At 33.8% G+C, this 72,089-nt stretch overlaps 3 protein-coding genes across 5 annotated transcripts; 2 read left to right on the plus strand and 1 right to left on the minus strand.

The window, feature by feature from the left end:
* The first annotated feature begins 2,120 nt into the window (after positions 1-2,120).
* LOC128985791 (D-2-hydroxyglutarate dehydrogenase, mitochondrial-like) lies at positions 2,121-56,655 on the plus strand. 3 transcript variants are annotated; one of them, XR_008490073.1, is made up of 11 exons: positions 2,121-2,229; positions 16,964-17,211; positions 20,621-20,818; positions 30,839-31,032; positions 31,166-31,334; positions 31,993-32,162; positions 32,640-32,756; positions 36,245-36,413; positions 37,155-37,475; positions 46,431-46,599; positions 47,341-56,655. XR_008490073.1 is itself a non-coding variant. In XM_054405669.1 (9 exons), the coding sequence occupies exons 2-9, from the start codon at positions 16,965-16,967 to the stop codon at positions 37,409-37,411; spliced, it is 1,521 nt and encodes a 506-aa protein (XP_054261644.1). In that variant the 5' UTR covers positions 2,121-2,229; position 16,964; the 3' UTR covers positions 37,412-38,687. The 3 variants fall into 3 exon arrangements, 1 of the variants encoding a protein (XP_054261644.1); XR_008490074.1 differs by lacking the exon at positions 16,964-17,211 and having other exon boundaries at positions 2,159-2,229; XM_054405669.1 differs by lacking the exons at positions 46,431-46,599; positions 47,341-56,655 and having other exon boundaries at positions 37,155-38,687.
* On the minus strand, positions 42,927-44,957 carry LOC128984808 (uncharacterized). Its single transcript, XM_054404176.1, has one exon. It carries the CDS (start codon positions 44,955-44,957, stop codon positions 42,927-42,929), a length of 2,031 nt encoding a protein of 676 aa, XP_054260151.1.
* Positions 46,219-47,597, plus strand: LOC128984809 (D-2-hydroxyglutarate dehydrogenase, mitochondrial-like). Its single transcript, XM_054404177.1, has 3 exons — positions 46,219-46,224; positions 46,431-46,599; positions 47,341-47,597. Exons 1-3 carry the CDS (start codon positions 46,219-46,221, stop codon positions 47,595-47,597), a joined length of 432 nt encoding a protein of 143 aa, XP_054260152.1.
* Positions 56,656-72,089: the final 15,434 nt, after the last annotated feature.

Raw genomic sequence — 72,089 nt, forward strand, 5'->3', positions numbered from 1 at the left:
TAGCCTCTTGCCTCAGTGACAAAGGATGTGAAAAATGATGACCAACAGGTAGGTGGCTCAGTCAGTAGCTCAGTCGGTACCACCATGAATTTGGGCCCAAGCCATTGATTTTGTTGGTACGGATCCTGGCACCTCCCACTACTTTTAGCGAATTCCCCTATGGGGAAGGTAGCTACTCCCTATATTAGTATGACTTCACACGTTAACATTAGGTCTCATGTTAATACCTGGGACTGGGACTGATTTACTTTTTCATTTTGATGTCCCCAGAGGCCAAAAACACTATTCGTTCAAATTTTTATACATGTGTGTGTGTGTCCGTGAACGATAACTTGAGTAATTTTTGTCCGTTTTTGATGAAATTTGGCTTGAAGGTGTTGGGCGGGACAAACTTGAATGAGTTTGCAAACCAGCATGATAGGACTATGGGAACGGGGTTTAACTGGGGGTTATATGGAGTAAAAATCGGGTTTTCTTATTTTTCACCCTCTAAAGAAAAATCCCGATAGGACTATGGGAACGGGGTTTTACTGGGGGTTATATGGAGTAAAAATCGGGTTCTCTTATTTTTCACCCTCTAAAAAAAATCCCAATTTCTCTCCTTACCGTTTTTTAGAGCTTAAAAAAATTATTTAAAATAAATTAAAATAGGAATTTTTATTGACTCTTGCCTAGTACTATAATATATTCCACTGAAAGTAGGCCTATTTGACTTAACCGTGTTTTGTGTTTATTTGTGACTTTTATATCAATACGAAAAAGGAGATAAGAGTAGTTTATTTTATAAATAATGCAAGTATGACTTCAAAATAATGATTATATAATTCCAAATGAATAGTTCTAGGGATTGCCTGTTTTAACCGACCTTTTGAGTTATCCAACCTAGGTCCGGTCCCATTAGGGTCGGTTAAGAGGGGTTCTACTGTATATACAACATCTCCCCTCTTCAGAGGTTCTTCAACAGCTTTCAACAGCAATAATAAAATAAGGTTAACCTTCTCAAAGAAATGTAATTCAACGTATTACAATTTGTACTAATGACTTGCCAAATTTTGTGTTAAGGACGAGAAAAGGAAAATGCAACTTATTACCCATTACAAAATGTAATTTAGTTCGTAGATTTACCTCATGACGTAAAATAAAATTTTATGAATGTACAATTTTACCATTAGACTAGATAGTTAAGTTGTTGTTGTATAGTGTTATTATTTATTTATTTATTTAATTTGTTTAAAGACTTGTGAATAGAGAAATGTAATAAAATATAAATAAACCGTTATTGAATTGTTTATGAATATACTTTTATACCTTTAGAAAAAAATTAGATTAATATGCTAGCTCCGCTCAATATTGCAAGCAGACAACTGCATTGTACACCTAGTTATTTATATGCTTTATAGTGACTGTAGGAAAAATATAATGTGTAACACGAGTGCAAAAGGCCTTTGCTGCACTCTAGTCTAGACCATTCCGCACGAGCCGCAGGCGAGTGCGTAAACATTGCTCTCGTGTGCAGCAAAGTGCCACTTTGCTCACTAGTTACAAAAATAACTATTTCAGGTTATTGTTATGTGTTAAATCAAATTAATCAAGTCTTGTTTTTATAAACAAATGTACGATGTCTTTTGCAATAACATCCATTCCTATAATACGAGAAGTAGTATAAATGTCCATATTGATCAAGTTAGGTTATCTAAACTTTATGAATCCATTCATGTGTTGGTGGTTTTAATTAAATTTGCACAGTTTTAGTCTTCCAGCTAATAATTTACTAAACCAATTCAAGAATTTTTAGCCCTCAAAATTTCAAATTCAAGCCATCTTTGAATGGCTGCCATTTTCGGCTCGATTAGTTTCCAATTCAATATGCTAAGTTTGAATCTTCGAGCATTATTAATAATAAAAATATTCCGCCGTTCCGAGACTTTTCACTATCCCTTTATAAATAGCCATTTAATCACGGATTATAAACGCTACCACAAATAGAGTGCGGTGGAAAAATCCACTAGTGAAAGTAGCGTGTAAGGTCAAGAGACTAGAGTCGACACTGTTGTCACGTTCCACTGATGAGTAATGGCGGTCGGCGCCATTAAATGACTTCACGGTCAGTCGATGCGTATATCTAGTGCGGCCTTGTGCAAATGGTATCAGTCAACTACACTTCCCATCGGCGAGTCAGTGAGCGTTTGGTTTCCTAGCAAAAGTATCGCAACCTGCAAAATAGACAAGGTATGTATTTTTACAAAAGATTCATTTTATTTCCTTACTTACTTTTATTTATTTATACACACCGTAGTATTATAAGACTAGGTGAAACCCGTCGAAATCGACGGTTAATTACTTTTAAGGTTTACGAAGATTCTTCTACTTAGTCAAATAGAGTGTTTGATATTATTATTATATTAAGTGTTTGAATATTGCCAAAATCCTAAAAATGTAACTCTATTCATTGAGTAAAAAACCAGGGCAAAACAATAATGACAATTGCTTATGTTACAAAATGTGGCTTATTGCCTTATTGCATACACAATATTTCCGATACTTCATCAAAGTTAATATTACTAAGATAACTGGTCCCATTTCGTTTTGGAACATTCTTCAGATAGTATTCGAATTGTAATTATGGATCGCCGTATGTGTTGGTAAACACAACCTAAATTTTATCAGCAGTAGGCAGATTTAATAATTTTTTAATTTGATAAAAATATCTGCCTATTCAGAAATCAGGAAAAGTCTTACTTCAAGGAGAGGAATACCTTCAAGCTGTGCAAGTTATTGTCATAATCGAAAAGCAGTGCTTTACAAAAACCTCCTTCAAAACCAGCAAATGGGCTAAGGTCGCAATAGACCACTGCATATAATCATAAGAGCACATTTTAGGCAAAATTCCCGTTTTCCATTGTTATTAGTTACAACATGAGCAATAGGTGATAAGCTGGATTATGAATGTCACAATTCATAATCATTTAGTTGGTGTGGACTTTTTCATAGTACCCTATAGAATTTGAGCAGTTTTATAAGTTCCTATCCAAAGTATTTCTTCTTTTATAAGTTCTATTACTTGGTAAGTTTTTTTTGGCTGCTACTATTCACTTTAAAAAATATTTCCTGATGATCCTTTTAAATGGGTTTTGTTCGAGGTTGGATGTAGCACCACGGCGGTCTAGTATTGCCGCTCTGTATCCGTCAAATGTTCTATATTGGGAGGGCGATGCAAGCGGTCACGTTCCCTCCGGCCATTCACAGTTCTTTGTCATAGGTGGCATTTAATTTTAAATTGAAATAAAACACGAAAGCTAACCAAACAACAGAAAACAACGCTACAAATAATTGTTTATACACATTGTAATTGCATGATAAAATGGTAAGGTAACGGGTAACTGCACTGCAAATTTGCACTTTTAAACATTCACTTTATCATACCGAACTATAGTTTTGGTTATAGTTCGGTATGATAATAACATGATAATTCAGTAAAATACTATGTAAGGTAAATCAATTTAACTGTTACAAAAAAAATATCTGTTATCAAGTCTTGCTAAGAAATACTGAATAACTTCTTGATCAGCATAGTACGTGTTATTAAATTACCTGAAAAACAAACAAATTATACGTCTAATAACACTAGAAATAATATATTTACACTTATACTGTTGAATCACAAGATGGTAAATACTGTACATATGAAAGATGGTAAGTGGTGATCGATTTCGATTGGACACTCCAATCATCATCAGACCCAATAGGCGAATAATTGAATTTCATATGCATTTACCGTCTTGTGATTCAACAGTATAAGTGTAAATATTTTATTACTAGTGTTATTAGACGTATAATTTGTTTGTTTTATCAGGTAAGAAATACTTTATTATGAACCAGACTTAGTAAACAGATGTTAAAATAAAAATAAAAATTTCGGCTTTGCCCTGGGAGTAATAAGTCCTGCAGTCTGAGGTTAACCTTAAGGCCGGGCGCGCACTATCCCGACCACGACCTCGACCACGACCAAACGCCCGACCGGTGGTTGTCATTCACCATGCGACCAGAGCACGACCCGACCACGACCCGACCAAGGCAACGAATGTTTTACAATTCAGTGTCAAGATGATTGTTGAAGAAGTAGTTGTTATGGTGCATTTGTATTGTAAGTACGTTAAGCGGAAGAAGACACTATACTGGGTATATCCAATGTTAACTGTTAGGTCTGAAAGGGCATTTTGCAACATTTTATGAAGAGCTACGTCAATATGAAGACAGGTTTCAAAAGTGTCAAAATCCTGCGACATTTTACCAAATGAGTCACTTCACAGACCGGCGCAAAAAACTAGTGCTCACCGTTTGATTAGTCTAGGAATACTCGGGGTTGAGTGGTGTACTGGTCGGGTCGGAGGCAAGTCGGGGGTAGTGCGCGTCGTCCCATTACATTGTGTGCTATTTTTGGCTGCAACGACCAGCGGGTCGGGCCCGACCAAACTGGAAAATTTTGGTCGTGCGACCAGGGCCCGACCAGGGTCCGACCAGCCGACCAGTGCGCGCTGTTCCATTTATTCCTATTATAAAACTGGTCGTGTCCGACCAGTCGGAGTCGTGGTCGTGGTCGTGGTCGGGATAGTGCGCGCCGGCCCTAAGAACTATTCCAAACTACGCCCGCGACTTTTCCGAAAATTTAGCCCTTAAATGTACTCAAGTTATGCTCTTTCTTAATATTCGGACGTATTTCCACATCTACGTGAAAATACCTTTAATTTGACACCTCAAACGTTAGGAAGGTTTGAGACAATTACTGAGAGCAAAAATATCGGATATTTGAAAATTTTCAGGGTATCACAATAGGTCGGAGTTTTGATAGTGACATCAGCATATAGATCATGTATGTATGAAACTGAGTCAGGGTATTTCTGTGCTTCGGAAACTGGCTCGCTTTGCATCGATTGATATACTTTTAACTGCTTATTATGGTATTATTTATCCGTTTATATCCTATGGGGTGTCCATTTGGGGTTGTGAGAGCACCAAATCCAAGTCAGTGTTTGGGCTTCAGAAGAAAGCTATACGATGTATTTTTAATGTTTCATCCAGAACCTCATGTAGCAACCTTTTCTGGTCCAACAAACTTTTAACTTTCCCATCGATTTATCTTTTTAAAACATTATCATTTTTGCACAAAAACTATCATCTTTTTCATCAGTTTTTTCCATCTCACAATTATGGAACAAGAAGTAAGCCCAGATGCATTATGAATATCCCGCCACACTCCACAGCATTTTTCAGCATCATTAAAAATATTCAGCAATAGTTATTTTCAACAATCACCCATCAAGTTTAAGATCTATTCAAGATTACGTAGTATTTAGGAAGAGGCTGAAATGATTTCTAATTGGAAAAACGTATTACTCAGTAAATGTCTTTTTAACTGATAAGTTTGAACATGTATAATTATTTTTTAGAGGGATTGTTTTATTTAGTTGTAATTTTGTAATTTTGACTTGGCACTTGTAACTATGTCTACATGCTGAATGAAGAATTTGAATTTGAATTTGACAAAATGTCAGAGATTTAAAACTGATGACAAAATTCCTTGGAAAAGTACGGGAAACCCTGACACAAAACTGTCGGAGATTTCTACTCGATAAAATTATCGGAGTTGCAAAATAGGTCAAAGTTTTAAGGGTGATAAAATTTCAGAGATTTTACATTGATAAAGTGACCTTGCAAAAGTATCGGAAACCTAGACGTCCAAACTATTGGATTCTCAATTTGTATTCTGATATTTCCTTAGGTAACTATCTGAAATAAACGGTATCAGCAATCTGACACATACTTTCTCCCATTGGCTTGTCAACAACCTTTATCATAGCTGAATGGTGGGAATAACTATGACAATTAGGGGGAAGTCACACAAGTTGTAATTACTTTCGAATCGTACTTTTCACAGCAATGGGGTTTGTACAATTTCGTTTAGAATCACAAGGACAATAAATAATTTAAATTAAAATCAATCCAGTTGGTTTTTTTTTTTATTTTCCCGTTTTTTATGGGTTTTATAAAAGAAAATCACATGAATTACGATAACCCTGGAACAGTAATTTTTACAGAGGTAGCAGTTGTACCGTGATATTTACAGTTAAAAGGACTGTACATGATACATTTATATGGAAATCATTCGGGCAATATTTGTGAAAATTAGATTTTTTGCTATTTTATGGGTTTTATGGGAAAATCACCATTGAAAGTCAAACACACACACACACACACACAAACATCACTTCAAAACCCACTTTTCTGGGTTCAGTGGGACCCAAAACGGATATAATCACCCAAAACTCAAACTCGAAAATGTTGACGAAAACAATACTTTCTCCTTGTACTATTATAGGGGGAGAAATTAAAATTAGAATCAAGGTTATAGGCATATTAATTTTTACTAATAATAATGCATTTTTTATGTTTGTATTGCATTTTTAAGACATTAAAGTTTGCCGTTAAAAAGAATAATTTTATTTATTGACAGTTATTTTGTAACTATTTTACAATATATACTATGCAGGAAATTTGGTACCGAATACACCAATTATAGCTACTTAACGGAATGTTATTTATAATTTTAGTAGTAAGTTTGTAGGTTTATGTTCTTATGAGATGAATATAAAGCAGTAAAATAAAATTTTGGATAAAGGTTTACATTTTTTTGTCATCTCCTATTTATACACTATTATAAACAATTTTCTTTAGGATAGTTTTTTTAACAGCCCTGCCAGTTTTTACAAATAATAATGTATTTCGTGTTTATATTGGAGTTTCGTATGACAAGTTATTGTCGTTAATAACAACAAAAAAGGTAAAAACAACAAACATTATAGTATGCAATATAACGCTTCAACTATTTTCGTAAGAATTTGTATTAACTGTATAAACAAGTTGTTTTCATGACGAGGAAAACTTTCTATTTGCGTTGTGGACCGGTTTGTGACTCACTGCAAAGCCATTTGTTGTAAGCTGACATATCTAAGCTGGATTTTAGATCAAATTTAATGTGCAGTGATATAATACAGGTCTCGACTGCTTTTAACCAAGAAACCTTCTAACTCACGAATACTAGAACAGAAACGGTATGGATCATAAACATATGACGTAACTGGCCTGAATTCTAAACTAATAACATTAACATATGGTTTAGACTGTTCCGTTTAAGCATTAGTAATAGCTATTTACCTTACAAGTGTAGTAAGAGCGTTTTTACATCACGCAGGTGAATGTTGTGCAACGAGCGGAAGCGAATTGCATAATTTACCGAAGTGATGTAAACACGCTCTTGCGTAACGTGTAACGTACAAGATTTTACCTGACCCGACAATATACAGGAGGTTACGAACAATATTTTTCATTATCCATTTCACTCATCTTCTAACAGTAACGTTCATTTACAAACAAAAGCTAGGCTGGGAAAATTCTTCAAAACATAACAATAAAATTCAAGCGCACAGCTGATTTCTAGCGTTGAACGTCGTTGGCTCCATAGAGGTATATTTTTTAAGTTAAGCACTCAATGTTATTTAAATGGGTTTCATTACATCACCGAGTGAGTTTTTTTCAACTTTACATCACTCGAGAAGTAACGAAGTTATATACATCACGCTTGGGATAGGGAAGTTTAACATGGCGGGTTAGGTAAATTATGTTTACTTTCGGGTCAGCAACAAATTTTTTATGATCTAACCTCTAATATCTAATCTCTAACCTAATTAATTATTGTAGTAAACATCTGTACCCAAATAGGATATTTAGTTAAAAAAAAAAAAAAAAAAAAAAAAAAAAAAAACAGTACTTCCTTACAGCAAAGTGAAGTTTTTTTGTGATTTACAATATGAAATTATTTAGGTCGTGCTTTTTGCATAACATGAGAAAACCAATCTTTTACCATAGTGTGTTGATTTTTCGTGTTTTTCTTCTTTTTATGAAGCATAAAGCTCATTTTGCAAACTTCCTAACCAATGGAAAGTTTGCCAAACTGTACTCTTGTTTCTACTTTCAGGAACTGGATTTATAGCATCAATGTTGTGCATAAATGAATAATTTTAATAGAACAGTTGTCCCGATTAAACATTTGATTGTTTGTAGATGAAATGGTGTTGGCATGATAGTTGCACAGGATCGTCATGTGCTTTTATGGAAGAACCTATTGACTTCATATAAGGAGATGCACACACATTTATTTTCTTTAAAAATTGTGTTGTATACATGTAAATCATGTACGCTTTTTCCGTAAAGTTTGCTGGACTGTTAATCCGCTCTTACAGTACAGTGAAACCTCGATAACAAATGTAATTTTATTGAATTACAAAACATCCTTGAATAATTATTACCCTTAATTACATGTTATTGCAAACCTCGATAAGAAGTCACAACCTTGATATCAAGTAATATTTCGATAATACCCATGAGAGCTGGTCCCGGGATGGGATAGAGAGTACCGGGATAGGTCCAGGGGGCTGACGCCCGATTGCACCGATGGTCGAAGAAATTTTCAAGGGTCCTAATCCCTCGACCGCCATTGCCCGCCGATTGCCCTGAAGGTCAAAATATGCCTCCCCCGCACTACCAAACAAGACCCTTTGCCCACTTTCTATTTGAGTTTACTTGCCAGCGTCTTGTTTTTTGTCCACCTAAGGCCGGTTTTATGCACCGCGACAGTCGCGAGTCGCGGCGCGACTGTCGCGGTGCGACTCAAGTTCTATTGAGTTAAATGGGAGCATTTATGCACCGCGAAAGTGACAAACTGTCGCGTGAGTGAATCGGCGATCTCTAAATACCCGCGACAGGTTTTAGAATCGCAGCTTCAAAAAATTTGTCGCGCGCGGTTCAATTTTCTTATGTAATGGCATTTACAAGAGGGTTAACCCAATTCAAGCTGTAAATTTGATGTGTTGTATAAATAAACGGGTTTTTGTCGTCAACGTGTATGACACTACAGGGTCTTATTTTAACAACTTAATTATCACTCCTACATCACAAACACAACACACAACATTGGATTGAGAACTGACTTAGTTCTTTAATCCCCCCACCACCGGATGTGGGTTTACGCGACAAAAAAGTGTCGCTGTCGCGTGACCGATCGGTCAGCCGCAATAAATGTAGTTGCATAAAACCGGCCTAAAAGCTACACAAGTAGGTAGGCTAGTGTTCAGCTATCTTGTTGACGACATGATTGATTTTAAAATATTGATCACACCAATGCAGATTGTATTGAAGTAATACTAATCAAATGATCTATTCATATTTTCAAAATAGTGTAAGAATATTATATTGAGCCATCTAATAGTCTACAATAAATAATGTGTTATTTCAACATCTACTTTCATATTTCCGTATTTCGTATCATGCTACGGTCCAACTCTCAAATCAGCCTAATGTTTCAAAGTTAATGGTCTTTGTGAATATTCTTTTAAAACGCTCACTTAAAGTAAACTTCAACCCAGATTGAGGATTCCGTCTCCCGAGCGCCGCGTCTCTCCAGCGCCGAACGGGTTACCTTGCATAATCTGACAGTTTTGACAGTTGAATTGGAATTCACAAAAGCAACGAACCGCAGTTAAGTCGTGTGTCCGATTGAGCATTGTAGGCGGGTAGGCCTAGATCAGCAGTCTATCTTGAATTTAGCCACTTTTAGAATACTAGAATGATTTGGTTTAACCACAGACGTTAAAAACAGACAATAGATCATTATACTTTGTCTATGGTTTAACATTACAAATCAAGTCCATTAATATAAAAAGCGGCCTTCTGGCTTTTTTATTTAATCACTTTGACATAAACAAAATTATGAACAACTAATGTTGAAAAGTTAATACACACTCTAAACTTAAGGAACTAAAGGAACAGTTTTGTAAAAAGGTTAAACCAACAAATATATTCATTATTCTCGGGGGCACGAAATTAAGCAGGCGGCAACACTTTAAACTCTAAAAATCTACGGATCTAATCACTTAGACTGACATGTGAAAGAGGCGAGAACCTAATAAATTTGTCGTTGATAAAATATGAAAATAGAAAAAAGTTCCCGAACCAATAATTTGAATAAAATATGCAATAGGCCTAATTTGATTTTTTAATCCAAATTCCAATTGTATTTATTTTTAATTTTCCAATTTTTTAGTGAAAAATTAATTAGGTCCTCACCTCTCCCACTAGTATTTCAATGCTATTAGATCTGTGCCAAAAAGCTAACACACTATTTATTATAATACCTTTAGCATGAACTTTAACATTGAAATCCTTTTAAAATATAACTACCACCCGTTATAATTTGGTACAACCATATTGCACATGCAATTATTGCATGCTATGTTTAGAACTGGCATTGTTATAAAATTGTTTTTAAATAATATATTTCCAAGAACCTTTAATTAAACTAAACTCTGCATATCAGATGAAAAGTAAAAATCTGTTTGCCTTCTACAGTACATTATTTATAGACTCATATTTGTTTGTTTGAAGTGTTGTGACCAGACAAAGTTCTTGTTTAAATTAGTCAAATAGTACAGTACAATGGTCAGAAAAACAAGTGACTGTTCCGGCACTATCATTGTTAGTTGTAAACAGATAATAGTTTAGCTCACGCAGCTGAGAGTAAAGTCAGTATCAGTCTCAGTAGACTGCCCCCTGGGGTTAACACCTCTCGCGTTGTTTCATTTGTTTCAAGTTTTAAATTATTATTGGGACTTAGAAGAAATTGTTACAGTTTTGCCTTATATTTGAAAGTGTTATATATTATTCAGTGTTGAGAAGTTAAATAAATTAGTCTTTCTCGAACAGTTTTAATATTTCTTGTGTCGAATTTGGGTTCTAATCCTTAACCGTTAATCAACCCGCGGCTCAACCAAAGCTCCCAACCACCTACCAAAGCCAGCATCCCACTTGGCACAACAACAGAATGCATTGGGCATTAATATAGTCAATGATGAACTTGGAAATTAAAACACTGCCACAATTCAATTATGCTCGATGCTAAATAAGAATAATAATACTAGGCTGGAAACTAAATATTAAATTCAGTTTCTTTAAATGTTTGTGTTTTCTCCGTTATATTGATCTCATGATAACTTTACTACATTACAGTATTATCGAATCAACTGCGATCCGCACATCACCCGCGGCACACACATATGCTGGACTCATCGAAGTATATTTACACGTATACCTCGATGGCTGTACAGTACTTCACTTCTCAATTTTTCATGTTGAATCACAAGTTTCCCCTTACAACCACTTTTTTCTTTCACACACTGCCACACAACACTACCGTACCGTCCTTGTTGCACCTCTTTTTTCTGTATGAGTACCCACCCATAACTAAACATGAATTACCCTTTTAGGTTTCAGCTAGTTCCACGGCAACTAGTCACTGAACCTGTTAACACAAACTTTCCACTTCAAATGCCAAATTTTTAATTTTTTCGCCCTGTTTGGGATTTTTGACCCAACTACATTCCATGAGCCATTGCACCCCTAAGTTGTACTAAAGTCAGTTTCAATTTGTTTTGTCCTGTATTTTCCTTTAAATAATCTAATTACAACCACGCAACAGCTGCGAAGAAGGTATAATATGATGAAAATAGAAATGAATAATAAGGTAAACGCACCAGTAGCTGACAGTATAAGAAACTATACGCACTTAATAATCCGTGGTTTTGAATAAATAGGAACTAACGAGATATTACGGATTTTATGTGATTCTAAATTTAGTGTAGTTTTTAAATTTGTCATACAAAAAGGGGTTTTTAAATATATTTTATAACATTTTAAAACTTAATTCAACCTTTGTACGTGTTCCAGTGGCTGACAGTGAAAAAAGTGCTTGTACCAGTAGCTGACTGCCAGTTGTCCCAGTAGCTGACACTGGAACTATAAATGTACTAGCTGCTAAAACTAAGGGTTTTATAATTTATAAGACGAATAAAATCTAACTTAATAATTAAATTATAAAATCATGTAAAACGTTATTAAGAAAATTTATTTTACATATTTTAAAATAAAAAATATTTACATTTAAAAAAATATATATATTTTATATATATTTAAAAAAAATATACATTTTTTTAAAGATAATTTGGCTTATTAATTAATAAATTAAAATCATTTTATAAAAATGTGAGATTAGATAAATTATAAATAGCATGCAAATTTCGATGGGTAAACCCAATTTAATATTGTGCAAGTAGCAAATATCCGCTGTCAGCTAGTGGAACTTGTATGGCTTTTGTGTTCCAAAGCCTGACATTGATATAATTTTAAATCCAAAACCCCTAACACCCCAATTTTATCATGAAATTGTCAACAAAGGTATAATTGATAAAAATAATGAGCCTAATCATTAATACTATTTAAGAAATTTAGCGAAATGACAAAAAAACCAAACTTACCATCTTAACAATTTCATTAAGGGAATCGACTAAATGTGATGTGTACAGACAGGGTCGCTTTCAAACCACCACCATTCAGCGAGTATGGGCTAAATTTCACTGATTTGTTTGTAAACAAATCAAGAATAAACATATGTTCTTCTAACAATGCAATCATGTGTAAATATTTTTAAGAGACCACATTATAATGTAAAGAAACTCAAACTGTCAGCTTCTGGAGCACTGTCAGCTACTGGTGCATCACCTTATTAAAACTATGTCCGTGCACTAATGAAACTGTTCTCATACCTAGTGAAATTGCATTTTGAGTTTAATGAAATTATTATGATAAATATTGACTGCTTCACAGATTAAACTCATTGTAACTGGCATATTAAAAGAAAACGCATTAACCCTCGTCACTTTTGCATCACTGAGCAGACCCTTTGGTAATTTATGGCTTCGGCGCTCGGGATACTCTTTTGACTTCGGCGCTCGGGAGACTCGGCGCTCGGGAGACGCAACGGTTGAAGTTTACTTTAAGTGAGCGTTTTAAAAGAATATTCACAAAGACCATTAACTTTGAAACATTAGGCTGATTTGAGAGTTGGACCGTAGCATGATACGAAATACGGAAATATGAAAGTAGATGTTGAAATAACACATTATTTATTGTAGACTATTAGATGGCTCAATATAATATTCTTACACTATTTTGAAAATATGAATAGATCATTTGATTAGTATTACTTCAATACAATCTGCATTGGTGTGATCAATATTTTAAAATCAATCATGTCGTCAACAAGATAGCTGAACACTAGCCTACCTACTTGTGTAGCTTTTAGGCCGGTTTTATGCAACTACATTTATTGCGGCTGACCGATCGGTCACGCGACAGTGACACATTTTTGTCGCGTAAACCCACATCCCACTATTATAGTGCGCTTGACTGGTTCCCCCCTGGTTCTGCCTCACTCTGGATTGAAGTTTACTTTAAGTAAACTACATTGTTTAAACTTCCTAGACACATATATATGAGACACTTAATTGCTTACTCTCGTTAGTACCTACTTCAAAATATTTCTGTAGTGTAACAATGTGCTCTAGATAACATATTTCTATACAAACAGGCAAATAAGCTTTTGATAGTGCTGTCTTCTTGTACATCAGAGTCGTCGTATACCAATGTATTTTTACCAATTTTTACGCACGTAGGAAGTGAATGTGTTAAGTGTTTAAAAAAAATTCTGTCCCAGGCCACTACCATAAATAATATATAATTTATGTGTGAAGGTACAAAATGCAGTTTAAAGAAAATGACAGATTTCATATTAGACCAGGAATTTTCTCACTGAAATTCAATTTGGTAATCTTAATAATGGCAGTTGAGTGACACACCAAATTTTAAGTATATGGTTTATGGGGTGTGACTTGTAGTTTTCTCAAAAGTTCATGGGTACTTTGAGATTTATATATGGATTTCAGCCAAACTTAGCAAAATGTAAACAAAAGATTATTAACAAACTATCTACAATATCTAGCAAATTAAATATCACATCAAACGTTGAACGACTAGAGTTAATCCAAACTAAGGCCTATACCAAATTAAAAGAACTTAGATTTTTAGCGAATTTCCCTAAAGAGAAGTAGCTATGACTAGGTGGCACGGTAAGACTTAAGCCCGGGACCGATTTACTTTTTCATTTTGATGTCCCCAGAGGCCAAAAACACAATTCGTTAAAATTTTTATGTATGTATATATATATATCCGTTAACGCAATAACTTGAGTAACGTGAGTAATCTTTATCAGTTTTTGATGAAATTTGGTTTAAAGGTTTAAGGCGGGATAAACTTGAATGAGTTTGCGAACGTTCACGATCGGACCATGGAAACTGGGTTTTACGGGGGGTTTTATGGGGTAAAAAATAGTTTTTCTCATTTTTGACCCTCAAAACACAAAATTTCCCAATTTCTCTCTAGACCTATTTAAAGAGCTAAAAAAACAAATAATTTTTTATATCAAAGTGTTTTTGTACGGTTGTTGGTAACGGAGAAAATTTAAAAAATTTAAAATTTAAAATTCCCATGTTATTCTTATGGAGAATATTGTAAAATGTTATAGTTTGCTTATTTGTGGATATATTCTGATTAAACTTGGCAAATTTATTTATTTTATACTAAGCTATTAATACTTTACTAAAACACTCACTTTATTAGTTTCATTGTAGCAGCAAACCTAGGTACTTGTTAAACCTAATGTTATTTAAATAGATTTAATTGAAAATCAATTCAGACTTATGTAAATTCGCTTAGTCGGCATGTTTGCTGTGGCGGGGGTATATTTTACTTTATATTAATAGTTATAATATTTTACTACTGTATGAGAATAATAAATAAATCAAACTACGGTAGTTAAATTTGTACCTTATTAATGTTCGTTACCTACTAATAAAGCCAACTCACATTTAACAAATGAAACTGACCATCGGTGCAATCGGGTGATCGAAAAAAAGGGCAGAAAGGACTGTCGGCGCAATCGTATAGTGTGGGGTGGGTCTAATCCCTGACCATCGGGGCAGTCGGGCTACTCCCGTCCAGGCAGAGACGTGGTGCGGAGCGAGGATATTAATTCAGAGGGAGATGAGCTATGACAGAAGACAAAGGAATATTAGTCCGGATAGGAAAGTGAGGTTCAGTGACCCTAGGCGAGACAGGAGATGTTATACATGTGGGGCTCTCGGCTATTTTGCTCAGGAAAGGAATTTTCCAAAATACTTGAATGGCCGGGAGGGGACATTCAACCCTCCCAGGTAAATTTTGATAAACAAATTAAGAAATGTCCGTAAATGTTAGTAACAGCAATACTCCATCAAAATTTGAACAGAAGAGCTTACAACGTAAATGTATATGGACATGCTAAGGTGGGTGGTCAGTAACACTAGTTGTTTTGACGAGTTAAGAAGGTCGTAGCAGTCGCTCGTCATGTGCCCTTTGTGTCAAAGTGACTGATAAAGAAATATACTAGTTGTAATCTTGAGTGTCATGTGAGTAGTGATTGGTTAATTTAATGTACTTAACTGTTACTTACGTTTTTAGTGTAATTCCGATATGTAATTTCGTATTTTTAGGGTTTTCCAAATTATCTAGAATACTATCAACTTATTGTATACTATACTAAATTAGGAAATTAAAGAGGATTAAATTTCCTACAAGAAAAATACATAATGTAACTATTTCGGTTGAACCATTTAAAAAGATATAATAATTATCTTATTCAAATACTCCTTCCATAAGAAATACATGTAAATTTGTATTTAAAATAAATGCTAAACATGGCAAACCTATCCACCTAAGGTCAATATAACCGATATTCTTGAAATCTTTGACAAAATTTCCAGCAGTTTGACACTTTAATCATAAAAATTGTACCAAAATTAAGGCGAGGGTAGGCACACAAAAAAGTTGTAATTTAAGAAACTATTACAAATAATGTGGTTTTTGTTAGCTTGCCAACGCCTTAATTTTAGACCTTTATGATTCAAGTGTCCAATTGCTTGAAATTTTGTCAAGATTTAAAAATTACGCATTAAACCAAATTAAAATAATTAAATTAAATTACGTATGGACCGGTGTAGGCTCATTTGTAATGAAATAAAAATTAGTGGATTTTTTGTTAAAAGCGAAAAATAAGTTTTAGTGCGTAGTTTTTAAAGCCTTGACGTAATTTCCAGCAATTGGACACTTTAATCATAAAAATTGGTCTAAAATTAAGGCGTTTGCAAGCTAACAAAAACCGCATTATTTGTAATAGTTTCTTAAATTACAACTTTTTGAGTGCCTACTCTCACCTTAATTCTGGAAAAATGTTTATGATTAAAATTTCAAGCTGCTGGAAATTTTGTAAAGATTTCAATAATATCGTTTATATTGACCTTAGGTGGATAGGCTTTCGCATTTATTTTAAATACAAATTTACATGTATTTCTTACGGAAGGAGTATTTGAATAAGATATTTATTATAGGTATCTTATAAATGGTTGAACCCAAATGGTTACATTATATTATACTTTTCTTGTAGGAAATGTAATCTTCTTTAATTTCCTAATTTAGTATCCGTAAACAAAAAGTTGATAGTTTTCGAGATAATTTGGAAAAACCTAAAAATGGTATCTAACAGTGGCCATTTTGGACGCCATCTTGGATTGAAAAAAATGACACCCAAATTTTTTTGAGGTTATTCAGTTTTTGCCTTAAAAAAACACGAATCCTTATTTTATTACAAATGAGCCTGCACTATTTATTCAATACAGCAGTAGATTTTTATCGAAATATATTAGCATGAAGCAGACCTAACAATAATAAAATGCAACATTTTATTATACATGACCTGCAACACAAACCAATGAAAATATTTACCAAACCTTTTAATAATCATATTGTTTTTAGGCCTATTGTTATAAACTAATACACTTTGTTATCTCATTTTGATGAGTGCTTGCTAACTTGACAAGTTACACCTTGCTTCTTTATTAAAACTTTATTTTACAAAACTTTGCAGAATGTCTTACTTCAGAACTTCAGTAAACCTTGTACAGATACGACATGGTTTGCATTTCTCGGCAAAACATTTTAAACAACCTGAAGTCAAACTCACAAAGGATGTGTACAAGGTCAAACGTGGAAACTATTCCGTTCTTGATGATTCCCACATTAAAAAGTTTGAAAACATATTAAGTGAAGATAGAGTATTGACGGATGCTGAAGAACTGGATTCCTACAATACTGACTGGATTAAAATGGTCCGAGGTACGTGCTATATTTTTTATAACTTTTTACTAACTGTCTATCATAGTTAGCCTGTTGGGCAATTATTCCGTATATGAGAATATTCTTGTGTCTTGAGTATTTTTAAGTCGGTTTGGTAGTAGGTTGTATAATTTTTTTCCCTCTATATGTTGGGGTTCTTGCAGTTCTTTCTAGTCTATGCTGTGGTAAATTTAGGTAATTTTTCCTTCTGATATTGTAGTTATGGGTTTCAGTTCGTTTGATAGGATCCAATTTTATTGCTTGGGTTATTACTTCAACTAGGTACAAAGATGTTAATGTGAGATTTTTTTTAAAGAATGGTTTGCAACGTTCTTGATAGTGGAGATTATTAAGAGTTCTTATTGCTTCTTTCTGTAGTACAAAAATTGATTGGAAAAGGTATGTATTTGCTGCGCCCCAGGCAACAATTCCAAAACGGAGGTGCGATTCGACAAGTGCATGGTAGGCAATTTTTGTTGTATCAATGTCTGTCAGATTTGTTATTCTTCTCATAGCATAAATTGATGTGGATAGTTTTTGTCTAATGAAATCAATATGGTGTTCCCATTTTAAATTCTCATCTATTTGGATTCCCAGAAATTTAGTATGATCTGATTTGTTTGGGTTTGATTTATCTTTTTGATCTTTGTTTGAGTTTGACTTGCAGTTTATTCCTTTTAGAAGGTTTTCCGGAAAATTGTTCATGTATATGATAAAGAGGAGGGATTCGAGGATGCTTCCTTGGGGGATTCCTTGCTTCATATCTTGAAATTTTAATTTGGTTTTTAGTTCAATATTGTTTTTTATGTAGCCTATTCCAACTTGTTGTTTTCTGTTTGTGAGGTCTCTTTTGATCCATTTTTTGTGCATCATATTTTATATTGAGTGCATTTAATTAGTTTATGACGGTTTTCCAATTTAGATTGTTGAACGCTTTTTTTATGTCCAGGTAGATTCCTATGACATTGTTATTTTCTTCCCAGTTTTTATAAAATCGAAAAATAAAAAAAATGCTCTAGTAATAGATTTTTGTGGTCGAAATTCGTGTGGTTTTTCTGTTAGAAGGTTATGTTCATTTAAATGGTTTTAATATGTTGTTTAATTAAGTTTTGTTAATAGTTTTGAATTTTGATAAAATTTCTAGTGAAGATTCTTGAGGTGAAGAGATACTTGAGAATTTTGCATTTCTTCTTGTTCTTGCGATATTTCCTAAATGTAGGGGTTTTCAGCAGATCTTCCAATAGAGATAAAGTATTCGTTAAAATGTTCACTTATTTCTTCTGGGGATGAGATGATTTTGATTCCCTCCTTAAGCAAAACATTTTCTCTGTTGTATGGTTTTTAGCTAATTTCCCTATAGAGAAGTAGCTGTTACCGTAGGTGGCACGGTAAGACCTGGAGCCGGGACCGATATACTTTTTCAATTTTGATATCCCTAGAGGCCAAAATAACTATTCGTTCAAATTGTTATCTGTATATACAGTGTGAGTTTTAAATGAGTCACCCCCCTACTTTTTTACATTTCTTAAGATATCAACTCCGGACCACGTCAGATCATAGTAGAGTAGTTAAAACTTCATTTTGACTGGGTATATACAGTTTTTTTTTCAATCGTAAAGGTAGGGTTGTGACCCATCATTTCAGACTAGAATTTTACGCTGATTTAAATGCCGCAATCCGTTTTTCAAAATATTGGTCCGTTGAAAAGTTATAATGAATTTTCAAAAATTAATTTTTGAACCAGTTTTTTATAGTCTAATGTTAAAATATGACCCTAGTCTCAACAATTTGCTAGAAAAAACAGAAATCGACCAATCAATTTCGGGTCATATTTTCTTCTTTTTGACGAATTGGACATTTTCAGCCGCCATCTTGGATCCGCCATATTGGATAAAATTATTTTCAAATGTAAAGGTGGGGTTGTGACCCATCGTTTCAAACTAGATTTTTACGCTGAATTGATGCTGAAATCCGTTATTCAAAGTCTTAATCCGTTAAAAAGTTATTAGGAATTTTCGAAAATAATTTTTGTATACATTTTTAAGTGCCGCAATGTTAAAATTTTCCCCTAATCTCCTAAAGTAAGAAAATGTATATCTGTTCATAATTACATTGAGCGATTGCACCGGAAAATATACATATTTTTTTTATTCGTACAACGAAATTATTATTATTATTATTATTAAGATCCAAGATGGCGGCCGAAAATTAATTCGTAAAAAGAAGTCAATTTGACCTTACAATAATCAGAGTCTTAACTCTTAGTCTTCGTTTTCATCTAGCAAATTTAGGAGATTAGGGAAAATTTTAACATTGCGTCATTAAAAAATCTGTACAAAAATTATTTTCGAAAATTCCTAATAACTTTTTAACGGATTAAGATTTTGAAAAACAAATTGCAGTATCGTATTCAGCGTGTCCGTGAACGCGATAACTTGATTAATTTTTGTCCGATTTTGATGAAATTTGGTTTGAAGGTGTAAGGCGGGATATGAATGAGTTCGCGAACCAGCATGATGACTTTGGGAAGTGGGTTTTACGGCGGTTTTTATGGGGTATAATTGTTTTTTTTTTGTTTTTTTTACCCTCAAAGCACAAAATTCCCCCATTTCTCCCTAAACCATTTTAAAGAGCTTAAAAAAAACAAATAATTTAGTATACCAAAGAATTTTTGTACGGTTATTAGTTACGGAGAAAATTCAAAAAAATTCAAATTCCCATGTTATTCTTATGCAGAATATAGTAAAATGTAGTTTGTTTGTTTATGGAAATATTTTGATCAAACTTGGTAAACTTATTTGTTTTATACTAAGCTACTAATATTTTACAAAAAAACACACTTTATTAGTTTCCTTGTAGCAGCAAACCTAGGTACTCGTTAAACATAATGTTATTTAAATAGATTTTATTGAAAATAGATTCAGACAAAAATGGAAATTCGCTTTGTCGGCAGGTTTGCTGCGGCGGGGTATTTATTTATACGTATCTTTATTTTTGTTTTTCGATTCCTCAATTTTATATGAAATTTTGGACTTTTTCTTTAACTTTATTTCGGAGTCGTATTTCTTTTTTGTTTCTGTATACATAATTTTATCCTCAGGCCTATTTGTTGTTAGGTAATAAGGAAAATCAAAACACACACGAAATATAACTGTTTATCAACTCCTTAGTTCTAAGTTAATTGGTGACTCATCAGTGGTATATAGTTCAACTGCCAGTTGGTCTGCTTACGCTAAATATCTTGGTCAATATTACGTATATAATGTATATAACACTATATAACGTATATTCAACTTGCGTTGTAACTTAAATGATTTTATTTTTGTTTTGCGATTGGTTACTCCGCAGCGTCGATAATTAATCCACCCGTTCAACCATTACTACATTAACAATGTCCCATATTTTTCAGGTTATAGCGGTGTAGTCTTGAGACCGAAGAGTACAGAAGAAGTGTCGGCTATTCTAAGAGTCTGCAATGAGAACAATCTAGCGGTGTGCCCTCAGGGCGGAAACACAGGGCTGGTGGGTGGTAGTGTTCCTGTTTTTGATGAAGTCATTATCTCAACGTCGTTAATGAATAAAATCATCAAAATAAATGATATACCAGGTGAGTTATCTGACTAGGCTAGACGGACCAAAGATCCCAGGGTTAAAATTGACCTGAGAATTAATTGTTTACCTGTTTTGGCGAGGCTTGACCGAAGATCCCAGCACAATGCGGGGTCGAGCGGGGATCTTCAGTCAAGCCTCGCTCTTGGGATCTTCATCGAGTTTAATGAGGGTTGAAATATTAACTAATAGTTGGGGGCCATGGAAAGGCCAGCAGTCAGTTTATATTTTATATGACTTGGAGTAATATGCCAACAATTACATACAAAAATATGTTACTTTGACAGATCCCTGATTGATTATGAACAGGTTATGAATTTTTTGTTTTATAAGTCTTAGCTTGGTATTATTAGAAGCGACAAATCTGAAAGAAATCCCCGTAGCCCTTTTCGCGATGATTTTGCAACCAACCAATCACGCAAACATTGATCATAAAAGAGTAGAGGATTATAGTAGGGGCAATATAGCAAAGATGCCTCACTTTCGGCACGTTTTTCCCATGTTATTCTTATGGGGAGCTTTTTTGGCCAGTTTTTTAAAGACTCTGCTCTCGGCTTATACAAGCCCATACAAATGTTCAATACTATTGTACAAGTTTGATATTATTTCTATGTTATGATTTATATGAAGAGAAAGTGATTGTGAAGGGTAGCTACAAACAATCGCATTATAGTGAGCAATGAAAGATGCTATGATAATTTGTATTGTTTTGGGTAAGTGCAAACCTAGACGCGCGTTTCAGTGTATAATAGTGGTGGTAACGAGAAAGCCTTACTTTTGTTTAAAGACTTTTTAATAATATACTCCCTCTGCTTCTAATACTGTAGACATCCCTACGACCAATCAACTCCAAACCACCACAACTACCAATCACTGGCAATCAATCTTAAAATTAATATGCAAATAGTTTTATTTAGCAAGGGCGAAGTATCGCATTAAGGTGTTGCATCAGGTGTTGAATTGGCGTAATACGAGTTGAGTTTATTCTGTAACCTAACCAATGGAATGGGCCTTGCGATTCATCATGTATTTGAGACGAGGTGATAATGCACGATTTGGTAAGAGTGGTATGTAGGTTGATTTTGTATTTAATAAAATTGTTGTAAAAATGTAAAAAGGTTTTCTTGGATATTGGAAGAAAATTAGATTTCATTAGAAACTCGTGAATGTTGTTTTCGTCGTTTGTTTGTTTGTAATTTATTGTTTTTTGTAATGTATTATTTTCTCTTGTGTTTTTTAAAGTCATTAGCTTAACGTTGTTTATTTTCTTTTCACAATGGTACAAGTATTTTTTCACTGTACATATTTATATTATTATAATGTAAATATTTATTTCACTCATATCTTGTTATACCTATAAAAATTGTCCATTTAAATTTTTAACAGTTTTATGAATCTTTGTTTTTCTCAATCAAGAATTATGTATACTTATCTTGTGGTTAATTATTTTTCCTGTCTTTAAAGATTTTATTAAAAATCTAAATACACATTCCACGATATAATCTAATATTATCCCCAGTTACTATTTCTATGACATAATTTTAAACTCTTAAGATGGATGTGAACATAAAATGTATTTGCATAAAAACTGTATAGTATATTAATAATATTAAATATTACGTTTACTGAATACGCGTTTGTTACGTTATAAATATTTTACAAGTATAACGAAAACCATAAGACTGATTTTTGTCGGAAAAACACATGTTGGGAAGAAAATTATATGTAATTTCAACAAAATATAGTGAAAAACAAATTGTGTTCAATTTCTTTCTGTTTTAATCTGGTGCGGTTATGCTTTTGCAGTTTTATAATGTTATACGCTATATAAATTTAATCATATTCTCCATGCTAAAAAATGACACATAGCCTGTTATTTTTTTGTCTGTTTAAAACAAACTTGTTCGATTAGATTAATAACTATGGTGTAAGACTAGCAGGAAAACAAAGTTTTAGTCTAAGATTTGCAATACAAATCATATATCACGGATGTGAGCTTGGAACTAATTATGAAGGAGGATATATAGACAAATATTCATAGCTAGTCTAAGCGATTCTTCGCCCCTGGCAGGTAGAGGCGGAGGCCCGAACCCATACCTGTTTTTCGAGGCTTGACTGAAGATCCCAGGACTAATGAGGGCTAGGGAGGGGATCCTGAGTCAAGCCTCGCCAAAATATTTTACGACCGACCCTTGATCAGGCTACCCTGGAATCTTCAGTCCTACAATCCTAATTCTAAGAATGTTTCAAAAATCACCTGTTAAACATTTATTTTACTTTCTCCCCTTATCTTCTATAAACTATAGAGTCCGATGTGTAACTCACTGACTCACTGACTGATCAGGTATACAAATATTTGGGCACTTCTAGACGGGCTAGGAAGTTGAAATTTGGTACGATGACGGGTCTCGGCCCCAAACCACCAGGGAAATTCCGAAAAGTGACATTTTCCCTTTTCAAATCTCCCAAAACAATTAAAAATGGCGGATTTTGAAAGATTTCGAATGTAAGGGTTTTTTTAAAACGTCCGTTGCGGCTCTCCATGTAAAACGGAGAGACCACATTGACGTTTATGTTAAACAAGCTTCAACTTTGTAATTACACATTTATTTCTATTTCCACCCCTTCACCCTTAGATATCACCAGATTTTTCCAATTTTGGGATTTTTATCTCAAATTTCTTTTTTTAAACTTCTGTTGTTGCTCAACCGAAGGTCCGATCGAAAAACGGAGAGCACTTACAGTCACAACTTTTTCCCGATTTACAACTTTGTGATTTAACATTTTTTCCCATCTCCAACCCTTCTTCAAATTCAGGCTTGAACTTGAAATGTTACCTTATTTTTCCTGTTTTTGGTGACTTTGGCTGCCCCGGAGTAGGGTAAAAAACAATTTGGGCAGTTTTGACTTTATAGTTCTCTTAACATATGTTAACATAGTTACTTCTTAGCCTAATTGGGGATGCTCACCTACCCTGCGTAACCCTGAAATAGGGGGGATGATTTTGGTAAAAATAGAAAATCCCGATTTTAAAGATTACCTTCAATTTAAAAGTACACAAATGTAAAATTATATGAATTTAAAGTAATGTTTCGTGTACTACTTTTTATAGTGTACATTTTAATCCATTAGGACTTTCACCTATTTTCACTCCAACCCCCTCAAAAAACCCCATTTTGATAGTTATGTCCTTGGACTTTGAGGATATGCCCACTTATCCACTTATATTAGAGCTAAAATTTTGAAATTTGGTAGGGGTGTTGGTTTTCGGCCCAAAAAACCTTCAAGATTTTCAAAAGTTCAATTTCCCTAATTTTACCCCCTTCCATGGATAAAAAATATCCCCCATGTTAATCTTATGGAAAATATTCGAGTGGAGAATAAAATGCGGTTTCAAGTATATTAAGGTAACCATTAAGTAAGTTAGTCATGGTCGTAAATCATAAGAAAATGTTTAATATTTAGAGAGCAATCTCATCTTAAGCCCCCCCCCTATAGTTATCCCCCTTAAGAAAGTTAATGTTCAACTGTTTCTGGACGTTCTAGATATTTTGAATTTTTTAGGTTTGATGGTCTAAAACATTAATTTTTTGAATTACAACCATTTTGAAAATCCCCATTTATGATAGTCCCTAATATTTTAACCCCCTCCCCCTCTTGCTGAAACGGGACAATTGGCAATAATAATACAGTTTCCAATAAATGTACTTTTAACTTTTCATGTTTTGAACGCAACAGCGTGATCGGCCTCCAAAAGGGGCGCCTTAATGATACCGATGATGTAAACCCCCTCCTCCCAACCACCAAAGGGGGCCTAAGATTATTTAAAATAGTTTACCTCCCTCTAACTCCTAAGATTATAACTTTATATCTATGCTTATTGAGCTAAAGACAGTTTTAGAGATTATGACTTAACAAATTTAATCCATTACAGCACCGGCCTCACATCGAGACTTTAACATGTCAAGATTTGTTTGGTTTGCACCACAAACAAGCCCTCTATGAAATACTTTGCAACTGCATTTATGATTATTTACTACAATCTTTTTGTTACTTCATATACCGCTTTACTTTGATCAACATTACTACAATCCTTCTTTGGATTAACATATTTAATTTGTACACATGGTTCCTTGGTTTTCTGGCCTCCCCGTGACGGAACTGGATATGCCATATAGTTTGTGGCTAACTGACAGGACAACTGACAGGAACAAAAATTAATCATGTTTCATTAATATGTACTAGTGGCTTGAAGGGACATAAGTCCCTGAAAAGCTCAAATGTAAAACAAACTATTGTAATACAGTATAAACAAACTTAAATAAATCGAATACATATATCAGATATATATTCCAGTACAACATATCTTTTGTTTAAAAAATAGTTTGTTGTTTGTCTTTGTTTGCTTTTGTTGATGTTATTTTTAATAAATAATTTAAATTACTCCAAAGGTTTAACTCTGCTAAAGGCAGCAAACATGTTTGTGAATAAATATTAGTATACTAAGGCAGCTTTGGTCTTTTGATAATAAAAAAGGCTTTCCTGATTAAAATATTGGAAATTGTCTTCGTCATATATGAAAAGGCAAATAAAGGTGTGTTGAGATAAGCTTAGTTCTTAGTTTAAACCGCTAAATTAGCACCCCGACCCAGTTATTATTTCTAAGTGCATGCTCCTTTTGTAAACACTACAATAAATCTCAAATTAAAAATGTTAGTAAGTATACAAAAAAGTATAGAATAAATCTTTAACAAATGTTTTGAAATCAAAACAAAGCAGAAGTTTTCAACAATCTTGAATCGATTATTATTTAGTCAATGTAGTTATATCATGTTAAACATTCCTTCAACACAAAAATAACCGTTAAGTTAGAAGAAAAAAAAACTTCATAATTTTTTTCAGCAATTCTAAGTTTAATTCCTTTGATTTGAGCCATCTCCTATGATTCTACTACTTATCATACGCTTAACAAATTTACTTAAAAATACACAAGTTTTCCAATTGCACAGTAAAAAAATTGATTTCAACATTCTAGGACGTAACTAAAAAGTATTTATTATTATAGGTAGGCCTAAAGTTATCCCTGATTTTATATAGTAGGCTATACAGTACATTGCAGAATTGACTGGCAAATAGTCCAGTCAAGGAATGAGGTGTAGAGTGCGTGAGCAGGTAACTAAGCGATTCCTTCAGAAACTTGTTCAGGGGGCTTAGGGTGTTAACATACCAAAAGTCCTGACTCCTAGGTGGTGAGCCAGGGGGTGGAGGGGGGAAAAAGGGGGGGAGAAAGGTACGCATTTTGGGTTTTTTGATTATATCTCGAAAACTATCAACTTTTTGTATACTATAGTAAATTATAAAATTGAAGAAGATTAAATTATCTACAAGAAAAGTATATAATGTGTTTATTTTGGTTCAACAGATTACGAGTTATAACTTATTTAATTAATATCTTATTAAAATACTCCTTCCATAAGAAATACATGTAAATTAGTATGTGAAATGGGGCGAATCCTATCCGCCCAAAGGAAATATAACTGATATTCTGGAAATCTTGACAAAATTTCCCAGTAATTTGACACTTTAATCATTAAAATTGATCCAAAATTAAGGCGAGGGCGAGGTAACAAAATGTCGAGTTTTGGTGTTTTTTATTGGAAATATAAAAAAAAACCCTCAAATCATCCCGTTTTTAAACGTTCACCCTTGCTTTAATTTTTGACAAAATTTCATGATTAAAGTGTCAAATTACTGGAAATTTTGTCAAGATTTCCAGAATATCAGTTATATTTCCTTTGGGCGGATAGGATTCGCCCCATTTCGCATACTAATTTACATGTATTTCTTATGGAAGGAGTATTTTAATAAGATATTAATTAAATAAGTTATAACTCGTAATCTGTTGAACCAAAATAAACACATTATATACTTTTCTTGTAGATAATTTAATCTTCTTCAATTTTATAATTTACTATAGTATACAAAAAGTTGATAGTTTTCGAGATATCATCAAAAAACCCAAAATGCGTACCTTTCTCCCCCCCTTTCCCCCCCCCCTCCACCCCCTGGCTCACCACCTAGGAGTCAGGACTTTTGGTATGTTAACACCCTAAGCCCCCTGAACAAGTTTCTGAAGGAATCGCTTAGTTACCTGCTCACGCACTCTACACCTACTTTTGGATCATTCATTGACTGGACTAAAATGAGTAATCCAAATGTAATATTGCTTACTGGTTTGATGATTAATCACGATCAGCTGTATTGAAGTAAACAAAAATCAGCAGTAAATGGCTTCTAATGCATTTCTTATGGAGAACATTTTACGTTATATCCAATTTTGTGTTAAAATTTAGGGAATTGCACTATTTTTCCCGCCGTCACAGGATCGAGACCTTTAATTTGAGCCCTCTCCCATCGTTCTACGACTTCCCAGTCGCCCACAATTTTGACGCAAAGAATCAGCTTACGTAATTAATATATAGATAGAATAGATACTGTATATAAATGTTTACTACAATCTGCTTACTTTTTAAACTACAAATGTTATAAAACAATATTACTTCCACCAATATAATCGCCATCTTTTACTATTTCCATTTGACCAAAAACCATTAAAACTCAATCTGCCGACTTCACTTACCAACTATAATGCTAATTAGCCACCATCCCCTCAGCGAGCCAAAGGCGAGTCTAATTATGTGTAACTCACTGACTCACGGGTGACACAAATGTTTGAGCACTCCAGAAGTGCTAGGGAGTTGAAATTTGGCACGCTTCTTGGTCTTGGGCCCAAACCACTAGGAAAATTATGAAAAGTGACATTTTCAAATTTGAAACCCCCCGAAATCTCGAGTCCCCCCCCCCCATTTTCTTCTTATGGGGAATAGCATTGAAAGTGGCCGACTTTGGTGTGCTCATCTCAACCGTTTAGAAATATGCTAGAGACTTGAAATTTGACAGCATTGTAGTACGTGATCTCAAATTAACAGTGGAATTTGCAAAAGTCCCATTTTCAAATTTTATCCCCCCCAAAAATCCAAAATGGCGGACCTCTGAAAACGACAAAACACGTTTTTTTTATACGACTTTAACTCAAAAAACTGTAAGAGCTAGCAAAGATTTGAAAGAATATCCATGTCAGGAATTAAATTTTCTACAAAACCCTCTTGGGCGTTTTCCAAAAAAACACACCCCTTCACCCCTAAAAACGCCCTACTTTAAAAAATTGGTAAAATTCTTTCAAATTTTTAATGGCTTTCGTTACTTTTTCTTACCTACTTAAAATGTTTTAGCAAATATTATTAATGCTTTGTGTTCTCCTTTGTTTACTTTAAATTAAAGTATTTTCATGTTTTTTTCGTAACTTTAGTCCTTGACCCCAAAATTTAAATTTAAAGTCAAAATTTGAAATATTTTACCACTTATACGAGCCCCATGTTATTCTTATGGGGAATCACATTGAAAGTTGCCGACTTTAGTATGCTCATCTGAACCGTTTAGAAACGTGCTAGAGACTTGAAATTTGAAGAGGATGTGGAACCTCACCCTAAATTACCCAGACAATTTCCAAAGTCCCATTTTCAAATTTTAATCCCCCCCCCAAAAAAATGCAGAATGGCGGACATATGAAAAAGTCCAAACACGTTTTATTAAACTTTTATACTTTTACTTTTATACTTTCTTATTAAATGGCGACCATACAAAGTAGGTATTTTAAGCCAAGTATGAATGGCTATAACTACAAAACGGTAAGAGCTAGCAAAGATTTGAAAGAATTTTCATGGTCAGGTTTTTATACAAAACCCTCTTAGGTTCTTTTCAAAAATCCACACCCCTTACTCATAAAAAACGCCCTACTTACAAGAATTAGTGAATTTCTTTCAAATTTTTAATGGTTTTCGCTACTTTTACCTACATAAGTATATGTTTTTTGCAAATATTATTAATGCTTTGTAACTTACTTAACTTATTAATGCTTTCTCCTTTGTTTACTTTAAATTTTAGCCACAACATGTTTTTTTCGTAAATTTACTCCTCGGCCCACAAAATATAAGTTAAATGTCAAAATTTGAAATATTTTACCACTTTTACGAGGTTATAACAGCTTCTCGACCTATTCACAAGGTTTACTGTACTAGAGCTAATACGATGGTATCAATATAATACCCCCGCCGCAGCAAACCTGCAGACTAAGCGAATTTCAACTTGTCTGATTACATATTTACTAAAATACTTCTATAAATAAGACATATTTATTCCCAATTTAAATAACATTAGATAGGCTATAACGAGTACTTAGGTTTGCTGCTACGGGGAAGGTAAACAGTGTTTTATGACCAAACGTCAATAGTATAAGATGAAATAAATAAGTTTGCCAAATTTGATCAACATATATCCATAAACAAGTAAACTACAACAGTTTTCATTTTCTCCATAAGAATAACATGGGAATTATAAATTAGCATTTTTTTTAATTTTCTCCGTGACCGTTAGGCATACAACAATGCTTCAATATACTAAATTATTTCTTTTTTTAAGCTCTACAAAATGGTTGGGAAAGAAATTCTAAAATTTTATGTTTTTAGGGTCAAAAATGGGAAAAACCCATTTTTACCCCATAAAACCCCCCATTAACCCCTGTTCCCATGGTCCGATTATGCTGGATCGCGAACTCGTTCGAATAAATGTAGGTTTACACATTTGTACCAAATTTCATCAAAATCGGATCATTTTTGCTCGAGTTATCGCGACGGACACATATATATATATGAATTTGAACGGATGGTGTTTTTGGTCTCTAGGGACCTCAAAACGAAAAAAAAATCGGTCCCGCGTCCAGGTCTTACCATGAGTACTACGGTAATAGCTTATTCCCTATATGGGAAATTCGCTAAAAAGGACCATATAAAAATTCACCCCTTCCAAAATCCGTTTCCCTCTTATAGCCACCACAGGTGCATCGGTCTATATCACGTTTACCCACTTCTAGATTAGCTGGAGATCTGAAAGTTTGGCACGATTGTAGGTCTTGGGCCCAAACAACCTAGAAAATTCACAAAAGTGACACTTTCCAGTAATACCCCCCCCCCTTTATTTACGAATCCCCCCATGTTATTCTTATGGAAAATTATTTTAGGTTTCTGACTTTGGAATGGGGATAAGAAACCATTTAAAAACAAGGTAGAGACTTGAAACTTTTTTTGGAGGCCGTCTTAGTCCTGATCCTGAACCACCTAGAAACAAAAAAAAAACTTTTATTTTTAGATTTTAAACCTCTAAAAAAATATTTTGGAAAATACCAATTTTTGAGAAAACGTTTTTTCTTATACCTTTTAAAAGTAATAGTCTTCAGTTATACCAAGGAATACTTAAAAAATATATATACTAAATTTAACCTCCCTCCCCAAAATTGAACCCTCCAGTATTTCTCTATAACACTCTTCAGGTTCATTGGACTAAATTATTATAGACAGGCAAAATACTTGACATGTAACAGGATTGTTGCCTCAAAGTTCCAACATAAAAAATGTTTAAATCTTAACGCTATTTTTATTTGTCTTGGCTTCTTGACCTTGGTCTTTCATCCCCCCCACCAGAAGTTTCTAATTCCCCCTATGTTTTTTTATGGGCAATAAGCTCGAGAGTGGCTTACTTTGGTATACTGATCTGTCCAGTTTAGAAACGTGCTAGAAACTTGAAATTTGCCAAGGATGTAGTTAGTAATCTAATAAGCCACCACCCTACAATGGGGGCCTGGGGCCTTGTAACCCCCAGCGAGCACAAGGCGAGTTTACTTTATACCCCCTATACCATTGTACAGTACCTTGCCATTTCATGTGCCTAAGGATACCCTAAGACAATTTATTGGTCAAACATGAAGTGATTACGTATTGTATGCTGTTTTACTGTTCTAGATTGCCTAGAATTCCAGGTTGGCTGTGTTTTGAAGACATCAGAAAAACCTTGAAAGTAACAAACTGATTATATTGTTTCTTATAAATCTCTATTGTTGTTTCAGGAAGCATAGTATGCCAGGCAGGCTGTGTGTTGGAGACATTAGACAATGCCTTGGCAGAACACGGACTGATGATGCCTCTAGACCTCGGGGCCAAGGGCAGCTGTCACATCGGAGGCAACATCGCCACCAATGCAGGAGGTCTGAGATTGCTGCGCTACGGCAGCCTGCAAGCTAATACACTCGGCCTTGTTGCGGTATAGAATTTCGTTCCTCTAGTGAAGGAGAATTGAATAATGATGAATAGATATTTTAAACCCATTGAATTGTTGTACTTGTCATTAAAAGACTGATTAAAATAATACTGTAAATTAATTTGGTGCTTTACAGGTTAAGGCTGATGGGCAAGTGATAGACTGTATGAACACCCTCAAGAAGGACAACACAGGATACCATCTGAAACACCTGTTCATCGGCTCTGAAGGAACTCTTGGATTAGTCACTGAGGTTGCAATCCAGTGTCCTCCGAAACCTCAGTCTGTCAGTTTAGCACTACTAGGTAGGTAATCTAAAGGAATTCTTGGATTAGTCACTGAAGTTGCAATCCATTGTCCTCCAAAAACTCAGTCTGTCAGTTTGGCACTACTAGGTAGGTAATCTGAAGGATCTCTTGGATTAGTCACTGAAGTTGCAATCCATTGTCCTCCAAAAACTCAGTCTGTCAGTTTGGCACTACTAGGTAGGTAATTTGAAGGAACCTTTGGACTAGTCCTGAGGTTTAAATGAAATTAAATGAAAATTAAATAAATATATATTCTTTATTGAGGTGAACTTAGGACCTCACGGTCCTTTCTTACAGTTAACCTCTGAGGTTGCAGTCCAATGTCCTCCAAAACCTCAGTCTGTCAGTAGTTTAAGTTTACATTACCAGGGAGGTAATATGATAATACGCCTTGCACAGCCACTGTCGGCCCTCCATTGTCTTTTTAACCTTAGTCTTTCAGGTTACCACTAATAGGTATGTAATATGTAGATACTTTTCGCATATAATCACTCATGAGGTTATCCATTGTTCCCCCGAATCACAGGATATCAGTTTAATCTTGTTCTTTCACATTTATTTACATTAAGCTGCTATTGATTCTGTAAAGTATGAACTTACAAATTTTACCGTATTCAAATATTCTTTGTTGTAACAACATTTGTGTTTTCTGTAGGTGTTGTTGACTTTGACCACGCATTGAAAACTTTCCGCTTGGCTCGCTCTATGCTTTCTGAGATCCTTTCTTCCTGTGAACTTATAGATGAGAACTGCATGCAACCTGTAGTCAACACACTTGGTGTTCGTAACCCATTGAGCGAACATCCGTTTTATGTGCTAATAGAGGTGTAGTATCTCTGATGTTTTCTAGTTGTCAACCTGTTTTATGCATGATACAAATATTTTAACATCAATTGGATTATTCAAAGGGCCTAGAATCAAAACTAATGACCAATTCTATAACAATTCTGTCCAATTAAGGATATAACTAGGAGCACAAGGGCCAAGGTTTTTAGGATAGCAGGCTTACCTGAATGAGAAGGAGTACAAATAACTTGCGCAAGAAACACAAAACTCTAGTATATTTCACTGTCACTGACAGCATGTTAACTGAGGGCGAGAGAGTTTTCTACAGAAATGTACTAGATTTTTGTGTATATAGTCTAAAGTTTTGTGTGTTTGTGCCAGTTTGGTCTGTTTTCCATACAAATATGTTTTGTTAATTGTTATTAATGTTAAACAATTTTGGTACGGTAATTTACTGACATTTTACTTGTAGTAGATTACATTTTGCCATTATTGATAAGAATATTTTGGTTTAAGGTGTCAGGGTCCAACGCAGCCCATGATGAAGAGAAGCTGAATGCCTTCCTGGAGAGTGCGATGGAAGATGAGATCGTTGCTGATGGAACTGTGACCAATGAACCTTCGCGAATGCAGGTCGGTGCTGAATAAGATACCAAAACATCTTAGTTTAATTTTAAAATCCATTAATTTTACTCACAGGTAAAAAGGTTCCTTTGTAAATTTAGCTATATCAACCTAATTTTCAAAATGTTGGAAAATTATATGATTCTTACTGTAACTGTCGTACCATCATTGTATAAATACTTCTTAACCCATTGCTTGAAAACTCAAATTCCAAATATAATAGAAGTTTTCAAATTCTAGAGAGCCTAATTTAATCTGTTTGTAAAAATTAGTGCTCAAATTAGCCTTGATCAAAAGAAAAATGAGCAATATTATTTTTGTTGTTGCCTGTGCTCTTGAGTAAGATGTTCGTGTGTCACCACTGCCATCTTGTGTGGAATTCGAACAACTTACTCACGAACATTGGCAACAACATTCAAAGGTAATCTATATGTAATTAAGTCTTGAAACAAATCTGTATTTTTAAAACCAAAGTAGATAGAAATAGTCTGTTTGTGGCAATAACTGTTAACAAATATTCCGCAATTTTGTACATTAAAAACATTTTTTAATCCCACCAACAGGGTAGGTGGTAGGGGGTGACTTATTTCTTTCAAATAGCACTCTATTGAGTGGCCTCATTTTGAAGGGTTTGTCAAATGAAACTCAATGATGCAAATCCAAGGTGGATATCTCACCCCTATCCAAAATGGCGGGTATTCCAAAATGGGTACTTTTTCACATAAATCAAATTCCGATCATCATCCGATCGTGATGCAACTTTGGGAAGTTGTTATATACAACCCCGGGAAGCTTTGTGTGAAATAAAATTTTGGAAATCTCCTCAGTGCCCTGACCCATTGGTCTTTAAAGTTCCCATGTTATTCAAATAAATGAATGCCGATGCTTGATGGCATTCTGTGTGTGCACACCTTAAATTTAAGACCAAATATAAATCCAATGGCACACGAATAATAGTGAAGAAACTAATAACCAATGTAATATAAGTGACAATTTTAAATGGCAAATTTAAGGGAGAAGAAGTTCTCTTGCCACATATTCCAACGACCCTCACAGATATGCCCTAGGAACCTTAACCTAACCTTACCTTAACCTACCCTTGACCTACCTTTGACCTTAACCTTTGAACAACATTAACTCACCATCACCAACAATGAACTTCAAACAAAGGATGCCCTATGAATTCAAACGTTTACAGTTTCCTGTGCGTCTTACTTTTGCGATAACTATAAACAAATATCAAGGGCAATCACTGCAAGTATGTGAATTAGACTTAACAAATCCATGTTTCTCACATTGACAACTTTATGTGCCCTGCTCTCGCGTTGGAAAACAAAATATTCTATTTTTTTACCCACCAAACGAAAAACAAAAAATATTGTTTACAAAAAAATACTTGATTAAATGTTTTGAAGCGAAATGAGGTTTTTTTTAATTGAAAAATAACAAAAACTGGAGTGCTCTAAAAATAAAAAAGACCTTCCAGAAATTCAATATGGAATGGTAAACTTTCTTGAAATCGCAGCAACGCGCGACGGGCAAGCTAGTTATGTTAGCCTGAGTTTCAAAATCCAAATTGAATCTGTTGAGGATTGTTTCTATTCTTTTAAGTGTCGACTTAGAGACAACAGACGAAGAACAACTTACAAATGGGTAGAGTGCTGGAGAAGAGACACGATTAACCATTGGATTTTGAAACTGAGGATATTTATCCCAGCATTTACACAAGGACTTTTAAAATGTAGATTTAAAACCAATGACGACGTTCACTACATACTCTATCATCCAGTCAAGAAAAAGGGGCTCGGCACAACTAATGTAGCGGGAGTGTGTCTACTGCAATGTCTTTAGACAGCTGTGTTTTGTTTTTCTTAGTATTTATTTCGTTACAAGAAAAGATTGTTATTCTTAGGTTGTCGGTTACGCATCACTAAAATAAATTAATTACAATTTACAAAAACAAATGTTAATTATTAAAATTCTTATGTTATTCTTGCGGAGAGTAAAAATTGTTGTAGTTTGCTCGTTAATGGATATATTTTAATCAAATTTGGTAAATGATTTATTTTTTACCAAGCTATAACAATTAACAAAAAAAAAACGCACTTTATTACAACCCCACCCCATTATTTAAGAAGTATTTATACAATGATGGTACGACAGTTACAGTAAGAATCATATAATTTTTCATATAATTTACTTTTTTTAGTAAATTGTAATTAATTTATTTTAGTGATGCGTAACCGACAACCTAAGAATAACATGAATAATGCCATCACGAAGGAAAAAACATACCGGAATGAAGAAAAGATTGTACATTTTAAACTTACTGAATGAAAGAAAGTTGATGCAAAACTTAAACTCTTAACTTATGAATGTATTAACTTTCAACTTAAAGTAAAGCAGGTAACCAACAATAAATTTAAATAATCCACGGATTTCACGATAATTAGGTTTAAGGAGTACCTAGGTTTGCTGCTACAGGGGGTGGGGTTGTAATAAAGTGCGTTTTTTTTTTTGTTAATTGTTATAGCTTGGTAAAAAATAAATCATTTACCAAATTCGATTAAAATATATCCATTAACGAGCAAACTACAACAATTTTTACTCTCCGCAAGAATAACATAAGAATTTTAATAATTAACATTTTTTTTTGGAATTTTGTCTGTAACTGTATCTTTGTAAGGCATACAACCTTCAATATACTAAATTATTTGTTTTTAAAGCTCTAAAAAATAAGAATTAACGTATGTTTATTTGTTTGTACCAAATTTCATAACAATCGGATCATTTTTGCTCCAGTTGTCGTGCTAACGGAAATATATATGAATTTGAACGTATGGTGTTTTTGGCCTGGATCAAAATAGAAAATCGTTCCTGGGTCTAGGTCATACGTGAGACCTTCGGTAATAGCTTATTCCCTTTATGGGAAATTTACTCAAATGAATAACTGTCATGTAAATCATGGTTTATAGCTATAGTTGAACTTAATTAATGTTGGAACTAAATTTATTTCAGCTCAGTATAACGTTTTATTGACACAGTGGACTTGACTGGCTTGATATTAATGATATTAGGATGTTTTTATACCTCCATTTATTGAATCAAAGTTTATTAATAGCCTTTATCATGAATAATCATATACATACTACTTTTGATTTTCTTAAACATACAGTCAAGTCTGAAAACTCTCCCACTTGTATTTTTTTGCTAACATGTAAAAAATGTGTACAACAATTGCAAACAAACTCTACGCCAGTATTATTTACGACTTTGTGAGCAACCATGGCAGTGAACTGTAGAACTCGGTAGCTTCAATAGGTACAGTACATAATACACCGTCTTTGTCATTTGGACGTAGCAAAACTTGCGGACATTAAGACGTGAACTCGTGATTCACACATATTTGATGATTGATGAGGTAATCAGCCAAAACTATAACCATGATTTTTCAAGTGACTGTGTGTTACTTAATTTGTGGTATAATATGTTTGCAGACTATCTGGCAGTTGAGGGAGAGGATTGCCGAAGCCCTGCTGAGGAATGGATTCGTTTACAAGTACGATGTTTCACTGCCACATAACAGCTTCTATCAACTGATACCTGTCCTGCAAGACAAACTAAAAGGAACCGATGCTAAAATTGTCTCAGGCTATGGACATTTAGGTGGGACAGCTACTTGTTTCATCCATGTCTGTATAAATACATAAAAAAATTACTTATCTCTAAAACAGCTTTTTAGAAAACAATTTCAATTAGCCTAATATAAAACCAGAAATGTTGGCTCCACAATGATAGATCAGTTGATTTTTTAGGTTTAAAACTGGACTCAACTATTCTTGATCTCTGCGCTTGAAATAAATAAGTTTAGCTCCAGCTGCTCCTAGTACGTAACCCAATTAATTCAAGTATTCGCTATTCAAACTGTTCATCTGTCGTCTTTGTTCTCAAATACGAAACAAATCAGTTTTTCATTCTTGGTAAGGATTCTGTTTATCTTCACTCAATTTTGGCCTGATCCTTAGAGCATTATCATAAAATTAAATTTATCATACACAATTTCTTTATGTAAATTTCTTTACTCTTATGACGGAATAGCTTCTGGATCATTAAAGTAAGACAAGATTAAGTTTATATTACCTGTGATTCAATTGTTTACACAGGATCGTTTGAATGTGGCCAAGGTAAAATAAACCCATTTTCAATATATTTCCAGTTCTAGGCCTCTATTTTAACTCTATGTCCATTACCAAATATAAACAAGTAGTGTCACTATAATTTTTACTTTTTTAAAAGTCTATAGCTGGAAAAGCCTCATGATGTGATTAAACACTTACGCCCTATTTTCATTATGTCTGTCTCTATTTGTAATAGTATTTATTTATTATCATGTTTAATTTTAACTAGGTGATGGGAACCTGCACCTGAACATCTGTGCGCCTCAGTTCAGCCCAGAGCTGCTGGCCAAGATAGAACCGTTTGTCTATGAGTGGATAAGTGAGCGAGGAGGCAGCATCAGTGCTGAACACGGCATCGGCTTCAAGAAGACCAAGTTCTTACGATACTCCAAGTCTGACGCAGCCATCCACACCATGAGACAGATCAAACAGCTCATGGATCCCAAGGGCATTCTCAACCCCTACAAAGTTCTGCCTATGGAATAGTTTCTGTATCACTCAAAAATTGGCTGATACAACTTACCATTTTGTCATCTGATATGAAACTAAGGTATAAATTACAGATAGGTTGTGTAATGAGGTTAAACTATTAAAGAAGACCTCAGTTTACCTGATGTTGGTAGAGGAAAGGAATCACTTTATTAGTTGATAAAAACCGTCGATTACCACAGAACAGCTAGACGTTGGCTGTTGACGGCCTTTTTCTACTTTTTCGTAACCGCTGTCCAATCTGAGGTGTGTGTGTGTTTGATGTCGGCTGCTTGATCCTCAGGCCGTGAAGAAGGAAGTCGGCCATTCCTGACTGTGACTTTGTGCTAGTCTGAGTTCGCCCCGTCTTCGTGCCTTATTCGCTGTTTACGCTCGTTTCGACTTGAACAGTTTCACGTGTTCGAGTATCGGTACGTAATTTTGCGTTTCGAATAGCAAGTTGATTTTGTGCGTGTGTGATTAGAGAGTTTGTTTAGTAAGTTACAGAAGTATTTTTAGTTAACCTATATTTGATATTTCTCCCACCAGTGTTCATTGAAAACTCTGTTGTAATTCGATGGCGTGACTTCAGCTCTAGCCCTACTATATGCTATTGCTATATAACCACGACAATTGCTGAGGAGTCGTAGTTGGTGATACCCTCTTAAAACGTTCTAAAATTCGTATTGGGACCTTCCTTATAATTTTTACCCATTTTGAATTTCGTGTGACGTCCACAAATTTGTCCCGGCGGCACAGGTTTCTGCTTGCCTAGTTTGGAAAAAGTTTGCTTAAGTTGTCCACGTGACGAAGTAGAAGTTTTAGTTTTGTTTTCACGTTTAATAAATAGTTTTATTTCTTCGTTTCAACCTTTTGTTTTTTACTGGAAACTTAGGACAAATTTGTGTCTAGTGACACTTTATGTTGTTCTGAGCTCTGATTAACCAATACTATCAATACTGAGGCTATCCTAATCACTATCGACTCCTGTGAAATCCCAGCAACCCGACTCGAGCGATTCCTGGGACTTCGTCGATTTTTGAGGTGGCGGAATTTCCAGCGTTACCATACGAGTTTTCGTGGGCAGAAAATTTGCGACACACTTGTATTTTTCAAGTGCCTTGAACAATCTAAGTCTTTTTTTTTGTGATTTAACCATGTTTCTCTTAGTCTTCACTGTAAGACTTATTTGTCAGCCAAAAACACGTACTGTTAGTTTACTTTGTTATTAATGTTTACAGTTACAGTAGTACTCCAACCATCCAAATCACTTACAGAAAGAATTTTAAAACCTCAGTAATAAGAGTGTCGTATTGCGAGCGCCACGGCTTAATTAGTAGTGCGAGCGCCGAGGCCATAAATCTGGTAAGGGTCTGCTCAATGAAGCATAAATGACAAGAAGTGTTGTATATAGTTGGACTTAACACAAGCCTCTGTGGTTGGCTCAGCGCAGTGGTCCCTTTTTCTGGTCCCTTTTTCAGGTCCCTCGTGGCACATGTACAAGTTCGGAGAGCCAGCTGTTAGGTTTGGTTTGGTTAGGTTAGGTTTGGATTAGTTAGGTTAGGTTAGGTTAGGTTAATAGCAAACTTTTATGCTATTATTATTAGGTATATGAATGCTCTTAAAACACTAAGTTTAAGAACAGGTTTCAAAAGCTCGCATATATGGACGCAGATGCGCCACGACATGGATAATTTGACGAGTATAAGCGTACACTTGCTTTATCCGGTTCGCTGTCAAAACTGTCACAACATAGGCAGGTAGTACACGCGGCGCTCGCCCCACCCGGCGCTCGGCCAGATTGTTATAAGAACTGCAATTAATGCATCCATTTGCTTGATTGGATTTTTCCATAAATATCTCCTTTCACATGTTAGGTTTATTCCCTAAAATAACATTAGTATTGTTACTGCAATGTCTTTAGACAGCTGTGTTTTGTTTTTCTTAGTATTTGTAAACTTACTGAATGAAAGAAAGTTGATACAAAACTTAAGTATTAACTTTTAATTTAAAGTAAAGCAAGTGACCAACATACTAATCCACGGATTTCACGATATGGTAGCAGAGCGTGGTTAAGAGAACGAAATAAATACTAAGAAAAACAAAACACAGCTGTCTAAATGCATTGCAAGTAGACACATTCACGCTACATTAGTTGTGCCGAGCCCCTTTTTCTTCACTGGATGATAGAGTATGTAGTGAACCTCGTCATTGGTTTTAAATCTACGTTTTAAAAGCCATGGGTGTATATGCTGGGATAAATATCTTTTTTGAGTTTCAAAATCCCAATTGAATCTGTTGAGGATTGTTTCTCTTCTTTAAGTGTCGACTTAGAGACGACAGATGAAGAACAACTTACAAAGGGGTAGAGTGCTGGAGAAGAGACTCGATTAACCATTGGATTTTGAAACTGAGGATATTTATCCCAGCATTTACACAAGGACTTTTAAAATGTAGATTTAAAACCAATGACGACGTTCACTACATACTCTATCATCCAGTCAAGGAAAATGGGCTCGGCACAACTAATGTAGCGGGAGTGTGTCTACTGCAATGTCTTTAGACAGCTGTGTTTTGTTTTGCTTAGTATTTATTTCGTTACAAGAAAATATTGTACATTTTAAACTTACTGAGTGAAAGAAAGTTGATGCAAAACTTTAAACTCTTAACTTATGAATGTATTAACTTTCAACTTAAAGTAAAGCAGGTAACCAACAATAACTTGAACTAATCCACGGATTTCACGATAATTAGGTTTAAGGAGTACCTAGGTTTGCTGCTACAGGGGGTGGGGTTGTAATAAAGTGCGTTTTTTTGTTAATTGTTATAGCTTGGTAAAAAATAAATTATTTACCAAATTCAATTAAAATATATCTATTAACGAGCAAACTACAACAGTTTTTACTCTCCGTAAGAATAACATAGGAGTTTTAATAATTAACATTTTTTGGAATTTTGTCCGTAACTGTAACTTTGTAAGGCATACAACCTTCAATATACTAAATTATTTGTTTTTTAAGCTCTAAAAAATAAGAATTAACGTATGTTTATTTGTTTGTACCAAATTTCATAACAATCGGATCATTTTTGCTCCAGTTATCGTGCTAACGGAAATATATATGAATTTGAACGTATGGTGTTTTTGGCCTGGATCAAAAAAGAAAATCGTTCCTGGGTCTAGGTCATACGTGAGACCTTCGGTAATAGCTTATTCCCTTTATGGGAAATTTACTCAAATGAATAACTGTCATGTAAATCATGGTTTATAGCTATAGTTTGCAACCTCAGGGTTTTTAGGTTCGTGCTTGGAACTCTCTTTAATTTCCAATTTCCTTGCTAATCTTTTAATTTGAAATTTTTTTTTTACTAAATAATTTTATATCGAATTTGGATAAGATTGTTCTAAAACAAAAGTCTTTACTTGAATCAAGATTTTAGGCTATATAAATTTTAACAGTTATGAGGCTACTCGATCCACCTCAGAAATAGGCTAATGTTCTCAAATTGTCCAACACCTATAGGATAGTCTGTAATAATAAGATGGAGATTACCAAGTTTCTTCCAAGTTTCCACATTTCTTCTTGTTTAAACTATTTGAAATAATGAGACGGTTTTGGTTTAGCTTTTCACTTTTTACTAGTTAATATTATAGCCTAATATAAAAATCATACAAACTAGTTTTTTTAAACTCTCACCCAGCTAGTTCATGGTAGAAGAAGCAGCAGCAAAATTCAGTTGTTACCTAACACATGTTTTTCAGCAACAATGTATTCAGGTCTTCTATATCTTGAAGTTCACTTTTAGTCACTCAGGCCAATTAATAGTATATGAAATTTAATTTGGGTAAATTACTTTTTGAGATTTTGTTTAATTATATATATATATTTATTTTTACTTTAGCTTGTGTTTGAAATAGATTGTAAACATAATATATTTTAAATAGGCTTTTAGGCTTAATTGACTGGTAATAGGCTATTTATATATTATTTAATTATACAAAATTTTATGAACTGTTGCAATATCCCCGCAGAAACTGAATATTACATGTAATATGAGGTTTCGATACACAGTGAAATAAATTTTGGTTTGAAATGTGAACATTTAATAAAAGAAGACTTAACTATTAATGAAGAACGATGGGTGGAACATGGTTATTGGAATACAAATTCTTAATCAACACAATTATTGAATCATGAACAATATAACAACAAAATTATAACAATTAATAACATTAAAGATAGGAGAAGGAAGTACTATTGTTTATGTATTGGGGACAATGGGGTAATATGACTTTCTCATCACTATTATTATAGTTCCTATGAATTATTGTTCCTTAACGTCTTTTCTCACTTCACACTTTTCTTAATTAAGTTAATATTTCATTACACTGCAGAGCGTCTATTTTATGTTTTTCATTTACATATTTCTTCTGGTATTTAATTCACTTTGTTGAGTGTCTATTTTATTTACATTTAATTATTTACATGGGTTTAAGGTCTCTCTACACACACTTTTCATTTAATTTTCTTCAATTTAAAATTTTCTTTAAATATACTATTATTCTTCATACATATACTTTTGATTATTAAACTTGTATCTTCGGCTGAGGAGGAATATATCTTTTTAGTGCTGAAATGTGGTATGGCCCAAATGTCTTCTTATCATCTAGAGTGCTTACATTATAAGTTGAATGTCCTAAAATTGTACTGATCTTGAATGCGCCTTCGTAGACTTCCTGTATTTTTACTCATATTTAAGTTAGGATTGTAATTAATGTAATGTAGATTGTTGTTTGTTTTCATATCATTATTAATACTATCATAATTATCTTCATAATATTTATCATCATTATTTTCGTTCTCAATGCTTCGCCTTGGGCTTTGCTCAAATACAAAATTGCAATTTATACCTTCAACAGATACCTCTCCGAACTTCAAAGTAATATTATTATTATTAATCTTCAATATAATAACTTTTTCTTTAAAATTCATCTCAAACTGCCATATATTTAATACATCATTCCCAATTATTAAATTCCTAACTAAGTTTGGTATGAGTAAAACTTGTAGTTGAGTTTCTCCATTTTCTATCATTACAGGTAACATTATGATTTTAGTTATGCACTTAGATCGATCTCCCGTAGCGGTTTTAATATGTGTAGGCCTATTTGTAATTGGTAATTCTTCAAAATGACCTATGTGGTGTTTATTTTCTAGGAACCATTTTTCCGATATACATGTTACATTAGAGCCGGTGTCAATTAGGGCATTTATCTTCGATTTATTAATTTTAACACTAATTTCTGGAAAATCAATTTGTTTAATCTCGTGGGAATCATTAATTGATTCATCTTCTTCACTTAATAAAAATTCTCTGTCACAACAGATAACATCAGTTTCATAACAATTATTTAATTCATTATATACATTTGGCCTTATTTTTCCGAAGGGATTTTCTCGCACTGAAGAGACAATTGAGGGAATATTATTTTCAGGGGAAGTGGTGTGTAGGCCATTTTTGCTCTCAGTGCTCTTTAGTTTAAATCCGACTTATGTGGTTGGTCGGTTTTATCGATTATGGTGGTACAGACTTGTAGTTGTTCTGGGGTCATATAATTGGGTTCAGTTCGGTTTCCTTTCCTAGTGGGATAATTATTTGAATTTTGTGGAAATCTGCCTTGTGGGTATGGGAACCAGTTTTGTTGGTTTGGCCGGTTATTGTATTGTTGGTTGTGGTTGTATGGTCGATTGTTTTGTTGATACTTCATGTCATATCTTGGTTGGTATGCATTTTGGTTGATGTTATTAGTGCGGTCAGGATATCTGTTTTGTGGTTGTGTGTTATAGTTGGGCCTTGGTTCATTTCGGTTTGTCGCTGGTGTATTGTGTGATGGGGGATGGTTTTGTTTATTCCGGCGATTTCCGTCTTTTATATCTTCACGCTGGAGGATCGATTCAAATGCAAATATTGTGTTGGCATTCTGTACTATGCGGGCATCTTGTATTAGTTCACTGAAGTGATCGCTTAGCAATGTAATAATTTCTTCATCGGTCAAAGGTGGGGACATTGATTTCAACGTTATGACTCTCTCTATAAAGTATTCTGAGCGGGTCAGTTTTCCTCCAGGACGGTACCTCTCGTTTTCCAATCTATGTCGAATTCCACGCTGTACTGATTGGCTCCAAAATTTCATGAGAAACATGCTCTCAAACTCATCCCATGTATTAATATTACTTTTGATAAGAGAAAACCATCGTGAAGCGCTCCCACCTAAACTCATCTCTATCGTATCAATTAAGAATTCTTTAGGGTCGGTTGTGGGACTCTGGCGAACCAAATTGCGACAGTAATATTTTTGTAGTTTGTTTAAGAACTCTTTGGGGTTGTGTGCTCGTCCAGTGAATTTAGGTACGTCTGAGTCAACATTAGTTCCGCTACCGCAAGATACATAAATGTTAGGGGTGAATGTACTCTGTTTAACAGTGGCTTCGTGTTGTAGAGATTCAATCTTGTTATGATGTTCACTTAGTGTTGTTTTCATATTTTCTATTAATTCAATGTTTTGTTCAACTCTGTCTTGATTTGCTTTAATCTGTGGTTCTAGTTGTTCTTGAATCCGTTGAGTATTTTCACTTACTGTGTGTCTGAGTTGTTTATGCTGTGTTTCATATGTTTCCTGAATTTGACTTTTAATATTATTTAAATTAGTATTCATAGTCTGGCTCAACTCTTCCCTAATAATTTGATTTTGGGTATGGACTGTGTCATTTACTTCAGTTTTATGGGCATGTAGATCTGCTTTCAGGTAGATTTTTAGATTATATGAGCTTTCGGCAACTTGGGTAGTTAATTTAGATTCAATTGATTTCATTTCCTCTGATTGTTTTTGTTGATTTTCCTTCACATAGTTTAATTCCAATTGTAGTTTATTTTGTGATTCAGTGATAGATTCAATTTTAGTATCGAGGATTTTATAGTGGGTCTTTATTTCATCTTTAATACTGGTTTCCAACGATATCATTTTATTATCCAAAGATTGGAATAGCGTTTGAATTTGGGTCATAAAGTCGGGTTTCGGGTCGGGTAGTTGAGTGACGGTGCTTGCTGTAGCATGTTGAGAAGCTCGCTGTGATTGATCGTCATGAAACTGTGTTGTGATTGGCTGTTGTGTTTCTGTTGCCGTCGTAAGGAACGTAGGCCTATCAGCTGTCATATTCATTCCCATCATTCCTTGTTCATCGTTCACCGGGACGTTGATTTGGTGTTGGTCGGTAAAATTTGTTTGCTTTGCGGCTACGGCTACAATATCCGATCGCGATGACTCGGAATCGTGGAATGATTGCTCGTCGAAGGATTTGTTTTCTGAGTGTGTTTGTTGTGATAATGTTTCAGGGCTTTTCGCTGTTAGTGTCCATGATTCATCTTCACTAATATCGCTGGTGTTAGTGTTTGTGTGAATTTCAATGTTGTTGTCTTCTTGATTATTATCGTCACTATCCTCGCTATTTTCGACTAGTTTCCTAGAGGGTTTAGGGTTTGGGCGTAAATTGTATTGACTCGTCATCTTGGATATCTTTAACTAACAGGTGACTGATAGGCTAATTATGAAAGGGGAAACAGGTGGGGAATCTTAACTTAGATAGGTACCTTTATAATAGTACAACACTCTTATAGGCTATTCTTAGTTTAACCTAAAAATCACTATTTCAAACACATAAGCTAGGCCTACTTGTATTATTAGCAAGGTTTGGTTGATAAGAGAGCCCCACGTTGGGCGCCAATTGCAACCTCAGGGTTTTTAGGTTCGTGCTTGGAACTCTCTTTAATTTCCAATTTCCTTGCTAATCTTTTAATTTGAAATTTTTTTTTACTAAATAATTTTATATCGAATTTGGATAAGATTGTTCTAAAACAAAAGTCTTTACTTGAATCAAGATTTTAGGCTATATAAATTTTAACAGTTATGAGGCTACTCGATCCACCTCAGAAATAGGCTAATGTTCTCAAATTGTCCAACACCTATAGGATAGTCTGTAATAATAAGATGGAGATTACCAAGTTTCTTCCAAGTTTCCACATTTCTTCTTGTTTAAACTATTTGAAATAATGAGACTGTTTTGGTTTAGCTTTTCACTTTTTACTAGAAAATATTATAGCCTAATATAAAAATCATACAAACTAGTTTTTTTAAACTCTCACCCAGCTAGTTCATGGTAGAAGAAGCAGCAGCAAAATTCAGTTGTTACCTAACACATGTTTTTCAGCAACGATGTATTCAGGTCTTCTATATCTTGAAGTTCACTTTTAGTCACTCAGGCCAATTAATAGTATATGAAATTTAATTTGGGTAAATAACTTTTTGAGATTTTGTTTAGTTATATATATATTTATTTTTACTTTAGCTTGTGTTTGAAATAGATTGTAAACATAATATATTTTAAATAGGCTTTTAGGCTTAATTGACTGGTAATAGGCTATTTATATATTATTTAATTATACAAAATTTTATGAACTGTTGCAAGTTGAACTTAATTAATGTTGGAACTAAATTTATTTCAGCTCAGTATAACGTTTTATTGACACAGTGGACTTGACTGGCTTGATATTAATGATATTAGGATGTTTTTATACCTCCATTTATTGAATCAAAGTTTATTAATAGCCTTTATCATGAATAATCATATACATACTACTTATGATTTTCTTAAACATACAGTCAAGTCTGAAAACTCTCCCACTAGTATTTTTTTGCTAACATATAAAAATGTGTACAACAATTGCAAACAAACTCTACGCCAGTATTATTTACGACTTTGTGAGCAACCATGGCAGTGAACTGTAGAACTCGGTAGCTTCAATAGGTACAGTACACAATACACCGTCTTTGTCATTTGGACGTAGCAAAACTTGCGGACATTAAGACGTGAACTCGTGATTCACACATATTTGATGATTGATGAGGTAATCAGCCAAAACTATAACCATGATTTTTCAAGTGACTGTGTGTTACTTAATTTGTGGTATAATATGTTTGCAGACTATCTGGCAGTTGAGGGAGAGGATTGCCGAAGCCCTGCAGAGGAATGGATTCGTTTACAAGTACGATGTTTCACTGCCACATAACAGCTTCTATCAACTGATACCTGTCCTGCAAGACAAACTAAAAGGAACCGATGCTAAAATTGTCTCAGGCTATGGACATTTAGGTGGGACAGCTACTTGTTTCATCCATGTCTGTATAAATACATAAAAAAATTACTTATCTCTAAAACAGCTTTTTAGAAAACAATTTCAATTAGCCTAATATAAAACCAGAAATGTTGGCTCCACAATGATAGATCAGTTGATTTTTTAGGTTTAAAACTGGACTCAACTATTCTTGATCTCTGCGCTTGAAATAAATAAGTTTAGCTCAAGCTGCTCCTAGTACGTAACCCAATTAATTCAAGTACTCGCTATTCAAACTGTTCATCTGTCGTCTTTGTTCTCAAATACGAAACAAATCAGTTTTTCATTCTTGGTAAGGATTCTGTTTATCTTCACTCAATTTTGGCCTGATCCTTAGAGCATTATCATAAAATTAAATTTATCATACACAATTTCTTTATGTAAATTTCTTTACTCTTATGACGGAATAGCTTCTGGATCATTAAAGTAAGACAAGATTAAGTTTATATTACCTGTGATTCAATTGTTTACACAGGATCGTTTGAATGTGGCCAAGGTAAAATAAACCCATTTTCAATATATTTCCAGTTCTAGGCCTCTATTTTAACTCTATGTCCATTACCAAATATAAACAAGTAGTGTCACTATAATTTTTACTTTTTTAAAAGTCTATAGCTGGAAAAGCCTCATGATGTGATTAAACACTTACGCCCTATTTTCATTATGTCTGTCTCTATTTGTAATAGTATTTATTTATTATCATGTTTAATTTTAACTAGGTGATGGGAACCTGCACCTGAACATCTGTGCGCCTCAGTTCAGCCCAGAGCTGCTGGCCAAGATAGAACCGTTTGTCTATGAGTGGATAAGTGAGCGAGGAGGCAGCATCAGTGCTGAACACGGCATCGGCTTCAAGAAGACCAAGTTCTTACGATACTCCAAGTCTGACGCAGCCATCCACACCATGAGACAGATCAAACAGCTCATGGATCCCAAGGGCATTCTCAACCCCTACAAAGTTCTGCCTATGGAATAGTTTCTGTATCACTCAAAAATTGGCTGATACAACTTACCATTTTGTCATCTGATATGAAACTAAGGTATAAATTACAGATAGGTTGTGCAATGAGGTTAAACTATTAAAGAAGACCTCAGTTTACCTGATGTTGGTAGAGGAAAGGAATCACTTTATTAGTTGATAAAAACCGTCGATTACCACAGAACAGCTAGACGTTGGCTGTTGACGGCCTTTTTCTACTTTTTCGTAACCGCTGTCCAATCTGAGGTGTGTGTGTGTTTGATGTCGGCTGCTTGATCCTCAGGCCGTGAAGAAGGAAGTCGGCCATTCCTGACTGTGACTTTGTGCTAGTCTGAGTTCGCCCCGTCTTCGTGCCTTATTCGCTGTTTACGCTCGTTTCGACTTGAACAGTTTCACGTGTTCGAGTATCGGTATATGAATAAAGTAGCTATGAACAAATAAAATTGTAAAATTACTTTTGAGACACATGGTATATATACTGTATATAGAATCGTTTATATTAAACACTTCATATCTCATCTGAGAGCACAACAAGGTGGCGTAGGGATTAGAAGAGGTCACTGCGCGGAGTTGGGCTGATGCCCAGTTGCACCGGTGGTCAATGGAATTTGCAAGGGTCGACAAAGTCCTCCCTCCTAAGAGTGCCCAGTTGCACCGGTGGTCAACAATCTGGCATGCTTGGATGCTCCTTCCCCTCCTCGAACGCTTTTATATACCTATCTCCTCTTTTACGTTTCATCGTATATAGTCTGCGCTTAATATTTACTATTTATAGGGAACTAGCACCTAACTTAACCTAACCTAACCTAACCTAACTTAACCTAACTTAACATAACCTAACCTAACTTAACTTAACCTAACCTAACCCCCGGTGCAACTGGGCATCACCCTAAAATGACCATCGGTGCAACTGGGCATTCGAGATTAGGGCCACCCCTGACCATCGGTACAACTGGGCAACTGCCCGGAGTTGGGCTATCCCCGAGTAGACATCACCATTGAAATATCGTTACGGAAATATCGTCACCGGTTTCGTGATCGTGGCAAAATCTTGCACATCTTCCCCAGTCTTGTAGACGTAGTCATCTTCTCCCGCAGTAACGGAAACATCGTTATCGTTTTCCGTGATCGAAGTCAAACCTAGAGTATCTCCCGCAGTCTTGTATCTTCTGCGACCACAATAGTAAAAGCTCAGCTTGACTTTGCCCATAGTCTGAAAAATACTAAATTTTTTATCATCCGAATGTGGTGGTATGGTCCTAATTGGTTTGGATAATTGGAGTTCTACTGTTAGTACAGCTAGACGTTGGCTGTTGACGGCCTTTTACTACTTTTTCGTAACCGCTGTCCAATCTGAGGTGTGTGTGTGTTTGATGTCCACACAAAAACATTAATTAATTAATAAACTTAATTAGTATTAAGTTTATGGGCTTGTTAATAGACGTCATGTTCAATTCAATTTGGCGAATTCTATTGTATACTTTTTGTTTACATTGAAATTTGATCAGAAACAAATTTATTGTGGTCTTTGTAGTTGTAACTCTCAACAGTTGTTGTTTGAATGCTTTTTAGTCTATATTAGGCAAGTATCTAAGTGTAAAATATTTCTTACTATTCTTGTTTTATATTTTAAAGTATCTTAAAATATTCTTTGTTTGAAGTTTTTCTGTGACAAAGGTATTTTAAATACCCCCTCCGCAGCAAACCTGCAGACTAAGCGAATTTCAACTCGTCTTATTACATTTTTGCTCAAATATTTCCATAAATAAGACATATTTTTATTCCCTATTTAAATAACATTAGATTTAACGAGTGCTTAGGTTTGCTGCTACGGGGAAGGTAAAAAGTGTTTTTTGACTATACGTCAAAGTATAGGATGAAATAAATAAATTTGCCAAATTTTATCAATATATATCCATAAACAAGTAAACTACAACAATTTTCATTTTCTCCATAAAAATAACATGGGAATTTTAAATTACACAATTTTTTAATTTTCTCCGTGACCGTTAGGCATACAACAGCGCTTCAATATACTAAATTATTTCTTTTTTTAAGCTCTACAAAACGGTCTAAAAAGAAATTGCAAAATTTTTTATTTTTAGGGTCAAAAATGGGAAAACCCCATTTTTACCCCATAAAACCCCCCATAAACCCCCGTTCCCATAGTCCGATCATGCTGGTTCGCGAACTCGTTCGAATAAACGTAGGTTTACACGTTTATACCAAATTTCATCGAAATCGGATCATTTTTGCTCGAGTTATCGCGCTAACGGACACATATATAAATATATATATATAAATCTATACTAATATATAAAAATCTAATGGTGTCTGTCTGTATGTGTATTACTAATAGGTGCAAAAACTACTCAACCAACTGGGCTTAAATTTTACAAAAATATAGCTACCATACCAAGGACCATTATAGGACTATTCACACTTCGATACTGACCGTGGGCTTTGCCCCTTTGGCTTTAAAAGTTCTGAGGTGAGGATTTTAAAAGTAAATATTGATTGGTCTCCATGGCTACAATAAGAATACTCACAATGTTTACATTTGCTTTGACATTTCAATGTAAACAAGAAAAACTGCCAAATCGCATATTTCACACAATTGTGTGGTTGGTTTATTTAATAAAAAAATTTATCAAAGATCATTTATTCAAAAACATTAATGATTATAGAAATAAAAAAATAATTACAATGTATTGATGTTTAGTATGAATTTTGAGGCTACTGTAAATAAATTCGAACTGCTTAACATGTGTTAGATTAACTTAACATAACTTGCACATCACATTGTTTTTTTATGTATATTTAGGTAAATTTAGTTGTGTGTTTTGCTAAACCTCCTATGCTTAAATTAAACTAAAGAATATCGTCAATACTGTAACTAAATTGTACGTCATTGATTTTTGTGTTCTAAAATCTGTTGTATATGTGAAACTATATTTAATTATCAAATGGTAATACAAAATACTCCTATTTTATCTTACTGTAACATAACTTTCAGTTCACATTTACTTTATTAGATAAATTCATTATTTGTGTTTTGCCACAACACTGATTAAATTAAACCAAGGAAAATATCATTAAACTAAGCAGTACACAGTGTTCTTTTATTTCAAAAATCAATGAAATATGTTACTATGTTTACTTAATGGTAAGAGTGAAAATGTATAGGCAATGGACGATGGAACTGATTAAAAGAACTGGTTTGTATATTAAGTTGTTTGTTGATATTTTTGTAGAGTAGAATCAGATATGCAATGAAACATAACTATACTGTATTTGCTATTACATTTTTTAGTCCTTGATGCTTTGATAATCATATTAGTTTTGCCTGCTGTCTTTAATGCTAAATGATTTGTTTAACATTATTTTTGTATAGATATAGTTTATTTAATATTTAAAAGATAAGGCACAATAGTTATTTGCGTAACTAGTGGGCAAAGTGGCACTTTGCTGCACACTAGAGCAATGTTTACGCACTCGCCTGCGGCGAGTGCGGAATGATCTCGAGTGCAGCAAAGGCCTTTTGCACTCGTGTTACACATTATATTTTTCCTACAATCACTAAAAAGCATATAAATAATTAGTCTTTCAAACACTATACAACAAGTTTTTAGGTTCAACTGGCAACACAAATAGGTGCCCTAGAGAAAGTAGTACCCGGTCCGTATCACTCCGCTATTTTTTCCTCGGCAAGAAATGTGCTCCGCGACTAGAGAAAATATTTCCGTATGTTTTGTAATTTGAAGTGGTTTCCGCGCCTAAAAAAATGCTTTAAAGGTATTTTCTTGTTTATTAAGATCGTTGGAATGTTTTAAAAACGTTTAAAAGAAAAGTCCAGAAAGTTCAGAAATACCGAAACTATAAACACGAAATGACAGGTTAAATCGTAGTAATAATAGTCAATCAGCTGCTCATAGTATTATTATCTTTAAGTGTTGCCAACCTATTTCTAAACATACACGGATTACGTGCATAATAGAACCACGCTGTTTTGTGTTGTTTCGTTGGAATCCTGATGTGCGCCAAAGTATAAACCGTACGACAAAGTATAAACCGTACACGACAAAGTATAAATATGCAGCTTTCTGTACTATAAACAGTACAAGGAAGCCAACTTTGTCGGGTGACTTTAGGAAAAATATTTCTAAAGTTTATAACAGCTGACTTAGTTTTGCTAATGATTTATTGCGAGTGACGAAACTGAAGATGGAAGGATTTGTGATTTAAAATGAAGAAGAGTGAAATTGAAAAAATGTTAATTTAAATTTAATCTATATAAATAAAATTAGAGTTTTGTCTGTACATTGCTCAGAATTATATACTTTTAGGTTATTTTTACGTTTTATACATTAAAGAAGCAGAAACGAGTCTTATCTCAATTTCTGTCTGTCTGTCTGTCTATCTGTCCCTTTGTCTGTAACACTCAAGATGGGATTTTACGCAATCTTCTCCGTGAAAGCCAGAGTACATATCAAGATCCAAGTCATTTTAATGTATTCACTGGATTGGCGAGAGTGTCTTTAGTGATTTAAATATAGCCTCACTACTTTGTAAATAAAATTACGGACGTTCAAAAATGCAGTTTTGTGCGATTTTTGTCAAATTTTCGTTCAATTTTTATCACATAATCGTCTATGAAATAACGAACAGCTGTTCGGATCAAGATTATTTTTTCTAGCTGTCAATGACATGTTTACAAATGTTGTTTACAAATACCGCAACTATTTGGAATCACGTTTTGAAAGCAAATCCCAACCAAGTGAGATTAAAAACGTTTTTCTTACATAACGGATTTAATTAATCGCAAGTGCAATAATATAGTCTAATAGTGTAACCGTAAATGAAATTAAATAACTAGACATCGTCCAAATCGGAACCAGAAATTCTTTGAGTATAAAATGTTTCTTGAGTTTTGACAACCAGAAAGAAGAAGACCTTGAATCAGTGTTGTAATAGGGCTGTGACACTGAAATGATCGTCGCCAATACCTTACAAAAAAGGTTTCCACTCATTGACGGAGCTTCAATGGCGGTTGTGTAAAGTGTAAAGTAAAAAATCACAACTGCAGTGGGTGATTGTAACAGAGGTTTAACAGAGGAAGTGCTAAACTCGCTTTTCCAATTTGTCACTTTCTGTTTCTACTCACCGTGTGATGCAATCGCTGGACCATACAGCCAATAGGCCCATAGCTCATATCTTGGGTACGTAAGCCTACATATTTATTCATAACAACCTTTTTGACGACGATCCTTGATACCGGTACTTTTCCATAGAATACATGGCCTACCTACTTAAAAAATAAAATTACAAATGACCAAAACCCCAACATTGTGTGATTTTCGTCACATTTCCTTCTAATGTTAATAGATATACTAATCATTGTTTAGAGAATGCGTAATCTATTAAATAACAAAAAGTTGTTTGGGTAAGGTTGCTTTTTTTTCAAACTGACACCGATAAGTTTACGCTATAACTTTTTACGAGAAAATCCAAAAGCAAGAGATCAATAACCTCGGGACTAGATATTAATGTATTTAATTGGTCCGATTTACTATAGTTCTTAGGTAGGTTCTTACGCGTAGGTACTGGTTCTTTTCCTTAGAACCGGTAGTTTAGAAATTTGATATCGTTGGTGTTGCACCTTATTTATTAGAGCCGTCCGTATTCAATTTAAGTGATGTCTTAACTCTGTATAAGTTTTGCTTTTTCTGTCTGGATTCCAAATCTTAGCTTACCCGGTATGCTAAGAAAATGATAACCTATTTGAGTAAAACACATTTGTTGGGCAAACCATCATGAATTGTTTACGCCTTTATATTGTTTATGTATCAATAGTTCGTGGCCTTTGTTGGATTGTTGTATTGTGTTGTTTTGTTGTATGTTGGTAACGCATTAATGTCCTTATTTCTCAGTGTTTCACGGAATGGACAAGAGCACCTTTGATACTGAAAATGTCAACCGGAATAAAGTGTTAAATGGTGAGGTTGAGGTAGTACTTTAAATACGTTTAAGTTAACCGATGTGGAAAGTAACTTTCAATTATAGGCCTACTTTAGGGCTACGCTTCATGGATCTATAAAACATTTTTTAGTTTAATCATTGGACATATGGACCAACACGATCCGGGTGACATTTAATTGCGAAGCATTTATTTTGGCTTGAACTGTCAGATACTGTATTTGCGAAGGTTTATAATAGTTTTGCCAGCATATCTGCAAATATGCAAACTAATTGCTGTTCTTAATCTTAATATAAGAAGGTTTCAACTGACTACTATAAGATCCCCGTGCGTAGAACGGGCACACAGCTAGTATATATATATATAAATATATATATATATATATATGAATTTGAACGATTAGTGTTTTTGGCCTCTGGGGACATCAAAATGAAAAAGTAAATCGGTCCCGCGCCCAGGTCTTACCATGAGACCTACGGTAATAGCTACTTCCCTATAGGGAAATTCGCTAAAACAAGTAGTATGAAATCTATCGTGGAGTTTTTTAATCTATACAACTTTTTCAGATTGTTTTATCAAGTTTTTAATTCAGGCAAAGACTTGGAAAACGTCAGATAAGTAGGTAACATAATATGCATAAATGTTTACTGAGGGTGGTCATTTGAACGTTAAACTATTTCTTAACAAATAAACAGAATCAGCAATCTGACACATACTTTCTCCCATTAGCTTGTCAACAACCTTTATCATGGGTAAGCGATGAGAGTAACTATGATATTTAATAGGTAAAATCACAAAAGTTGTATTAAATTTTGAACCGTAATTTTAACAGGAATGGATGGGGGGGAGTTTGCACTATTTGGTTTAGAATTATAAGGACCATTACAGAAAATTTCAATCAGAATTGGTAAAAAAAAAACCTTTATCTCCGTTTTTTTCAATGGGATTTATGGGAAAATAACGTAAGTTACAATAACTTTTGAACAGTTTTTTAAAGGAATGGGGGGTTGCACTATGTTGTTAAGAATTATAAGGATTAGGCCTATCACATACTAGTTTCAATCGAAACCGGTTTTTTTTAGAAAATAAGAATATCTCTTATTTTATGGTTTTTTTACGGAAAATACCATAATTTACAATAACTTATGAACTGTAATTTTTACAGAAATGGGAGTTATACCATTTCGTTCAGAATTTAAAGGGCTACAACACAATAAATTCTTATCAAAATCGTTCAGGGCATTTTCGAGAAAATCCAATTTTCCTGTTATTTATGGGTTTTTATGGGAAAATCAACATTAAAAATCAAAATAAAAAAATGAAAAAAAAACGCCTGCATATACCATGGATTAGTACCTACATACCAAATTTCATCAAAATCGGACTACAGGTGTGGTCTAAAAGGTCTAGCTCTGTACACATCCACACTTAAAAAAAACTCAAAGCTTGTTGCTTAGTTTGGCTCATGTTGAAGATTATCAAACTGTTAAATTACTGGCATTTTTTTATTGACAACAAATTGAATTGGAAGTCTCATGTTGAGTATGTGAACAGAAAAATTTCAAGAGTTTCTTATCTCATGTGGAAGCTTAGGGATTTTGTGAGTTTTGAATATCTAAGGGTGGCTTACTATGCTTTTTGTCAGTCCCATCTTTCGTATGGCATTACTCTTTGGGGTCATTCAGGTTTTGTGTATGACATACTTACAACACAGAAAAATATAATTAGAACAATCTTTAGGACAAGTGACACTGAACATTGCAAACCACTTTTTATAAAACTCAAAGTAACGACTGTTATTAATCTTTACATTTACCACATTCTCATTTATACCAAACTACATATTACAGATTTCAATAATAGAAAAACATTCCATAGCCACAACACAAGAGGAAAAAACAAATTTGACCTTCCCCAGCACCGCTTAGGCCGGTTTTATGCACCGCGACAGTCGCGTGTCGCGTGTCGCGGCGCGACTCAAGTTCTATTGAGTTAAATGGGAGCATTTATGCACCGCGACAGCGACAAACTGCCGCGCGAGCGACTCGGAGATCTCTAAATACCCGCGACAGGTTTTAGAATCGCAGCTTCAAAAAATGTGTCGCGCGCGGTTCAAGTTCTATTGGATCAAATGGGCACGTTTATGCACCGCGACAGTCGCGGCGCAACAGTAGTATTTTTCATACTCCACGTGGTATATTCTCCATATATTTATATTGATTAATGTTAATAATTAGTATATAAATGAGTTCTTTACCCTTTATTTGTAATATAAATTACATCATTATATTATGTAATGACATTTTTAAGAGGGTTGACCCAATTCCAACTGTAAATTGTATGTGTTGTTTAAATAACTGGGGTTTTGTCGTTAACGTGTACAACACTACAGGGTCTATTTAAACAACTTAATAATCACTTCTACATCACAAACACAACACACAACATTGGATTGAGAACAGACTGATTTCTTTAATTCCCCCAACACCGGATGTGAGTTTACGCGACAAAAAAGTGTCGCTGTCGCGTGACATTTTGGTCACCCGCAAGACGTGGCGCGACTCGCGACTCGCGACTGTCGCGGTGCATAAAACCAGCCTTAGCAAAAACGGGAAACTGCTTTAAAATTAACTACGTGAGATTTTTCAATAAACTGCCTGACACTGCCCGATTTGTGACTATGAAACAATTTAAAATTAAAATATCTGAGTGGTTTATTGCCAATCCTTTTTATAAAATAGAAGATTTTTTATAATGTCCTGTTACTATTCACTTTAAGATTTAATTTATGTTTTACAAGTGCATTTATGTCTTTAATTATATTTTGTACGCTTACAGTATTTTCAAAACCGCTACATGTGTACTCAAATAAACTTTTTGTTAAACGGAAATTAGAATGTAAGAGCACAATCAGTGTTTTAGAGGCACAGAACAATATAGATGTGTTATAGTTGTTAGACTTGAAATATAGCCTAAAATAGATTTTATTAAGATGTATATTTAACTATTTACTGTAATAGATGCCTATGTACAGAGTTGTTATTGTATATGTACTTGTTTACTAAATTCTATAAAGACATATTTGGTAATTGTCACTTTTATTTAGCTTGTACCTCTTCCTTGATGTCAAAATCATCTTCCGATAATTTTGTAAGATTATCAGAAGAAATTTGTGTTTATCAGCCTAAAGATAGTGTTTATAAGTTTTGAGGTTGGTAAAACTGCAGCATTAGTTTGTTTTCTAATTGTCTTTGATGTATAAATTAACTTTTTTTCTAAATTTAATTCCATTAGTTACTATCAGGTGTGAGCGATGATGATGGTACAGTAGCGCTGTTGGTTACCGGTACTAATATCACACCTGATTTAGACAACATTTTTGTGCATACAAGATGTACCTGTGATAGGTTATTTAAATTAATTATTTTAGTATCTGAACCCTGGAAACTTCCCAGCACGCCGAGTGTCTATGTGTGTATGTAGTTGCATACATTATCCTACATAAAAGGCGTAATGGCTACGTGCATGGTGTACTTGTAAGAATCTTTATCTCTGTATTAGATTAATAATTAAATAATTCTTTTTACTAAAAGATAAAATTTGTTACAGATTCACAAAAACAAGATGGTTTTTTTAACATTTTTTCAATTTACAATCTTTTGAATCTCTAATTTCTTCAAGTATTTGGCACTAAACCTTGAAATGTTTTCTTTGACCGTTGGGGTTCGAATGTCCCTGAGAAGCACTTCGTGCCTTAGAACTATAGATTGTAAACTTTGGATAACGTAAAGATTTGATTTATTGGATGTTCCCCACAGTTGGATACCGTACGTACACACGAGTTTGTGACGTCTTTCCCACTATAACTACGGAATAGCGTATATATGTTCCAATGTTCCTAGCAGGAAAAAACGATATGTTAAAAGTTAAAAGATTAAAATACACTTATCTCATCTATATATATAAAAGAGGATGTTTGTATATATATTTGTTTGTTTGTTTGTTTGGGGGTGATAAACTCGGACACCGCTGAACCGATTGCCACGAAACTTGGTACATACGTGTAGAATGTCATGGAATAGGTTTATACACCATCAATTTCGTGATCCGTCCAATAGGCTCCGCCCCAGTGGCTCTGGAGTTTCCCATGTTAACCTTATGAGAAATGGAATTAATGAATCTTAACAGCTGTTTCAATTAAACAAGTTGGTTCTGTTCTATGATGTTCAATAGCATTAAAGTTACAAGGATTACCAACAGGGTGCAGCACTATTATTTCTTTTACATTTATGACAACAGCTAATTTGCAACCAAAAAGGTGAGTGAGCGTAGCGAACGAGCTAACCTGAAGGCAAGTGAGCGTAGCGAACGAGCTAACCTGAAGGCAAGTGAGCGCAGCGAACGAGCTCCAACCTAAAGGTGAGTGAGCGTAGCGAACGAGCTCCAACCTAAAGGTGAGTGAGCGTAGCGAACGAACTTCAACCAGGACGTGATTGAGCCATGCGAACGAGATCATCTTGAAAATTAAGAAGTTAAACGGGGCAAAGCCCGCGGGTTACAGCTAGTAAAATCTAAAACAAATCTAGAAGAAAAAAAGTAAAAAATGTCGACAAAAGATAACTAGTCTCTTGTATGGATTATTTTGAGAAGATTAAGTTGGTTTACCTGATAAAAGTTAAGTCCAGGGCTTATAGATACAAATAAAAGATCATAACACATGCTATTGAAATATTTATTCCTAATATAGGACTTCTTCATTGAGTGAATTTAGGAAAAATGTTAATTACTACCCAAAACTGAAGTAGTTTTCACTACTGTAAGACTACTCCTGTTTTGAATTACAACTAACATTTCTCTTCAATCAACCCTCTGTATCCTAAAAATTACTTTTCCTACCAAAAATTCACCATACATACCATAGGGTACCATACAACAGGAGCATCTAATGGTTTTTGCCAACTCGACCATAGGGCATTAAAATTAGAAATTTTTCTGTTTACAGCCATATTTTGAGGATATTTTAGTCGCAAGAGGCGCAAACATCCATATATCCACAATGTTCCGAGCCACCCCAAAAACAGTAGAAAATATATATATAGTGCACAAAAGGTAAAATAAATGATAAGCCAGTCAGAATATAAAGAACATTTAATAAGTTGTTTTATGTCTCTGTATTCTTGTGCAAATCGTCGGATTTAGGTCTGTACATTTATTATATCTGTGCTTAACAATTTAATTATTTTTAATGGGTTGGAAGAGAGTAGAAGTGGAACGAAAAAACTAGTAGACATATACTACATCACGCCAACTGGGAAAAAACTTCGTTCCAGCAAAAAAAATTAGACAACACTGTAAGTGAAATGTCTTTAACATTATCATCATTATTTTCATTGTTATAGTTGTAGCATTTATTACAAATTCTGAAGCATTAATTTCATAGCCTCTGTGAATTCTTGCATTAATCAGATTTTTGAAGAAGAGCAAGAATTTGCTGGTAACGGTAGTTATAGCTAATTGATTCACTCATCAAGTGAAGGATTACCGCCAATTAGAAATAGCTCAAATCTAGATGTCCCTAAGTGTAGACTTTCAAAATCTATAAACTGCTTCCCAGTAACTGGCATAAATACGTTTAACAGCCTACCAGCAAGCCGGAAAGCTCTACCAGAAAAGCTGTTCCAGCAGCGGATTAAGGCGTGCTTATTGAACAACCACTGCTATTCAGTGCAGAAGTTTTTTTTAACTTCTTTAAGAACATTCAGTAATTTGTTCCACCATTATTACTTGGCCTATTGCCTTATTGTGTTTGATGGCTGAATAAATGATTTGATATGTATACTTAATTTCATTAACACGTATTTTTTTGATTACATCATCAAAAATTACTTATAAATTGCAACTTCAATTCATGCTCATAAAAAATGTACTATACCATTAACTGTTAAAAAAATAATAACACAAAACAAAATCAATTACTACATGAATTTTGATGATATAAAATAAATTATTAAGTCTTTTTACCAGGTTATTATTTCTAGTCTCGTTCAACGTTTTGAACAAATCGATACAATCTTCTTACATTGACATGTGGATCTTAAAAGATGAAAGAGTCACGGCAAAGAATGACACCAATAAAACGTTTGAACGACCCTTTCAATCTCAGAGCTCGGAAATTGAGCTTCAATCTGTCTCGAGAACTTATCAAGGTGCGTCAGCCTTTGAAGGACTAATTGCTGTTTTATCGGGAACATGAGATTAATTTCCTGCCTCTGGACGGAAAACTGCCAGAGAAAGATTGGGATATTAAAAGTTCCAAAGGAGATACCACAGCTATTTATACTAAGTGGAAATAAGTCACTTTTTAACGACAGAGTGACAGAAAAATTGTATGTAACAATTTATTAACGGTTCTACCATGTGATAACTATTATTTCGCTATCAATTTTAGACACTTTTTTCTTTCCACTCCGGATTTTCAACCTTAAAACAGACCAAAAACACTAACGACCAGGCACAGTGGTGTACGAACAAAGTTGGCAACACTGGATGTAAACGTAGAACAGCTGTTTTGTTTTACAGCAAAATGTAATCATTTGTTAGGAAATAACTATTGTTGCAGAACTAACTTAGGAATAAAAATTGGCGATTGTTGCTAATATGAATGCCATAACTGGATTATCCAGGAGTTTAAAGAGGTTTAAAGATTATAAAAAATCCTGTAGAGAAAGGTTAAAGTCTAAAAGGAAAGCGAGTTTTTTTTGTAAACTCATGAAGCTGAGAGTAGGGGCAAAAACATTACACACATGGTTTTTTAAGTGTTATAATTAACTAGTTTCAAATTGAATCAAAATAAACTTTACTTTATTCAATAAAAGGTTAAATTACCTGTGTCCGCCGGTCGATCCTAATATTGCTGTGTCCTATTACAGGAGATGCATTTCGGCAGGATAAAATGCCATCATCAGTCCTAATATAAGTTCTTGATCTTCCCCATTGGGTGCGTCTTGAAGTTTTGAAACACGTACACGAACTTTACACTTAAATACATCACGATTAAAACATAAAAATACACGGTAGGCCTACTTTTATTTGAGTTATGACGGACATGTAGACGCGCGTCGGTCGTGTGTCGAGTCTCGACTTTTGTTGCAGGTAATTTAACCTTTTATTGAATGTCATACCGATCCGGAACAACAACAAACAACATAAAATGAAGTTTACTTTATTATTTATAAAACACACTTGTGTCTGCATTGAACAGAGTCAATGGTAAATCAAATAATAAACAACAACAATATCATAAGCAACAAAGTTAAAAAACCTATGGAACAATGTTACGAGATTCAGATAATTCAAATCAAATCAAATCAAATCATGTTTATTAGCACATAAACGTACAGAGGTTATAGATAAATGCACAGGTGCTTCGTCATTCTTATTATAGCCTAATATTATATAATGTCCTTTTTTACAATGTATTTATTAATAATAAATAAAATAGTTTTTTAACATTTGAGGAACTCTTTAAATAGACTAGTCAAAAGGTTTAATAAAAAAGATAACGTCAAGCTTAAAACTAAATAACAAGATTTATAGAATTTAATTATAAATAAAACATTAAAAATGTATAAAACATGTCATTTTAGTCAATAACGAGGTCTTCATTAAAATTTCACAACAAAAACGATATATATAAAATATATGTAACATTTAAAAATCAACAAGATTAACATGGAGAAGGAACTTTTTACCCTATAAAATATTATGGAAGTAACAGGACCTGCTTATAACATTTGAGAGTCATTTAGAAAATCGTCAACTTTATAATAGGCCTTTCTGATCAAAATACGCTTAATGTTATCTGCAAATTGTGCTGGACTCATTGCTGTGTTTTTTAAGTGATTTGGAAGTTTATTGAACAATTTAATTCCCATGTAATGAATACTTCTTTCTAAAGATGTCGTAGAATGATGAGGGTGTATAAGCAAATTCTGGTTTCTAGTATTGTAATTGTGGCTATTTTTTTCTATAGAGTACCAATTTAAATTATTCTTTACATGACACAGAACCTCAAAAATGTAGATACATGGTACTGTAAGTATTTTTAAACTTTTAAATACTTCTTTACATGAGCTTCCAGGCTGTTTGAGGGTCATGGCTCTTAGGCATTTCTTTTGTACTTTCAATATATTTTTTATTAAATTTGTTGCGCCCCATAATGTTATTCCATATTTCACTAGCGGGTAAAAATAGCCATAGTACAAAATAAGTTTTGTTTCCATGCTGATACAGTGTGTAAGGCAACTCATATTAAAACAAATGCTATTTAATCTCTTACATAATGGTACAATATGTTCATGCCACTTCAGATTTTCATCACATATTGCCCCTAATAATTTCACAGACTTCTGATTCTTCAAATCATCATTGCCAACTGTAACCTTTATTTCACCCTCTCTATATTGCATACTTCTGAAGTGAATTATATTTGTCTTGTCTGCATTCAGCAACAGTCCATTTATTTTAAACCAATTTTCTAATTCTTTTATTATTGTCTCTGCTGTAAATTTAATTTTTTCTGTGCTATTATCTCTAATTAATGCTGTAGTATCATCTGCAAACATTACTATATCTGTCTTTAAATTCATTGGAAGACCATTAACATATATTAAAAACAAAGCTGGGCCTAAAATTGATCCTTGAGGGACTCCTGAATTTACAGTACAATATTTTGATTCATACGTCATGTTATCTATACTTAATGATGTTTTTTGCATTCTTTTAGTTAAATATGATCTAAACCATTTCAGACTGTACCCTCTGATTCCATGTACCTCTAGCTTTTTTAACAGAACATCATGGTCTACACAATCAAAAGCCTTTGACAGGTCACAACAAATTGCTGCAGTGGTCTGTGACCTGTCCCATGCCCTGTAAATATTGTCAGTTAGAGAGATGAGTGCTGAGTTGGTGGAGTGAGATTTTCTAAAACCATGTTGACTTTTGGTTATTAATTTATTTTTCTCTAGATATTCCTGTAATTGAACATTTACAGCTTTCTCAAATATTTTTGAAAAGACAGGTAACAATGAGACTGGACGATAGTTTTCAATCAAGTTTTTATCCCCTTTCTTATAAATTGGCCTAACAATTGATATTTTTAGTTTTGATGGAAATTCACCTGTATACAGTGACTTATTAATTAATGTGCAGATTGGCATAGCTATATAATCTTTACACTCTTTGATTAAGGTGACAGGAATCTCGTCCCAACCAGTAGATTTTTTATTTGGTAGTGATTGTATAATCTTTAAAATTTCATGAAGATTTACTTCTCTGAATTCAAAAAACAAGCTTTCTGGGTTTATCCCAGTTTTGCAACTGTCAACTGCTTTTTCTGGTGAACTTTTAATATTCAGTTTTTTCCTAATGTTGAGATAATGATCATTAAAAAAATCTGGAATAACTTTGGGGTCTTTTATTATGGATCCGTCAATTAGTACTTCTGTCAAAACGCTCTTTTTCCTTGTATTCATTCCTAGCTCATTCTTAATTACTTTCCAAGATGCTTGACTTTTACACTTCGCTTGTGTGATGTACTTATCATTTGCCCTTCGCTTTGCTGCTCTAACAACTTTTTTGAATATCTTTCTATAATTTCTGTAATAACTTTGCGCCTCGGCAAACCCGCTCTCCTTAGCCTCTCTGTGGAGACGCCGTTTGTTCATACTTGAAACTTTTATCCCCTCTGTCACCCACTGTATTTCTTTTTTATTTTTTACCCTCCTAGGTCTAGGTGGAAACACTTCATTCATGGTCAATATGAAATCGTTTAAAAAATTGTTGTAATTATCGTTCACACTTTTCCCAAGCTCTACCTTCCATTTCAAGTTTTTTATTTTACTCTTAAATTCAGCTTTTTTACTTGAAGTAAAATATCTTTTAAAGGTTTGTTCTTTAATTTTGATCTTATCCTTAAATCTGGGTAATGTGGCCCATATGGCACTATGATCAGAAAGACCTATATCCTCAATATGAATTCTCTCTATCTGATGTTTCTCATTAGTAATAATATTATCAATACAAGTTCCACTTCTAGGTCTTGTTACCTCCATAACATTGACTTTGAAACCATTAAAATGTAAAACATTTAAAAATCCATCAGAAGCCTTAGTATCTAATACGTTTATATTACAATCAGTAGCTATCAATACATTTAACCTTTTCCTCCCTTTCAACTTATTTAATAAAAACTGCATATTTTTTAAAAAACTAGCTAATGTGAACTTATATGGTACTCTATATAAAGATACAATTATTGTAGACTCAACAAAATTTAGAATTTCAATGATGGAACATTCAAAATAAAAATCTTCGTTAAACTTTTTAAGGTAATTTCTAACTTTATATTTTATACCTGCATTTTGTTTTAATAAAATTGCTGAACCTCCTCTTGCACCATTCTCCCTAGTATAGTAGTCTGCTAAGCAGAAACCATTAATTTTATTTAACAGTTCTATATTTTCTTTAAATAACCAATGTTCATTTAGAGATATAATCAAAGTATTTTCTTTAACTTGATCCAAAATTAAGCTTAAGTCATCAAATTTTTCTTTTATTCCTTGAATATTTATATGGAATCTTCCTGCCAGTCAGATAAACTTTCAGGTTCAGCCCTAATGTTTGATTGAGTAGCTAGAGGGGGGAAGCAACTTAAACAAGTAGATTTAACATTTTCCATAGAATGTAGTTTTTTTTCTAAATTATTATTTTCAGTTTTTAAGAGTGATATAATAGTTTCTAATGTTCTTATTGATGACATCATGTTGTTTGTTTCTTCTCTAAGTATTTGACACTCCACGCATTTGTAATTCACTGTTGTTGTTGTTGGATTAGAAGTAGGCCTACTGCTATTATTATTTTGGACCCGTTTTTCTTCTTCTGCTTGTAATATTATCATTTCTTTCAATTCCTTTTCCTTTTTTAGTTTGTCATCGAGGATCTTTATTTTGTCCTCCAGCTCAAGTACTTTGTCTTCATGAAACTTTTTCATTACTTCCAGTTCTTCCTCTTTTTGTTTTAAATCATCTTCCAATTGAAGTTCGAAAAACGAGCTTTTATTTTTTGCGTCATGTAACTGTTGCCTAAGGTTTTCATTTTCTTTCAACAACACATTGTCTATTTCCTCTGTTAAAGACACTTCCTCTCGTTGAATGTCGTTTTCCAGATCTGGTTCATTTTTTGTGTACTTTTTAGGCATTCAGTACATTGCCATTGTTTTAGTTCTTCAATTGAAAATGTTTTTACTCTTGAATAATTCAAGTTCAAACAATTAAAATGGAACCATTTTTCACAGCTAGTGCAAAATATTGCTGATGACCTCACCCCTTTAGAGCAAATTCCACATAAAGTTCTAGACATAGTTTAAATATACTTAGAAGTCCTACAATGTCTATATAATTTAATCCAGGTATTAAACACTCTTTTTTATAGAAATTATCAGTGCAGTGTAAATAAAAGTTAAATAAATAATTGTTGCCTACTTGAAATTTCTTAGTAAAATATATTTCTTTTGTTTATAAAATTTTATAAGAAAATATTATTCAGTTTATTTTTTGAGTAAACAAACCAAGTAGTGAAGGTTCAAATCACAGATAAACTTGTTATCTTTGCTGACTGAGAAGAGTCCACAGCTGATATCAGTACCTGAGGTGACCTTGGCCTTGCCTGGATGATTACGTGCCGGAAGCGACCGTGCCAGAAGCGACCCAGCAAATATCGTGCCAGAAGCGACCCTGGTAGTAGCGTGAGTGCCACTAGCGACCCATTGTTTGATAATGGATTTTACAATGTTTTGTTCAAATTGGTGTTAATGGCTTATAAACAAATCCTATTCTTGTTTCTTATTTCTATGTGTTCTTATTTGTGTTCTTGTTGTTTGTTAGGAAGAGCCCAATATTCACCTAAAAAAGCTATTTTAGCATCTCTAGTTTCCAGCTGCTAGCATAGGCTCAAGTTATGTGTGGTAACTTAATCAAACAGTTTTTCTTGAATTTATATAATTTTATAAGAGCCAATCAATTACCTTACCTTTTCTTTATTTTTCAATTTATTATCTAAATATGTAAATATGAGATGGTGGATGTGTGTTTGTTTGTATACTACTTAATCTCACGGGAACCATTCAAAAGATCTAAATAAAACTTCACATGGAGGTAGTTTATCAAATATACCCTCGCCGCAGCAAACCTGCTGTGACTAAACAAATTTCCATTTGTCTGAATTGATTTTCAATTAAATCTATTTCAATAACATTAGTTTTAATGAGTATCTAGGTTTGCTGCTACAAGGAAACTAATAAAGTGTTTTTATAGTAAAATATAAAATAGCTTAGTATAAAATAAATAAACATGCCAAGTTTGATCAAAATATATGCATAAACAAGCAAATTACAACATTTTACAATATTCTCCACAAGAATAACATGGAAGTTTTAAATTTACATTTTTTTAAATTTTCTCCGTTACCAATAACCGTACAAAGACACTTTGATATACCAAATAATTTTTCTTTTTTTTAGCTATTTAAACAGATTTAGAGAGAAATTGGGTAATTTTGTGTTTTGAGGGTCAAAAATGAGAAAAACCACTTTTTACCGCATAAAACCAAACTCCCATGGTCCCATCATGCTGGTTCGCGAACTCATTCCAGTTTATCCCGCCTTACACGTTTAAACCAAAATTCATCAAAATTGGACAAAAATTACTCAAGTTATCGCGTTTGCGGACATATATAAAACGGATATATTAAAATTTGAACGAATTGTGTTTTTTATCCTCTGGGGACATCAAATTGAAAAAGTAAATCAGTCTCGGGCCTAGGTCTTACCGTGCCACCTACGTTAATAGCTACTTCCCTATAGGAATATTCGCTAAAAATATAAAAAAATGTTTATTTCAGTATGTAAAGTACTATGTTACAATAGGTAGGTACTTTGTCAGTACAAATTTTATAGTTATGCCATAGTTATGTAATAATATACTGTCATAGTCATTAAATATGAAATCGCTCTCACATAGGCTACTGCCCGTGCGTGAGAAATTTACTTTATCAATAAATAAACATTATAAATATTAAAAAAAATAGATATTTATAAAACATGAGATGAAAGTTAATTGGTAATAATTTGGTTGAAAGAAAAAATAAAGAATAACTAAAATAAAAAATAAAGGTATACAAAATAACTGGAAGACAGTTTTATTATTTGGATAGTTAGTGCAACTTGGACTAATAAAATCCAGACAAAATTAAAAAAGCAGAAACCATTCGAATCGTCAAACTTTTGATGTTTGCTACTAGCCTGTTTGGAGATAGTGGCTTCGTAGAATTTAATGAAGTAAACGCGTTAACAATTGTTAATATATAATGTTTGGATTAGGATTTGAAATAGATACTCGGACTCTTTCTTCAAAGTCCTGTCAGTTGCAAAGTAAAATTGCAACAGCTTGTTTTCATTTAATATTTTTTTTCTTATTTCATTACGTTTAAATATCCCCCTTGAATTAGTAGAGACGTCTTAGTAATTTTTCGTGATAGCAGGTCAACAACATCAGGGGTTGTAAGCTGTCACTATGACTAGAAACCTCAAAATATTCTTTATTTAGTTGTGCTAGTATACTCTTTTCCATATAGGGAATAAGCTACTACCGTAGGTCTCATTGAAAGACCTAGACCCGGGACCTGACCTATTTCATTTTTCGTGTTGATGCCCCGAGAGAGCAAAAACACCATTCGTAAAAAATATGTAATTGGTAACTTAAGTAATTTGGTTTGAATTCATTTCCATTCTAGCTCCTGAGCTGTTATATTTAATGTGCTAAATAGGTTTACATACCTTATAATCCGACAAACAGCAAAAATAGTAGGCTGTTTACATGTTTCGGCTTGTATACGCCATTGTCAAAACATTACAGTTGGAAAAAAATACTTATCATTGTTTACTAATGTACATAAACGTTCACACACACATACCTACAATCTATCTATCTTTATATTAATAGGCAAGCATGTTTCTTTAAAACCTTTTTTCTCAGCTCGTGTGAATCGTAGGGAAAATCTACGCATACCGTTGGAAAGTTATTTTCCCGTAGGTGTGCAGAATCCCTTTATAAATTTAAATAGGCTCAAAGATAAGCACAAAAAATGAGTTTAAAAATTTGAAAAAATTAACATGGATCTTATGCGTTGCTATGCTGGTTACGAAATAACAACGAAATATAAACAGAAAATCAAAACAAATGGAGGAAACTCCAATCACATGTTTTATTTACAGTGTGGGGTGAAAATAGATAAGTGAGTACATTATACATATTTTTGGTCGAGTTTCGACCACTGGACGACCTCTCGTAATATTAAAACGAAACAGTGTTTTTTATTTCACGATTCTGAATCAACCACTCGACGGATTTTCATGATTTTTGTTTGAAATGAACATTGAACTTTTGTGTCACAAATTCAGCATTTGGATAAAAATGTCAAGACTTACTTAGGGTTGACTTATTTATACTATGTGTAATGCTAATCATTGATACGTTCAATTCTTCTGTAAGAGAATGACAGATTAATTAAATATACATAGTAAAATACTAGGATGTTCAAATTATTTTTAAAGCAATCTTTGTAATCTTTGATTTGTTTTAAAGCACTATAATTTGTTTTAACTAACACAGCTGGTTAAATATAAACTATGGAACTATGAGGTTATTTTATTTACTCTTATTTTGTCAAAGGAAATAAGTAAGATTAGTAGAGATAATTAGACCACAGTTTAAACCACATTTTTAACCAAAATTAATTAAACCACAGTACAAATCTATAGGCTCTGTACACGCGTCTTAATAAAAAAGGATAAATGCAAATTATTTTACTGCTACACTTTTCAAGGAAAGATTAGAAAAATAACAATGTTTACATGTTTTAATTCTTCATGGTAGCTTTTTTTACATTTAATGTTTGTCTGCTTTAACTTTGTTTGGGTTAGGCCCGGAAATATTGATGTCATAAAAAAAGATCAAGAATAATAAGGAATCACGATTTTAAATTACCACCACAATCTCAGCCGGATTTTATCATGGTTTTATACAAAGATAAACAGATGGATGACATAGATTGAACACAACGTCAACATTGACCTAGCATACTGCAATTAGACAAACCATCCTTTTATGAAATTGTGTTCAGTTGTGGTTTAACGTGAAAATATCAGTTTTATTTCAACTATGAATATATTGTAGTTTAAATTAACTAATATGGGAAATTACGATGTACAATCAAGGTGGGTATATAATTATCAAGGATAGAACTGATAACGGTATGGATAATAAACATTGGCAATTACGTCATTAGCTTTACTAGCGTGTTTACTTTTTATATTCCTGCTACATGTGACCAGTTTTTTTTCTTCAAATGAATGTTATTTGAACCAAACAGCTGTTTTAAAACAAACTGTTATTGTTTTTACTTTTCTTTGTTTACACTTATTTATTTAGCAATCAATGCAGTGAAATTGATATAAAGGATAGGTGTGACAATTAGTTTTGATGTTAGGACACCAAAGTTAAATTATGTGTACTGTGAATTTTATTGTATATTATAGTTTTATTTTAGGTCGTTTCTATTCAGACCTACTGGAAATTGTGTATAGTAGTTGTATTGTGATAACAATTATGGAAGAGGCAGGTATGCTATGAAAGGGGGTATCGTTGACTAGGTCTATACACTTCTCAATTGACTATTACAAAGCTATTACTCTCTCTACTGTAGGCTACTTATAATCAGTGTGCGTCTGTGCGAATCGGCTGCAAATCTCACTTCAACGCTTTTCACATCGTAAAAATTGCAGAATTGCTGTTTTATTGTAAAATTATCGGATTGAAAATACATTACGTATAGGCCTATGATGAAATAAAAACATATTTGGTCTCACAACATTTGATTACAAGATGATTTTTCACATTAAAACTGCAAGAAACTTACAAGAAACTGTATATGTGTAAACTAGCTGATCTGAATTGTACACGGTTTTATTAACTGACTACTGAATTCCCGTACGTAGGACGGGCTAACACCTCGTAACGAATAAAAAATAAATAGGCCAAAAATAAATGCACCTGGAGTCTACAAACAGTTATAGTTTGCTTATTTTTTTTATGGATATGTGTTGGTAAATGCATACTGGTATGAATTATACGGCGGGAGTATTTTGTTATGTATTTAATGTGACAGCAAATCGCTTTCATGGTTTTTAATTCGGTTTAGTTTTTGTTAAGAATATAAGTTGAATCGGCGATAGTTCATAACTCGCATCCCGCTCCAAATTCTTGGGTCGCTAGCGGCACGGTAGAAAATTGGTGGGTCGCTTCCGGCACGGGTCGCTTCTGGCACGGTCGCTTCTGGCACGACACCGCCTGGATTTCCTTGCTTCCTTATCAAACCAGTCTAATCCTGAACTCTTTGCCACTACGATCTTGTTATCAGTGTTTAAAACTTATCCTCCCTGACTTCCCTTTTAATTCATTTGGAAAATATAAAATGTATGTTTAAAAAATCACTGAAAACTGCAATTAACAAAAATAGACTTATTATAATCACAGAAATATGAATTTTTTAGAGAGCTAATTTACTAGTGATCACTACTTTCCGCCATCTTGATTCCACTTCTAAGTAAAAGACAATTACTTAGAGTAAGAAACTCTTGCAATAAGATATATCTGGTTTCCTCTTTTTTTATTTCATTTGCAAGTTACTTTTGGATAATGTTACCAATTGATTTTGTTAATTCTAATTTTGAGTGTTTATTTAAATTATTTCTTGTTGGGTATTGGTGTTATTGTGAGATGTTTTCGGTTATGTTTTTCCTTGACGGTAATAATAATATTAAAACTATATTGAGAAAAAACTGTTAAAATTCTATGATCTTTAAAAGTTTGCTTGGCTCTCTTGTAAGTGCTAACATTATTTTATCCTATTTTAAGTCCTACAGGGCTGTATACAGAATGCTTTATGGATCTGGACAGCCTCCTTGTGTTATTAACGATATCATGAATCATGCACTAATCCGAGGCACTCCAAGATATTAAACAACTTGTTTGCATTTACTTTGCTTTGAATATAAAAATTAGCATATAAAGTATGGATTTTATCTTAAATGTCAAGAAATTTGGTGTACACTAGGTGTTAAGTATCACGATTGTTCATTGTTTAATTTATGTGGTTGATGTAATTAATGTTGTACGAAACTTGTTTAGCATGTTCAAATTTAATATTTACACAAATATTTTACAGTCATTCGTTCTGCTAGGGCCACTTGTCGGCTTTTAGCACAGACATAAACATTCTGCGAAAGGACTCTCCATCACAAGTCCTTGGAATTTTGTTACACCGAATTGTGGTGAGGGGTGGCTATAGTCAGTCTTTTCAAGAAGCTTGGCAAAGATCGTTTCGCACAAACATTATAAAACATGAGAGCTCCCCTCGACCAAACAAAGGTAATTTTTGTACTTGTGACCTTTACCCTCAGACTACGACCTAGCTTTGCCGAAAGGAAAAGCATGTGTGATGAAGAGAAATGAAAAATCAAACAGTTTATATTAGTGAGAAGAGTAATGTGTTTGTGGAAGACAAAATGTAGAGAAATTGCAGTTGGAGTTACCATTCGGTAGTTTAGATTTAGTTTACGATTCGGATGTGGAAACACCTTCTGGAGCTAAACTCAACCAAGATCTACAAGGCATGTCAGTTACTTTGACAGACTTTCTAGTGTTGCCAAACAAAAAAGCGGAAAGGAAAATCAAAGGGTTACGAAACAACTGTTGTACGCCTACCGAAAAAGAAGGGAAGTGCACAAAAATTGTGCCATTTGATAAGAGAAATAAGCAAAGATCAAGACAGTTCTCAAGGGGTTTGTAAAATAATGAAGATAGAGCTTGGAGTGTTCCTGAAACTTAAAGAACAAGTCATTGAAGAGAACAAAGTAGATGTTAGTAAATATGTTTTGTGTATTTAGACAGTAGATGTGACATCACATCGATATGGAGTTTTTTACAACCATTTTCGTTATCAAATCTTATTTAACGTAATAAATGTATGAGTTGTTGAAGGTGTTCCATTTTAAACCTTGAAGGGGGTTAAAAGCAGAGGCATCATCCAGGTCCACTTTTGTAGCTGTAGGAAACTTTTTCCTTGGGGTTGGCAGCGCCGTCCTTTATGCAGCTGTCACCCCTCCCTCCAAAAGCATATGACAGCCACTTCCCGCCGCATTCACTTTCACGGACAAAGATCAGTTTGGTGATCGACGCTCTAAGCTGCTGAACGATTCCTCCGTGAGTGTTGCTTTACATCATCATTGATTCTTCTATTCGGACCCACCAGAGTTTCATAAACAAAAAAATGCTGAGTTTCATTACAGCGCATTTCCACTTGTCCCTGGCATTGATTTTATTGTATCTTCCTTT

This window comes from Macrosteles quadrilineatus, unplaced genomic scaffold (assembly GCF_028750875.1).
Source record: "Macrosteles quadrilineatus isolate MER2022 unplaced genomic scaffold, UCM_ALF_1.0 Scaffold_2__2_contigs__length_208266976, whole genome shotgun sequence".
NCBI lineage: Eukaryota > Metazoa > Arthropoda > Insecta > Hemiptera > Cicadellidae > Macrosteles > Macrosteles quadrilineatus.

Coding starts and splice junctions, on each gene's coding strand:
- LOC128984809 (XM_054404177.1), top strand. Junction 46,600..47,340: donor CTCAGGCTATGGACATTTAG/GTGGGACAGCTA, acceptor AATTTTAACTAG/GTGATGGGAACCTGCACCTG.
- LOC128985791 (XM_054405669.1), top strand. CDS start 16,965: ATGTCTTACTTCAGAACTTCAGTAAACCTTGTACAGATACGACATGGT. Junction 32,163..32,639: donor CGTTTTATGTGCTAATAGAG/GTGTAGTATCTC, acceptor TTTTGGTTTAAG/GTGTCAGGGTCCAACGCAGC. Junction 36,414..37,154: donor CTCAGGCTATGGACATTTAG/GTGGGACAGCTA, acceptor AATTTTAACTAG/GTGATGGGAACCTGCACCTG.
- LOC128984808 (XM_054404176.1), bottom strand. CDS start 44,957: ATGACGAGTCAATACAATTTACGCCCAAACCCTAAACCCTCTAGGAAA.